This window comes from Canis lupus, chromosome 4 (assembly GCF_048164855.1).
Source record: "Canis lupus baileyi chromosome 4, mCanLup2.hap1, whole genome shotgun sequence".
NCBI classification, from domain to species: domain Eukaryota; kingdom Metazoa; phylum Chordata; class Mammalia; order Carnivora; family Canidae; genus Canis; species Canis lupus.
Window position 1 is genome coordinate 49,272,746 of NC_132841.1, and position 72,089 is coordinate 49,344,834.

Below are 72,089 nucleotides of genomic sequence, written 5' to 3' on the forward strand. Positions count from 1 at the left end.
GGAGAGCACTGAACTGTCTTTAAAAAAGCAGAAATCAGATATTTTTTCTTTGAAAAAAAAAAAAGATTCCTTAATAAATATTTTAGGTAATGATGAGAAAATTGAGGCTAAGAGATTTTTGTTAACTGTAAAATAAGATCATAGCTGTTTTTACTATCCTCCCAAGAATGTTGAGGAGACCAAATACAAATAACTAAATCTGGTATTGTGCAAAATGCAGACCATCAAACGTTCTGGATTTTTGACATGGCTCTATTGTCTCAGCTGCTGTTTTCCCTTTGCCCTAGAAGCCAGCATTTTTGATCAATCTGCTATTCTGTGTGTGGCTGTAATCCTCATACCAAAAAGTAATTCTGTGAAATTGGTTAGGCTTATCTGCCCTGCAGTCAATAACAGCTTAGTATATATGAATTTAGAGTGGAAAATTGCTTAATGGGAAAGTCTTCGAATGTTTCAGAATGAAGTTTTCAGTCTACACCCTTATTGAAGTGCCATGTGTTACCTTAACTCAATCAGAAATGAGATATTCTTATTTCTTTGTCTTTCAGTAATCATTGGGAGTTTGGGCTGATAAACAAACCTGGAACCCAGCTGAATAATGTAGAAATTTTAGAAAATGAGCTGTTTATGATATTTTGTTTTTATGGTATTTCTATAGAGTAAATAAGGGAGAATCTTGATTCTATGCTCTGTGAAATTGACAAAAACAGAGGGACATTTACTCAACAATGTACAAAAATATAGTACATTCTTTGTTTTAGGTATCGTCACACTGGTGCTAAGACTCAGCACATTCTATATTGCCAGGAACACTGCTGTCATTGATTCCTTAGGAATGTAGTCCTCCTACATTTACCTCAAGAACACCAAAATTCCTTCCGGTCCCTGTGACTCTAGGGTCCGCTCATCTTCACATAGCATAGCTCCTGTGCCTGATTCATAGTTACAAAGGAGGCTTCAGAAAATAACTATCTGCTATTTTGTCTTTCATAAGGGGAGGAAACAATGTTTGCTTTATCCTGTGCACAGCTCAAAAAATGGACAGATGCAATGAGTGTATGGGCAGATTTGTCATTTTCTTTATAATTTTCCAATTTAAAGCATAAACAAATGTTGTCTTACTGAACTATACTTGCCCTGGTAATGTTTTACGCCCATTTTTAAAGGAAGTGCGGTACATGAGAACAGTATTTAGATCAAGATCTGGAACATAATATGTGCCCAATAAACATTTGATAAATCAAGGTTTATAAATTTCAAATACTCAGGGTCACATTACATAAACATATTTGGATCAGAATTTGGATATAAATGTAAATCATATATGTAGTCCTGAGATTTTTGATCTCCTCATATAAGCATAATTATATTAGCTATTATAGTATTTTTCTACTTACAGAAATATTAAAGATGTCAATGTATTCTAGACATGTGGAAAAATGCTAGAATTGTCAGTTAGATATGACATGGGTAGCTTGATTTTCCTACACATTTTATTACTAGCCCAAATTCAACAGGAATGACTGAATCACTTATTTTGCCACCAGGTTGGCATAGTTTAGTTCAGATAGGAAGCAAAGAAACACCTTAGCTTCATGGCAATTAACACAGAATGTTATTTATTGAACACTGACTCTGCATAGCAACAGCTTTTATATTTAAAGAGTAATCACACTCTAGGAAAGGTAACTGTTCTCCTGGAAGGCTCAGATTGACATTCCTATCATAAGCAACCTGAAGAATAAACATAAGTTGGTTGCCTGGAAAATTTTATCCATTTTAGAGTTTTAAAATTTTCTAAAGTTAGGCCAAGTGACTCTTATGGAAGGTAATCTGTAATAAAAGAAACAAACAAAAACCTGTAGTATTCTAAATCATTTTTCCAAGGGATAGAATCAAGGTTGTAACTCTAAATGATGCGACAGAAAAATATGACCATGTGTAACATCTGAGCACACAATGATTTTCTCCGAAAAAAGAAATAACTATTACCAAATTTGGTTTGAAGTAATAATGTAGATGAATTAGTATCATTTCATTTATTCTAAATTTTCTTCTCTCTTTTGACTAACCCTGGATACTATTTTCCCTGATAATTAAAAATTTAAAATTTTTATATGATTTTTATGTAGCAGGAACTGGACTTTCTGTGTGTTATTTCATCTAATCCATACAATAGCATTGTGGGTCAATATTGCTATCTTCACTACACAAAGAAACTTGCCTACTGAGTTAAAGTGATATAATACATGTCACACAGTTAATAAAGTTCAGAAAGCAAAATTGAGTCCAAGTCTGGCTGAGTTCAAAACATCAATTTATACTGACCTACAATACTAATACTAATACTAATAATAATTGCTACTGAGTGAGCATCTTTTATTTATCTGTGTGTCTCTATATCTATGTAACTACTGTACGTTGAGAAATGAAAACTGGAAGGGAATGATAAAGATGTCAAATCACTAATATGTATAATATGTTGTTTTCCCGCTTTTGAGGTTCTTCTCACACTCATTGCTGAGTAATTCCTATTTATACTTGATGACTCAGTGCAGATATCACTAGTTCTATTTTTAGTAGATGCCCCTCTTTACTGTACTTTTATTTGTTATACCACTTATCATAATTAATTGCCATGTATTATATATTAATTTACATGATAAACTCCCTAAACTATCAGCTCCCAGGGAACTGGGACTGTATCTTCTCTCTCTCCTCAGCAAGTGGCAAATGCTTTACCTCTTGAGTAAAGAACAAATGATAACTGGTCACAAACTTGATTGTCTTATATACAGGGATTCTAGCATTTGAGTATCTAAGATTGGAGATGTACTTATGTATTAGTCATTTTGGTAGATCAAAACTGGCAACCTCTGAGCTGGAAGTAGCTTTTAGTGCCCTCCCTTACTTCCCAACACAATTATTTTAATTGAATTTTGAAGGTTTAAGTAGATTCTAATAATCTTTACCATTCTAAATGATTGCAGCCCAGTATGCACATCTGTGATCCCTTCCTAGACCCTGTAAGCATTTGAGTCTGTTATTTCTGCTCTGGATATTCCTTCATTAACCTAACTATGAATTTGTATATTATGCATCTAATGGGTTAGCCCATTTAGTTTAATGAGAATTTGGATTCAATCCCAGAATCAGTTATGTTTTATCTAATCCCTGTCCTTGCATTATGTTCCTAAATCATCATTATTATAAATATATAAATTTCTCCAACACAATTCCATCCTTAATAGGAAAAAATCATAACAGTGACAAAAAAATAACAAGCAAACAAAAATTAACTGATGGAACCTACCATATTTGATAGTGAGATCCTTTCTGTAGAACTGCCATTATACTGTTAGAAATTAACTCTTTCCTGAGAAAATATACTCAAGTAATCATATTACTGCTAATGATCAATATTCCTTAGAAATGTGTGTACTTCTTAGGATTAAATGGGTTTGACCAAGTTTCCTTTCACTTGATTGTGAGTTACTATTACTAATTAGTGATACTCTTTACATTTAAAAACAAATCAATGTGTTCTTTAGTCCAGTGCTAGGGATTCTTGTTTTCTTGTTGTTGTTCAAAATCTTAAAAGTGTATATGACTCTTACATATCATGCCCTTGATTATGAAGAATTCACTAAAATAATCATTATGGTTCATGTCATGAACTAGAAAGGGATGATTATTTCTGTTTTTTTCTCCATCTCCTAGAGAGAGGGCAGGAAGACAAAAATGTACTACTTCTTTGAAAGACTCATGTATAATAGAATAGTATAACACTGAGTCTGATTTTCACTTACAGCTAAGCTTGGAATAATAAGATCCTTCAAAAGATCTCATGGGAAGAAATTCTCCTTGAACTACATTTGTTGGGGAAGAGGGAGGTTACAGATATGAGAGAATTACCCAGTGTTTCTAACTTTTCCTTAGTTATTCTTCTTCACTGGTTTATAGTTGAACTGAAAATACTTTATAATACAGTATTTAAAATTACATAATATATTAAGGTTTAAAAAACAATTAGAGGAAGAAGTATTTTACTAAAGGGTTAGTTTTTAAACACTTACCCAAGCTATTATCCATGAGGATTGTGATGATAAAAGGTGTTTTTAAATTAATTTTGAAAAATTATGAGATGATCCTAAGAGTGTGATATTTGACATCATCACATATTTATCATGTGCCTGCTAAGTAGGTTACAGTGCTGACCACTCTAGCTCCCACTTGGAATAAGATGGCACTAGTACCAAAAATGCCCTTTTTGGTTTCAAGTTGTTTATAGTAGTTTATTGTATATATATGTATTTCATATGTTTTCTATGTTTAATTAAAATAATCGTCATTTGTTGTCTAGTTACAAAAGTAATACTACATGAGTTTTGCAGCATGAATTCTTAGTAATGATAATAGAGTAGCCCATTTATACAAGTATACACTGTATTTCATTTCTGTGATTCCCCTATTGTTTGATATTTATTTCATCATGAATCTTTCATTTTTGTTACAGCAGAAAATGCTGTGATGGACATCTATCAAATGTGTTAGGTCAAAAAGCAAGCATATTCTGGTACAGCCACCTTGGAAAACAGTGTGGAGCTTCCTCAAGAAGTTAAAATTAGAGCTACCTTATGACCCAGCAATTGTACTACTAGGTATTTACCCCAAAGATGCAGATGTAGTGAAATGCTGAGACACTTGCACCCCAATGTTTATAGCAGCAATGTCCACAATAACCAAACTGTGGAAGGAGCCATGATGTCCTTTGACAGATGAATGGATAAAGAAGATGTGGTGTATATCTTCTGTGATATATATATATATATAATGGAATATTACTCAGCCATCAGAAAGGACGAATACCCACCATTTGCTTCACGTGGATGGAACTGGAGGGTATTATGCTGAGTGAAATAAGTCAGTTGGAGAAGGAAAATCATCATATGGTTTCACTTATATGTGGACTATAAGAAATAGTGAAAGGAATTATAAGGGAAAGGAGAGGAACTGAGTGGGAAAAATTAGAGAGGGAGACAAACCATGGGAGACTCCTAACTCTGGGAAACAAACAAAGGGTTGCGGGAGGGGAGGTAAGTGGGGGGTGGGGTAATTAGGTGACAGGCACTGAAGAAGACACTTGATGGGATGAGCATAATATGAGATATATTATGTTATAATATATCTTGGTAAATTGAACTTCAATAAAAACAAATGTTAAAAAAAAAAAAGCTGTACTTTCACAATGGAGAATTCTGGCAGCTGCCACCTGTTTACCAAATGATCATACTTAGCAACACCAATAGATGAGACAATCATGAGATAAAAAAAAAAAAAAGCAAGCATATTATAAAAATTTTTGTAAAGTACATTCAAAATAGATGCTACCAACTTTAAATTTAATCTATCTGGAATTCATTTTGTATTGTTTGTAACAGAAGGATATTACTGTTTTTTAATAATCAGGAAATTAACCCAGAGCCATTAGGAAGTTCATCCTTTTATTGGCAATCTGAAATGTCACCTTTATATTAATTTAAATCCTATACTTACTTGAAACTAAATTTTCTATTCTGTTTCATTAATCATCTTGTCTATTCTTGTTCTAGTACCACATTATTTTAATTACTACAGTTTCAAGCCCAGTTAATATTAAATAAATTACTTCATACATTAAAATCACATTTAAAAAAATTTTTTTTGGTCCAGACACTTATCCAGATGATGTGAGGGGTCATAAAGGGATATGATAAGGACATGTTTAATTCACAGCAGCTGTAACACCTTCCAAATATAGCAATCTCCCTCTTGAAAAAATGTCACCTACTATATTCTAAATGTATGGAGACTACTTTTCATATTGTAAAGAAATTTTAAGCCTGGCAAAAAGCTCCTTTACTCTATTTCTTGAAGAGAATAAAAATGGGATGAGTAGTAAAAACCCACACAAGTTTTCATCCAGTACCTTTTAATTTTGTTGGAAACACAAAGCCCATGTGACATAGATGAGTAGAGTTGTGGTTGAATTTTAACTTCCCCACTTGCTAGTATATAACTTTGTTTAATCTTTTTAATCTTATGAGCCTCATAACCCAGTAAAGTGAGGGATAAAAATAGTTCTTATATCATTTTTCCAAGTAAGCACTCAAAAAATGTAGATGTTGGTTATTGTGTGCCTTTGGATTCCCAAATTGTCACACACAAGGAATACATAGGTTAGAGATCAACAACCAGTCATCTAAACACTGAAGATGGGTTTGACACTGATAGACTTTTACTAGGAGAAAGTCTAAAATCAATCAAAAAAGAAAATACAGAAATTTTTGTTTTTTAAGCTTTACATGTGTTTTCTGATTTTACAAAACCCATTGTATAAACCAGTTCACAAGAATGCAATTTTAAAGTATTTAAGTGTGTGTCTCTGTGTTATAAGAGAAAAAAATTCAGTGCATTAATGGGAAAAAATAATACTTCAGTGTAAACAGTGACTGTACCTAAAGTTGAAAGAACAAGGAGCAGACATTTCTGAGAATCTCGATAGGTCATATTTTGACTTAAATCTTTAAATTCTGTTGTACAAATTCTCCAGCATGCAGGTGTAAGGTCTAAAAAAAAAAAAAACAAACAAACAAAGGTGAAGAAAAGAGGGAGAGAAAGAAAAAGGGAAAAAAAAAGAGGAGTATCTGCATATTTATTGCCTGCCGAGCCAGGCTGGCCAGAGTTCCAGAACAGTCCTCAAGCTGCCATATTGATAGGAGCCAAGGTTTGGCCTCTGCCCTGCTTTGTCAAGGAGACTTCAAATCACAGTCCCCTGAGCTTTGGGATAGTAGAGAAAACAGCTGAGCAGTATGCTCTGTTTGTGGTGTGAAAAATAAACCCTTGACCAAAGGCACAGGCTGCAAACTTCCAACTAGCCCAGCCCCCAGCTCTGTGGAGCTGCTGTCAATTTTGATTAGCTTTTGTGACTCTGAGACTCCTCCATTCTATAAATGGCTCCATCCCTTCAGCCCTCCTTGCTCCTCCTATTGCTGGCTCTCTTTACTGTGTGATGAGCTGTCACAGCTGGTTGATCAGAATGCTACCCAATCAGCTGCTCCTCTTAGCAAGACCATTGACTGACCTTGTTCTGTCTTTGCCTTTCCCATACTTCTAATCCTCCTGCAGCTGAATCTCTTACTCCTGCTGTCTGATCGCACTGCTTGTCTAATCAGCCTGGTAGACAGTTTGATTAGCTGCTCCTTCTTCTCCCACTGCCAGCTCTTCCTGCTGCTACCAGCTGTGCTCAGGGCCTTCTAGTACTCACTATCAATTCCTTCTGACCCTCCATTAGTGCTGCTGGCTGATCGACTTTATATTTTTTCTCAGCGGTGCTCTGATCGTCTATTGTCTCCCTCTGCCATGGTCCTCTGATGAGTCTCCTGATATCTTCCCCATCTGTCTCCTACAAGATTCTCTTGATGTTAATTGTACTATTATGGTCCTGTGGCAGGCACTTTTTCACTAGCCTTTCAGCCTGGGTCATCTCAGAGGCTACCTTTGGCAAGTAATAACATTTCAGTTCAGTTTCAGTGCCTGCTTCACAGGGTCTCTCAAATTCCAATAGCTGATGTTGTGATCTGACTCTCTGTATCTAATGAGCTGCATTCGTCCTGAGACAGTCTGAATTCTAGCTTATTGTTAATAGGTTTTGAGTTGTTTCCTGAGCATCATCTTCCACCTCATTTTCCCTCGGGGTAACACTTCTTTATAATAGTAATAATTTGAAACTGATAAACTCTTTGGGTCTAAGTTCCATATTTTTACAATTACCTGTATGACTTTAAATAAGTAACTTAATCTCTCTAGAACTTACTTCATCTCTAACATTCCTTCATTTATTTATTCAACTAATAGCTAATGAGTAACTACTATGGAAAGTCATTGAGCTTAAAGCTGAGGATGCATCTGTGAATAAGGTATGCAAGGTCCTTTAATATCTACAGTTTACATTTAAGAGTGAAAGTAACAGACAAACAAATAAGCAAACAAATAAGCCACTTCAAAAGTGGCAAGTGCTTCAAGAAAATAAAATAGGATAATTGAATAGAAAAAGACCTGAGAAGGAAGGGCTAATTTAGATTAGATAATCAGGAAAGGGGTTTTTGAGAAGGCAATATTTGAGCTAGTACCTGAAGGATGAGAGAAAGGCAGCCATGTAATGATCTGGGGGAAGAATACAATGAGCAGAGAAAGCAACAAGTACAAGACCAGAAAAAAAAAAAAAAAAAGCTTGGCAAATAGAGGAATGTAAAGCCAGTTTGTCTGGAACATAGTGAACAAAGAGATTGGTATGAAGTAAAATCAAGGAAGTAGGAAAGGTCCAGATTTTATCAGACAAGAAAAGCTATGCTAGGATGTTGAATTTTATTCTAATTGTAATAGACAGTAGTTTGAGGTTTCCTCTTGATCATTGCTATATTGGAAATTTGTGTGTTGATAAAAGTGTTTTATATCTGTGCTGATATAGTAACCACTAGTCATATGCAGCCACTGGGTATTCAACATGGAACCAATGTGCCTGAGGAACTGGATATTTTATTATTATTATCATTTAAAAGATTTTTATTTATTTATTTTAGAAAGAGAATGGACATGGGGGCAGAGGGAGAGGGAGAGAAAGAATCCCAAGCAGATTCTCTGCTGAGCACAGAGCCCACCACAGGCTCAATCTCATGACCTGAGCTGAAATCAAGAGTCAAATGCTTAATCAACGAGTCACCCAGGCACCCTGGTATTTTATTATTTTTAATTTTAACTAATTAATGTAAATGGCCACATGTGCCTAGATATAATGGGGGCTATAGACAGATGAGGGTTGGCTTAGATAAAGAATTTTCTAATCTGTACCTCAGATCTCTTTTGGTCCACCCACCTCACAGGAGCAATGAATCTAACAGATTTGGGTTTGGAGTCCTTTCATCTTCTCACTAAATAATATAAACTCTGTTCTTATCTGCTCTTTCAAGAAATTGCATTTGGAAAAGGATAGGCTGCTTTAAAAAATGTAGAAATCATTCAATGCTAGATTGACAACACCAGTGAAGTCAAAGCAAATGAATTTAAATGTTAGCTATACCACTTGCTAACTGGTTGCTATGGTCTGAATGTGTCTCTCCAACATTCATATGCTGAAATCACCCTCAAAGTGATAGTATTATGCCCTGGGGTTTGGGGCAGGTTATTAGGTCATGAGGGTGGGGTCCTTATAATAGGAATTACTATTCTTTGTAAAAGAGATCCCATAGAGCTAGCTTGTCCCTTTTACCACTGTGGACACAATGAAAAGACACATCTATGAATCAACTTCGCTAAATGCTAAATCTGCCATTGCCTTCATCTTGGGCTTCCCAGCTTCTAGAACTATGAGAAATACATTCTTTTTGTTTATCATCCATCCAGTCTCTGATACTTTACTATAACAGCCCAGATAGACTGAGACATAGGCAGAATACAAAACACTACCTTCGTTTCCTTACCTGTAAAGGGAGATACAAATAATGATATCAACTTTATAGACCACTTGTGTTGATTAAATGAGATAACACAAGTAGAGTGTTTAGTAGAGTGCTAAACCCATAACATACACTCATATAGTAAATATATATATTTCTAATTTAAGTATAATTGGCATGCAATGTTTCATTGGTTTCAGGTATACAACATAATGATGCAACTTCTTTATATGTTATGCTGCCATCTCAGATGATAACTATATTTGTGGTAAAAAGCACTCAATAATATTGACCTCTACAATTACTGTTAGTTTGAGGTTGACTTGATCTGGAGCAGTTGTGTTTCTACTCCTGTAACTGGGAAGTCATCTAGTTTGACAATCTGAACATTTTAAAGGTCTTATTCAAGGTCACTCAACTATGAAGGATGTAAGCTGAGATTTGAACCTAGGTTTCCATGACTCTAGAGTTAGTGATACTAACCACTAATCCACTGGGCATTTATATGAGTTCTGTGAAGTTGTCCTGTGAACATGTTCTGTATATTAACAACAATGTACTCCAATAAATGCATATGGCAAAGGAAGCATTGTGAATGGTTATTATGAAAAGATATTCATCAATTACAGTCTATTGGTGTTTAAATAATTAAACTTCTTTCAGGTGAATAAAAAAATCACAAACCCATTCATTATTAAATTCTAAAATGTAGCCCCAAAATTCTCAGTTCAAGCTATGGTAGTTCAGATGTGGATCTCTTAAGGCAATTTTGATATTTATTTCTCACTAAGAATTCCTGCTGCTCTTGTCAGTTAGATGAATAGCTTCCAAGAGCATTCACTTTTGAAATCACACCATATCTTTATTAGGTAAGAAGTATTGAAGCTAGGATTTGAATCCAGTGCCTGCCTGGTATAATAGACCTGGAGTCTAAGAAAGCAGGTAATGTCTTACTCTACACAATGGGAACATTTATTTTCATTACCTTATCAGTGGTTGGGATGATTCAATGGAATCATATGGTTAAACTCTTTCTGATTTGTTTGGGTTGCAATTTCAAATTGTATAGAAATTACCTTTATTCAAGAAATCACTGGGTAATTGCAAATAAACAAAGCAAAGAGGAAGGAACAAAACTGATGCCTTCTCTAAAGCTGATGGAATAGGTAAGCTACCTGCGGGTCAAATGTCTTGAACTTTAGCTCTTTCAACAAGGCACAAGCTTCTTGGATGATTTGTAATGAAATAATGAACTCAGGAAACCTTACACTATCATTTTCCAATTGCTAACAGAAGTGAAGTTGAGCTTTAAAAGTTATAAAAGTTTTAAACTTATAAAGAAAGTTATAAAACTTAAACAGTGGCACTAATACTATTAATGGATTATTGTGAAGAAAGCTACAAAATCCTAACAATTTAAGCTTATATAATATCCAAAATATCTAGCTTTAGCTGTTTTTGCTAAGCTCTGATGAATATATAATAAAGAATACCTGACACAAAAAAGGGAACTGATAATATTCTGAGCTTGAAAGCAAAAATGGACATACTTAAACAAAGAATTATTGATCAATATTTATTCCATGAATATTTGTGGGATCCCGTATTTGGCGAACACTGCTGTTAAATCTTTGAGATACAGAGCAGGTTAGGTGAAGTCTCTGCCTTCATGCAACTTCTATTCCAAAAGGGCAGATATATAATAAACCAAAAAAAAAAAAGAGTCTATTATTAATAAATAGCAATGATTAGTTCTAGGAAGAAAACTGTAATATCCGTGAAGTAGTTGTGTGATGGGGTTATTTTAAACAAAGTAGTCAGAGAGATTCTCCCTAAGAAATTGGTCTTTGATCAAGATTAAATGAAGTGAGGGAGTCGCTGTGGAAATTTCTGGGAGAGGATCATTCAAAGCAGTGGGAAGCCAGAAAGTGAGGAGTTCTGAGGAGGAATGAACTTGGTGCTTTGAGTGAAAAGAAGGCCAATGTGCCTGAAACCAAGTGAGCTGGGTGAAGAAGACAAGGTTGAGGAAATAGGTGTTTTTGTAAACCAGGATTGAAACTTTATTGTTGTATTGGAGGGTTTTGACTAAGAGGAATGACATAATATGATTTATTACCAAAAACATTTTGTTGCTGGATGGTAAATAACTGTATGGGGAAAGGTGGGAGGAAGGAAACTAGTTAGAAGATTATTATATTTTCCTATTATATATTTCCTAAAAATGAAGATGGTATGGACTAGAGGGGAGCTGTGAGAGCGATGAGAAATTGTCACATTTGGGGTATATTCTGCAAGATCAAAGAGCTTGCTGGTTTATATGTGGTTATGAAGGAAAGAGGAATCTAGAAAGTGTTCACTAAGTAATAAATGAAAAGTTGCTGAAGAGACCTTTTCAAGGTTTAGTACAAGTACTGGACACAGAGTACAGTGTCTGGCCCATATTAAATTTCAAGTAAGTGGTTAAGAGTTATTTTTATTATCATTGCTTCCCAAGCATATATTATTAGGCTCTAAATAGATGAATGTATCAGATAGTCCTCTTGGTTCTATAATAAACAAATATCAAAAATATAACAGCGATTAGTAATTCCCTCTTGCTTTTTGCTTTCCTGGTAATTTACATTTTAGCAAACTTGTATCTCTTATCTGTTCCCCCTTTGATCTTCATTTTATCCTCAGTTTATTTCTGAATTCGCCATGTTTATTCTTTCTGCTCTATTCACTCACTTTTATTTCTTATGGAACCTCAAGTCTATCTAGAATTCTCTACTACTACACTTACTATTCTTTCAACCAACTTGACATATGAATGATCTTACAAAAATTCTGTAAAATATTATGCACCAGTTAAAAAGAACAGAGTGGACTCTTAACTACAGGAAACAAACTGAGGGGTGCTGGAAGAGAGGTGAGTGAGGGGAGATAAGGTAATTGAGTGATGGGGTTAAGGAAGGCACATGATGTGATGAGCACTGAGTGTTTACACAAGTGAAGAATTATTGAACTCTACAACTAAAACTAATGACGTAGTATATGTTAGCTAATTGAATTTAAAATTTTTAAAAAAGAATAAAGTGGGTTAACGTGAACTAGTGTCAGTAGATTTTCCAAGTTAAAAAAGGAAGTTACAGAAAAAATGTAATCTGAATATGAGTAGTATAAAATAAAAGAATAATTAACATTAGTCTTATGGCTAAAAAATAGGCTAGATAATACTTTGGAAATAACAACTTCAAAATTTCCATAGATGAAAACAACAGTAGTTTAGTTTTTCCCTCATGCTAAAGGTCCATCAAAAAATGGAAGAGAAAAAAAAAAAAAAAAAAAAGGAAGAGAACTCTAAGTACTGTTTTCCTCACTATAGGACCCAGGGCATTGGGAGCTGGGTTTAAAGGAAATATTTACTTTTCAACTATATACTTTTGCTTAGTATTTAACAAGGAATACATACAATGTTCAGGAACTTCTCGGTAATTAAAAATAATATTTTCCCAAGCATTCAGCAAAGATTAAATACAAAAGTTACGTGAAGACTTAAATTATGAATATTTTTTCTTTATATTTATTTTCTTAATTAAAAATTATTTTACAGGATGATTCAACACTTTTGCATTATGCTAAATATGTATGGTACACTGAATGTTTACGAGGCCTGTTTTTTTTTTCCCTGCCAGAGTTTTGCCCTCTCATTAAATCTTTGAGGAAGAAGTTTGATTGTCTTAGTTTTTAAGCAAATGTTCCTTAGAAAGAAATAAAAACTTAGAGGTGTTTTTTGTTTTGTTTTTTATTTTGTTTTGTTTTTTGCTTTTTTAGCATCTAACAAAACTACAGTCCATGTCATCTGCAAAAGAAGCCCTATTGCAGTGAAAGCTATAAAGATGAGAGGAATTTTTTCTTGTCCTTCCTGTTTATAAACTGTGAAATCTGGAAATTACTAATGGGAAAAATCTTTGCAGAAATTACTGGATGTCCAGAGGCACCTGGAAAACAGAAGAACCTTGAGATAGACTGTTTATTTTGAAGGGAACTCTGAAATCTCCTTTGAAATAGACCTAAAAGTACCATGGCATAAACAACATGTCATTGGGATTTTCAATCTTTTTCCACTTGTTTTCTAAGTAATCCCAGGCAGGCTGGTAAAGACAAGAAACTTTATCTTGTTCAGTACTTTTAATTCACTCTTCTGTCTCTCTTTTTTTCTTTTCTTTTTTCTTCCCTTTTTCTCTTTTTTCTTTCTTTCTTCTTTCTTTCTTTCTTTCTTTCTTTCTTTCTTTCTTTCTTTCTTTCTTTCTTTCTTTCTTTCTTTCTTTCTTTCTTTCTTTCTTTCTTTCTTTCTTTCTTTCTTTCTTTCTTTCTTCTTTCTTCTTTCTTCTTCTTTTTTCTTTCTTTCTTTCTTCTGTTGCTTGACTACAATCGTGGTTACCCTTCTCTATTCACCTTTTAAGGGAGGAAAGGTTATAATTATATTATTGTCTCTAAACTTTATTCTCATATTCAGGAAATGGTCTTTACTTGTTAATTATTTATTGGTGACTATTTTTAAACTTACAAATGTGTACTTTTTAACAAATAAAAGGGAATTTCATTCCATATTCAGGAATAGAAGTTTTTTGTTATTTTAACATGCTACCTTTCTTCATTTAACACAGAAGTCAGATTTATCATTGATTTTCAGCAAGCTATAAGACTATATTCACTCTATATCAATTAATATTTCAAGGAAAATGTACGATACTCTGTGTACTGCACAATGCTGAGCTAGGTTCTGGGAACACAGGATCAGTAAGATGGGTTTTCTATGTTTGGAATAACATTTAAGTAGGGACATGGGGATAAATAAACTAAATATGAACACATGTAGTAATTTCTAAAATAAAATAGGATGTAATGGAAGCACCAAAGGAAAGACATGTTGAAAGTTGAGGTAGGCTTTCTTCATACATGTACTTGGGGCTGGATGTTAGGACAAGAAGGTTTTAGACAGAGGCATTATCCAGAATTATTATGTGTAATCTTAAATCTTGATATGTCATTATCTTCCCCACAACTACCCACAGAAAAGCAAACAATATTTCTTAGACATTTTTTATCGTAAAAAATGATCATCACTTATTTCACATCCTGAGTTATAGCTAGAAATTACTCAGTGTGAAAATTCCTGCAAGGAATCTAGTTTACATTTATCTTCCAAATTCCACTGAAATTTAGAAATTGTCTTTTTGAAGTTTGATAGTTTCAGAGGGACCAGGCAGAAGCAGCTGTTTCACACTTAATTCTTTGTCACTACAAATTCATTATTAGCTAGCACACTGCCCATCAGAAAAGGAGGTCAAATACTTCATTCTACAAGAGGATATGGAGATAAAATTGCTAAATCTAAAAAAGACAGTGGCAAACTACTCATCTTTCCTTTAATCGATTGTTTATAAAATAATTATTTGAAGTTCCAAATAGGCTTCAAAGTTGCGTGATAAAGTGACTCAAAATGATTGAGTTGGGCAAAGACATTGGGGAAGTAGTGGTTTCCACTCATTATAACACCCTTTTATTTATCAGTGAGTTCATTCAAAAAATATTTATTGATTACCTATGTGTTGATTACCAATATCTGGTCTAGATTAGGGGGATAAAACATTGAACAATATATGCAAATCCCAGTTCTTATGGGATCTATGTTTTAGCCATTGAAAATGATAAGTTAAATGTATAAATAAATCAATGACATAACTTCAGAAGATTATTACAAAATGTCTTATGTATAGAGTGGAGAAAATTTTTTCTTACTGTCATGTGTGAGTATAGTAAACACTGCTTTGAAAAAATTCTGGGGGATCCCTGGGTGGCGCAGCGGTTTGGCGCCTGCCTTTGGCCCAGGGCGCGATCCTGGAGACCCGGGATCGAATCCCACGTCGGGCTCCCGGTGCATGGAGCCTGCTTCTCCCTCTGCCTGTGTCTCTGCCTCTCTCTCTCTCTCTCTCTCTCTCTGTGTGACTATCATGAATAAATAAAAATTAAAAAAAGAAAAAGAAAAAATTCTGTATTCACCCCCTTATTCCTATTGAAGAGGAATTCTACATTTCAGGTACCTTTAGTGAGAGGTTGTACTGCATGTTCTAAAACTGAAGCTTGAACAATCAGATCCTCGCTTTCTCTTGGGTTTTAGGTCATAGCTTAGATTTAACATGGCTTTTGAGTTAGGTTAGCTAATTGGATACTCCTATCTAGAATTTTTAATGTTGATTAAGTAGTGTGGTAGGATATACTTTTAGGAATCATTCATTTAATCAGTTACAGCAGTGGTACCTAAACTTTTCCTTTTACAAAAAAGAAAGTCTGTGTTTTTAGTAGCTGTCTATTCTAAGTTGCTTTACTAAGCCTAGGTCTCCAAACTCCCAAGGCTCTATAAATTCAGAGTATATAGCAGCTTGCAGCTGCCAGAGTTGGTTTATGTTACTTGCCAGTAAATGTACCAAAGTCCTAGGTCAAGTATTTTTACCATTTAAAGTGTATCTCTCATACAAATTGATTTCTGATGCTCTGATGATTGAAATTACCTCCTGTTGCTCTGCTGTATTTCATATACTTGTCTCTCCCTTGAAAGCACAAATATTTGATCCAAAGTACTTACTTTTGCATCTCTAAGAACTTAGTTACTAAGAAAAATAATTTACAACTGGGAATTTTGGTGTGAGATCTTGGAGATATATATCATTTCCCTAAAAGGTCATGGTATAGTGATGCCATGATACCATAGTCTTCTTTCTATGATCTATAGTTAAGAAAATAGATGTTTTGTGGACAAATCTGAGAAGTAACTAGGTTATTTCTACATCTTCAGTTTTTAAACTATTTTAAAGGAACTATACATATGGATGAACAAAATATATTTTGATAATTTCTTAATATTATCCCAGTACTTAGAACTTTGGATTTTATATTATATGATATAGTATCAGTATTTATAATATATAACATATAATATTATTAATTTATACATGTTATTTAGTATTTAATAAGAATTGTCACTATTAAATCATTATGTTCTGTAAACAATAGAGCCTTTAGAGTTCAGTTCACTATATGTAATTAGTAAGCAGTTATTTGAATACCTCACTTGCATTTATATACTTATGTGTATATGATGAACTCCCCTTATATTCCTTGCCTACAATATGTATGCTCTAGAAAGAATACAAAAATAAAATAGAAGGCATAGGCAATAAATAACCTTGAGGAATGTAAATGTTTGTTTTTCAGTTATTTGAAAGAAAAAAAAGAATATCTTGCATATGAACATACGAAATGTGGAGGTATATACATGTGTATGTGCACACACATATTACGTATATATAATGTATAATATATATGCATTCATTGATTTTAATTAGTGTAATTTAAAAATGTTATGTTGCTTTCTGGACCAGCAATCTTTACATTAGAAAATATTTTCTGACCTTTTATAAAATAACTACAATACCATGATACATATTTTAGTTTGAAATACTGCAAAGGTCATTTCCTTTCTGACATTTTCAAAAAGGAGACAGTTCTAGAAAAGAAAGGGATTTTATGAGATGAACTAGAAAATCAATAGAGAACTTGTTCTTTTACTAGAATGCTTACCTTTTATTTTTTGATTCCTGCTCAATTTCTTTGTACAGAAAGAGAGAAAAAAATCATAAACTGAAGATGGATGGTCCGTGTGCAGTGAAATATAGTTTTTGTGATTTTTGATAAATACAAAAGGAAAATTATCTCAGAGGATTTCGTCCACTATGTTGGAGCAATTATTATTAAAACTACAATGGAATGGAAGATTGTGGGTGTGGATATGACTGATATACTGTTGGGTTTATTTTGATTGAAAACCAAAGTACCAAATAATTGTTGATCTTCAACTTGTTTGTGATTTAGAAACAATAATGACAAACGTAGAATGCTTATGAGTAACTGATTAAACAGTGATGTCACTTGCCAAATCCAATGAATGTCAAATACAATTCAGTTCGGCTCTGTCAAGGGCCTACCATGGATAAAACAGAGTAAACAGTGTTTACTATGGGAATAGACCATTTGAATCACCAGTTGTGATTCAAACGTGAAATATTCCATTGACTTTGGCAAATAGACTTTTGGCTGAATATTATAATTTTATTTCTGGTGCAAGGAATCTAGGATCCTCATTATGTTTTACTTTGATTGGTTTTAGTTCAGTGGCTTGTGGTTGAAAGCACAAAGCTCTAAACAAACCTTTGTTCAGTGAATTAATGAATGCATATTGAAATCAGTTCCTATTTTCTGAGAACAAATCAAGAGGAGCTAGAGGTAAAAGAAAGAGGTATTCCTGGAGTCAATGGAGACTATGGAAAAATTATCCTGATAAGGTGAGATGGTAAAAGAAAAAAAAATAGCATGCAACTAGATAGATATATATATTCTTGAATTCTTGAATAGATTACCCAAGCAAAATACATTTTTCAGTTTCACTGTTGGATTCTGTCCTAGGGCAGACCTAGGCTTTGTGTATTTTCAAAATTAAGGGTTAAAAGGGCTGGGCTTGCATTTTTGAATCTATTCTGACCTTTCCATGTGATACAAGGCCTAACCTTAAACCCTATGATTCTCAGTAATATTCTAAGACCTGTTGAGTGGAGGGAAACATTAAAAATGGTACTTATTAAAGGGTAAGGATTCAGAACAGTAAAGTCAGCCCCAGAACATATTGAAAATCTTTTAAAATGGAATTACTTCCGTGGGAGTGCCGTGCATATACTAAGCATATAATCTTAAAGCATCCTTTTAGTGACAGAATTATATAGGACGGGTCAGACGTTGCTTGTAAAGGAAAACATTGAAAGGATGTACATTCATGATTCTTTTCTCAAGACTAAAGAATTCTGTATAAAAGAGTCCTGTGATCAAGATAATGTATGCTGGTAATGTTTTTTATAAAATAATAGCAGTGGGCAACATCACCGCATATATGCTCCTCTGAAGGCAAAACCAGAGCTATCCAAAGCTTTAGAATGTTGCAAGGTATTATATATTGTATATAAGAAAATATTTACATATAATTTGCATTGTAATATTTGTTTTCTCATTCATCCTAGCTCATTCTCAGTAGACATGCATGCCTGTAGAGCTGTATTTGCTTGTGACTGTCCAATATCTACTGATAGTGTTGGTACAGTAACAATTGCTCAAAATTTTTATTTTAAAGATTTTATTTGTTCATAAGAGACACAGAGGGTGACACAGAGATGTAGGCAGAGGGAGAAGCAGGATCCCTGCAGGGAGCCCAAATTGGGACTCAATCCCAGGACCCTGGGATCATGACCTGAGCCAAAAGCAAACACTCAACCACTGAGCCACCCAGGTGCCCCTGCTCAATATTTTGAGTATCATTTCCACTTCCTTCCATTCATGTATCAGTGTAGTACTCATTTGTTGATGGTTTACTATGTGCAAGTGGTATGATTAGTGCCAGATTTATAGTGATTAAAAAAAATAGATACCAAATATAATCCTAGCCTTCATGGAGATCACAGTAATATATGCCAAGAAGTGTACAAAGGTCTTTGCATTTATCAGAGTTTTTAGCTTTCATAACCCCTCTATAATGTCAATTCAATGATTTACATCATTTTACTACTAAGGATACTGAGGCATTCGCACAAGGTCACACTAGTTTCTATTTATTAAAGACTCACCTATTACTGAAAGTGCCTTAAATAGGATGTTAAAAATACTTCCTATACTACAATAATCTGATAACCTAATGTTGCATTTAGAAAACTTATGGATTTGTGGCGCCTGGGTGACTCAGTTAGATGGGTGTCTGACTCTTGATTTCTGCTCAGTGCATGATCTTGGAATGGTGGAACTGAGCCCCAGGGCAGACTCCTCTCTCAGCAGGGAGTCCACTTGGGATTCTCCCTCTCCATCTGTCCTTTTCCCTGCTGTGCTTATGCGCTCTCTCTCTCTCTTTAACAACAACAACAAAAAGAAAGTAAGTCTTTAAAAACAAAACCAAAACCAAAAACCTATGGAATAAAAATCCATATCTTACTCCAAGTGATTTTTTAAGGAAGTTCTAGTAACCCAGTGTTGATCTTTGGGCATGGGTAAAAATGGCCTGCACCCCTAAATGATACCTTTGAATCTAATTTCTCTCTCTTGAACTCAGCTTTCTTTCCTTGTGCTCCTTCCCAGAGAGGTCCTCTTCCCTGCAATCACATATCAGACAAAAGTACCAGGGCGAAAATTTTTCCAGCTTAAGTTCTGAAGCAAAAAAAAAAAAAAAAAAAAAAAAAAGGTGTCTTTTCTGGTATTCTTAGCATAGATCCTAGGATTTAACCTGCCTTTTTTTTTTTTTTTTTTTTTTTTTTTGCCTTTTTAAAAACTGTCCTGATTTGAACTGGCATGTACTTGTCCTAATTTGTGTGAACTGAAAGTGTGTGCATGGGAGAGGAGCATCCACAAACAAAAACTAAGGATGTTTGTAGAACCAGAATACCTTCTTCATAGGCAAACCTAAATGAACACTATACCCCTAGTGTATCTGAAGTTCATTTGTTTTCCACTGACCTCATTTCCCTTTCAGCCAAGTCCATTTTAGAAGTCTTTACCAGCTCCTGATACTCAGGAGTGACCAAATCAGAGCAGCAGAGAGAGAAGACACACTTGAACTTTGGACCACAGGAAGTTGTAATCAAATGCGCTGTCACTTTAAGCAGTTGTCACAATATTTAAGGCAGACCTGAAGCTTCCTACTCATCCCCTCTCAGATATTACCATGATAAAGGACAGCTGCCCTTAGTTCTTAAGCCCTTAGTTTCTGATCCCTGAGGATTCTCTCTGGCAGTCAGAGTCTGCTCTCCCTAGGCCTCTGCAGGCTTAAAAGGCCAGAGAATTAATGCTCAACCAGCAGTCCCCTGGTGGTATGAGCCTGAGATACGTGGGTCACCCTGATCCCCAGCTTCATCCCAGTGGGACTAAGATCTAGTTAGTTGATATGAGAATGTGCACTTTGTAAGCTGTCTTTCCTTCTCTGTCTCACTTCCCAGCTCCTCTCTTAATGCCTATCAGGGTCACCTCCCAGATAGACTGCTTGTCCTCACCTTGGTACCACCTTGGAATCTGAAAATGATCACATAGTCAGTGATCACATAGTATCTAGGTTTTTAAATATGTTTTGCTAAATACTTATCTTCCATTGTCATAATCTTTTTTTAAGTATAAAAAAGTAAAGGGGAGAGACATTCATAATTCCCAGAAATCCTTGCAACATGTTTTTATAATTAATGCAAATCCTGTACACTTATTATTCTGTTCTATAGATAGAAAATTTAAATAGTATAATCAGATAAATATTTAAAGATTGAGTTCGAATGCTATCTTCTCCTCACAGTTAATTACCAAGATTCCTCTTATGAAAAGGAGACTATAATGAGAGGGGAAACAAAAAGGGGAGAATGAGAGAGAAAGCACAAAGATTTTGGTGTAGAGCTGGAAACTATAAATAAGCCAAATAAATTTCTTTAAATTCTGCTGCAAACAATAATTCTGTCTCTGAATATTTTTTTAATGAATAAAACATGTAACATACCTCTTAACATACATATTTTTTCACCTCGTTCTTATGTATCTTAGATGTTGTATCTCACACCATGGAAATTGCTCAGTTCTTTTCAAGCTACTAGGTAGCTTAGCACTGTATGAATGCACTCCATGAATGTGTATTACTTACTTAACTAGATCTTTGCCAATGAATATTTTGTTATTTCCAATCCTTTTTCTGTCATTGAGATATTATGATGAAATTCTTCAATATACATCTGTGAGTAATCTTTTGGATACATTTCTAGGAATGGAATTATTGGTTAAGGCATATGCATTTCAAAGTTGTAAAGATACCATGAAATTGTCTTCTGTGGTAGTTGAAACCATTTATCCATCACACCAATTAAAGGTGTTTGCCTTTTCCCTTGTAACTGATGTGATGACTTTTTAGATTTGCCATCCTTCCCAATCAGGCAGTTTGAAAAAGATAAACTGTTTTTAATTTGCAGTTTTTATATTATGAGTAAGGACTTTTTTTCAAAGGTCAAGAATTAATTTAGTACCGTAGAGATGGGTTATTCAGCTATTCAATGGGTCATCAATTAATGAGAAGAATTCAAAGCACATTATTAGAAACACAGAGTATTGAAAAAAGAGGTTCCCTCCCAGATGAGAAGCAGACATAGCCCTACTCAGTAGGAGTCTCCCTTGGACCTAAAAGTCCTGACTATTAGCAAGCTGGGAGGGTTGATTTTTTGTTCACCTCACCAGGGCTGGCTGGGTCTGGACAGCTTAGGTGTCGAAGAAGAAAGAAGAAGGAGAAGGAGAAGGAGAAGGAGAAGGAGAAGGAGAAGGAGAAGGAGAAGAACTCAGCAGCAGCTAAGTTTTTTGCCATAACAAAGCCCTCTTTATCTTGTGGCTTTTATTTATTAATGTTTGTAATTTTTTTATTGGAGTTTGATTTGCCAACATATAGCATAACACCCAGTGCTCATCCCATCAAGTTGCCTCCTCAGTGCCCGTTACCCATCTTGTGGCTTTTATTATCAGGCCAAGAAAATTTATAGAAACATCCAGATTCCCTGTCAAAGCTGTGTCAGCAAGTCCCTGTTCTTACCTGGAGGAGAAGAGAAAGGTCAGTACTCAGATATTACTAAACACTAACTCAGCCTCCCCTGAGCATCATGTCTCAGCTACCCATTTTTTTTCAACACAATGTGTTCATTGCAACTTTTTCCCAATTACTTGAAGTGCCTTGAGTCAAATACAAAATCCCCATGGGTATTTTAAGTGGATATCTAAACTTCTGTTTCTTTTCTCATTTCCTATCTAGCTTCTTTCAGTACCACACTGCTTTAACTATGGTAGCTTTATGTTATATTTTCTAGACAATAGGCTAGATTTTCCTCTTTACCCTGCTTCTTCAGGAGTCTTCATCACATGCTTGTATTTGTGAGTGTGTGTGTAGGTTTTGTGTTTTTTGTTTTTCATAGACTGATGTTTTACATGTATTTTTTTTTTACTAATTTTCATATTATATATAAGAAAATTGATTATCAAAGAAATAAGATGTCTCACACCAATTTACACAGCTGATAAGGGCCAGAGAGGGACTTGAATTCAATGTATAACACCCAAAATCTGCATGTTGAGTTTTTACATAAATGACAATGCCAAAAATGCTAGGATGTGTGGTCAGAATTTCCCAAACTGAAAGATCTCTGGCAGTAGAGGGAGGGTAGTTAAGGGGAAAAGGAGCAAATTGAAGTCTAAGAGTTTTTTTTTTTTTTTTTTTTTTTGGTGGGGGGCAGATGGCTATGGAGAAGCCTTTGTTATAGAAAAGAATGGGCAAAAAAAAAAAAAAAAAGAGAGAGAGAGAGAGAGAGAGCTTTCAACTCTGGTGTGAAACCTCAACAGATGGGTGGAAAACTTGGATGTCCCAGGCCAAGTCTCATTAAAATTAGAGGAGAATTGAAGATATAAAAGTAAATAAATGAAGCAGTGCTTGATTTCAGCAATTTATGTTGTTAATAACGAAACTGCCATTAGTGTCACTCTGTTGTGCATGTATGAATCATATACAGGTATGTGTGTGTGTGTATATATATATATATATACACACACACACACTATACATTTATACTATATGTTTAGTTATATATACTATATATTTAGTTATATATATATATATAACTAAAATTTTACATTTATTTAAAAATATTAAAAAGCCAGTAGTAGTTGGGGTAAAAGAGAATAAGAGAAAAATCAAGCAACCATTTATGGAGGAAGTAACCATAGATATAATTTAACACAACTGTGAATCCTACTTTTTATCATCCCAGGTACTGTCATATGCATTTGGACTTTGCTAAGGAGAGGTTATCAACAACTCTTACCTTACCCCAACATGCATACCTATGCATACCTATGCATGTTGGGGTAAAGTAAGTACTGACTGCTTGGTATGAGTATAGGGAAATTCAAAATTTTGGGGGTAATAGGGACCTGGCAGAAAGATTACCATCAGGGTGAGTACTCTATGGGTAGACAGGGGACTCGATAGTCTTCAGAGGCAGAGCAGCTCAAAAAGACAAGAAAGAGGAACAATTACCAACGGATATTATTAAATTATTTCCAAGGGGTGTGCTAGTACCTCTTTGTTGCTTTGTTGCTCTTATCATATATTTTTCATGGAGGTTACATATAGGTGATACTTTTTTGTGGAAGTGGATTTTTTAGGTAAACATCAAGATGGTACTGAGTTCTATGTCTAGATTGAGTAAAGGAAAGAACAGGAAAGAACAGATTATTTTAAAAAGCTGGAGTTGAGAATAGAGAAAATTCTGAATGTAAACCTGGAGATGAACAAAAATTCCTGAAAAAATTTCAGTCTTCTAAGTTGTTGAAATGGTGTGGTGAAAGCCAAGAACTCGAAGTGGTACAGTTGGACAGAGTTAATATACGGCCCTTTGGGTAAGAAAGAAACTTATTAAGATCCTTGGTTCATATGACCATATCAGTTGAGAGAGACCCAATCCTGGCCCATTTACTAGATTACCATTCTTCTGTCAGACACCCATTGCTCAGGAGCAGACTCCACAGCCAAGGTTTCCCAGTTTCTTAGAACAAACCATTAATAAGATCATAAAGAAGAAGTGATTACAGAAAAGATGCTACCCAACCTCCCTGGTGCTCTTGCTAACCTACACCTATGGGTAGGAAAAGACAGCCTTGAGAATCCTCATTTCAGTTTGGCCATGGACTTATTCACATCAGTCTAGAGAACAGAACAAATACATTTTTCAGTCCTCGCTTTCTTCCTCAAAAGACAAAATCTGGCACAGTGCAACTCAACTGGAGAACTGGAGAAGAAAGGGCACATCAAACTGCCCTGAGCATGAATTTCTAAGTTTCATTTCCTGGGAAAGAACCATAACATTAAGTTAGATCCAAAATAAGGAGAGAAGATTTCAATCAGGATAGAATTCAGAAAATGAAGTTTGGGGATCACCCCTGACAGTGAAAGCAAGCCACTCTGCTGAGGACAGAGACCGTGCTGAGAAAGAAACACTTCAGACCTGCCCTAGAAAGAAACACTTCATACCTGCCCTAGAAGGGATAGGCTCTTCAAAAAAGTAAACCCAGACAAAGGACAAGCCATATGTTACAGAGTTGTCCTAGAAGAAAGGAAAATCAGCAGGTTCCTTTGAAACAAATTAGTGTCAGCCTTTAAACAGAGCCCAGTCCTGGATGCAAGCAGTCTGTTCTTGTGATAGTAGAGATACTAAAGGTCAGGACCAATATCTGTCATGAATCTGATCCTACAGCGTGGGCTGGTCTAAAGTGTCGACTTCATGAAAGGGAAGATACTCAACACAAAGAAGTTCTTTAGATCTAGGCAGAACCCAAGAGCTAAATAATGTTGTGATTGCAGGTCTCCTTCCTTCCTTCTGCAAAGCAGAGAGTCAAAGGCCAATCCTCAGGGTCTGAAATGCCTGAGGGAGGAGTAAGCAGATCAGATGCAAGTCCAGACTTCCAAGCCTCTGAGGGCTGGTTTTCCCGGTTGGCATATGCAGGAACTGCAGAGGTCAGATTCTTCCAGCTTCCTATGCCACTGCTCTGGGCAGTGTCTTTTAGGTTATATCTCTGCCAGTAAGTCCTTATCCGTGTACCCTCTAAGAGAAAAAGATAATATCAAGGAAATATTTCAGACCTTATAATCAAAACATGCTATGCTGGCAAATTCTTTGAAAAGAGTGGTTCTTGTTTTCACTAACCCAAATTTTTTTCCTTTCCAATATATTTGTTTCTTATAATAGGTAAATGGTGTCTTCTATCTCTGCCACACTTAGAGGTTAAGTTTGAAAGTATCTAAATAGCCCAATCATTAAGAAGAAAGGTACTAGATTTAGCTCTTATGGAGTTTCTTTGGTTCTCAAAGAAGGCCCTGCTCATGGAGGGACAGTGACAGGGACATTGCACACTCATTACCATCTTGGGTTGTATTATTTGTACCTCCTGTGAAATTCCTATTTTTAAAAATACATAGTATATTTATAATGCATAATTTGTCCCTAAGGAAAAATACAAAGGAACAATTACTATTAAAATCTTCAGGGCAGCCCAGGTGGTGCAGTGGTTTAGCGCCGCCTTTGGCCCAAGGCGTGATCCTGGAGACCCGGGATTGAGTTCCACGTTGGACACCCTGCATGGAGCCTGCTTTTCCATCTGCCTCTCTCTCTCTCTCTCTGTCTCTCATGAATAAATAAATAAAATCTTTAAAAATAAATAAATAAATAAATAAATAAATAAATAAATAAATAAGACCTTCATATCTTTTGAAATTATAAAAGAAAAACTAACAAAGTTTAGTCTTTAGTCCTACACTCTGGATCAAGAATTCTTTCTCTTGTTCCCCACATTCCTGAACTCTATACAGTGTCAGGTTGGCAAGGTTAAACTGGCTTAAACAGGAAGCAGCGTTCCCCACCAGAGCTATAGGGAAGCTAAGAATATAGCCTCACATTAGAAGTGTGGGGAGGCTAAGACTTTAGTTATGAAGACAGGGAAGAAATCTATATTCCTGATTCTCTTTGTGTGAGCAGCTGGCATCTGCACCGAAGTCCTCTTTTCCTTCCTAAAAAATTATTCTGCATTGCTATCAGTAATTTACAACTTACAGAATTATACAATAGCTCTGATAGAAACAGAATCAGATAACAGAAAGATTTGCTTCAAGCAGTGTGTAATTTCCACTGAAGGATAGATTTTTCCCTATAGTTTCCTCCCTTATGATTAAAAAAAAAAACTCATAAAAAGATGATTTTTTTTGGTCACAAAATAAGGCTACCAGTCTTAGTAGGTTGGACCTGGTTATTTATATAAGGGCAGAAAGAGTGCTTACTTAATATACAGGCCTTTTAAAATATGCTACAGTAGATGTTATCATAAAAAATCTCAGATTGGGCTTTTTAATTCCCTTATTATTTGCTATTCTGAAGCTAGGAAGAAAAACAGAAGAAATTCTCTCCACCAGGTTTTACTAACATATAGATATTTGAAAAATACCTTTCTTCTCAAGGTCTCCAAAATATCCTAGGGTTCCTAGAATGCCTGGAAGTGACCTTGCTTTCTTCCTGTAGGGCTGAACCCTGTAAGCCAGATACTGGACCTCTTTTTCTGGGAAGGCTTTACAAGAATTGGTTCCATAAAGTGCCTTAAAAGCGGCTACTATGAGTATGATACTCAGTATTGTATGAGTATCATTCTTGGACATGACATTTTGGGCAGGTCTTTGGTTATATAACCAACATCGCCAATAAGTTTTGGAAAAAAGAGGACAGATTGTTAAAGAACCTATGGAAATAACTATACTGCCATGAAAAGTAAAGAGAAATAAAGTTTCTGAATTTCTGGCTATCAGTGAAAATGTATCATTTTTTTTTTAAATTTCAGTTCAGCCTACCAGTGCTGTCTATTAAATTATTTGTTAGTATTTACAGATTTCTCAAAAACAAAGGCTTTATGTGTTTGTGTATAATGCATATGTATGTATATATATATGTAAGACATATGCAATATAATATGCATGTATAATATATAGCATATATATGTATTTATTATAATAAATATATTAACATATATATATTTTAAAACCCACCATCTCTCAACAATTCATCCAGTCCTATTTAATTCTTATTTCCCTAGATCTTGGGTCAGTGATCTCATGAGTGCCTCTGCTTTCCAGTGACAGAGTTCTGGAAATTCTTACTCAGTAGCCCTGTATAGTATTAAAATTATTCAAAGGATGCCATCAGAAGTCTGTACTTAAGAGTCATTCTTTGAAGTATCAAATGTTTGAAATACATGGCACAGTCCTTTTTCACAGAGCTCTGAGATAGTCCTTTTTTGAGTAAAACAAGAACTCGGGCTATAGCTGCAAAAAATCAGGGAAGGATCAAAGTAAAACAAAACCTCTGTAGATCAGATTTAAAATGGCTGTGGCTAATTTATTACTGATAGTTTTCAAAAGAGAAAAATATGATAGGAATTTATAACAAGAATAATACAACTGACAAGAACATAAAGTTGATGCTGGGGTGTGGGGAAATAAAAAGATATGACCAGTCCCCCAAAAATTTTTAGCAAAATGTCTATAAGTATAATGATTAAGGTTATTTTCAAAGGATGAAGTGAACATTACATCTATGCTTTAAAATAAACGATTATTAAAAAGGAAAACATTATTGAGATAACTATATATATATATACACAACTATAACTATAGCTATACATATACATATACATATATACATAGAGAGATAGGTAGATACATACACATACACACACAAAATACAGCAAATTTTCAGCAAGAATATAGCAAGAACATATAGTATAAAGAGACCGTAAAGAGGCTCAGTGTGTCTGAAGTGAGTTTGAAATATCTGTATTAAAATAAAAAGAGCAAACTCCGTTTTTAGTATTGATGTATGTGATCAACTTGAAAATTAATGGTCTAGAAGATGCTAGATCCAAATTAAAGAAGTGAGGTTATAGCCATAAAATAATTTAAGTTTTTTTTAAAATTTTAGTTAACATATAGTGTAATATTCGTTTCAGGTATAGAATTTAGTGATAAAACACTTTCATATTATACCTGGTGCTCATCGCAACAGGTGTATTCCTTAATACCCTTCATCTATTTTACCCATCTCCCCACTCACCTTCATTCTGGTAACTATCAGTTTGTTTTCTATAGTTAAGAGTCTGTTTCTTGATTTTCCTCTCTTTTTTTCCCCTATGTTCATGTGTTTTGTTTCTTAAATTCCACATGGGAGTGAAACCATCGTATTTGTCTTTTTCTGACTTATTTTGCTTAGCATAACAGTCTCTGGCTCCATTCATGTCCTTACAAATGACAAGATTTCATTCTTTTTATGGCTAATATTCCCTTGTGTATATCTACATTTTCTTTTCTCATTCATCAGTTGATGGACATTTGGGCCATTTCCATAATTTGACTATTGTAGATAATGCTGCTATACACATTGGGGTGCATTATCACTTTGAATTAGTATTTCATATTCTTTGGGCAAATACCTAGTAATGTAATTGCTGGATAGTAGGATAATTCTGTTTTAAATAATAATTTGTGGCTACTGACACCAGATTGCTTTTGTCTAATATCATCAGGCAAACCACCATGAAGATTCCCATAAATATAGAAAACCTTTCAGAACTATTTCTTACTATATATTTCAGTGTTTCTGAGGTTAAAACATATTATAGAAAGCAAGGATACTGAATAATTTATGGAGACTTCCCATGAAACATGCCATCTCTAAAATAGTTATATTAATTACATTTTAACTATATAAATTTAATCTATGGAAGGCTGAGCAGCTTTTCCATTTGGTAATTCTCCCAATGATACTTGTAGATATTAATATATAAACTATGTTAATTATTTCTCACATATTTAAAATATGCTTAATATTTCTAATTATTTCCATTTATTTTATAGGGTGAAAAAAATCTTTGTGATTTTCCAGGGTACTTCTAGGAAATCTAGAAGATAGTTTAAGCATAAAAGATAGGCTAAAATTCTTATTTTATTTTATATTTAAGATTTGTATTTGGGAAGCTCAAATCAAATTTTCTGGTAATTTAAAAATTTAACTTAAAATCATAAGGCCTGAAAGTTGTAATTGGCTACACATTTGAAAACAACAATAAAATACTTAAACATAAGCGATAACATACTTGTAAATAATCTTAGCTACTTCATAATTGAAGGAGCTTTACTTACTTAAATGCACAAGGACTTAAAGTGAACATAAAGAAAATTATTTCATTAAGATACAGAATCTGTGCTATCACAGTAGATTGCACAGAGAAGAGGAATGACCATTCATACTGTAAGCTAAGACAATAAACAACAAACAAAGGAAACAAGTCAACAAAAATTGAATAAATTTGCTAAGATGTTAATGCATTTCATAGCTTTCAGGACTCATGCAGTAAGTTAAGGCAAATTTAATTTTCCAGTTTTGCCTGTCATTATGCTCTTTTATATTCTGGAACAAATTGATACTTGGGACAGATCTCAGGATGTCTGTGAGCTCAGAACTAACTTTTTAAAATTACTAAGACATCATAAAATGATTATATATTATTGCTATCTTCAAATGAATCAGTAAGCATTAAATAAAAATTTTAGTTTCAATTTCAATACAGTAGATATCACTGATTATAACCTACCTACTCAAATAAAGAATTGTTCTTTGGGATGCTCAATAGGTTCAAAGAGTATAAAGAAATTTAGAGAACAAAAAGAGAAAAAAGTCCAAATCCTGTTTATGATTGCTTTGTTCAGGGGAAGAGATGATGTGGATAATTAAGAACTGTTTTGTCACACTCTCTATTTTAGCAGATTTGCAGAACTGATAAATTCCCATGACACAATTTTCCATATCTACTAACGGCTGTTATACAACTTTTTAAAATGAAAGAAATGGTAAAATGGTGGTGGGAAGAAACACAATATATTCACTAACACTCAAAGATACCTCAATGTAGCATATAAAAATAAGAAACAAGAGCATATAAACTTAAAATGATATGTAGTGCTCAATGTTTTTGTATTTTATTCTTACTTAGAAATCATCTAGTCCTCTAACGAATATCCATTATCTTAATATCAGTTCAAAGTTGTAAATTACCTTATGATCTTGGGAATCATGTTCAAATGGACATGCTGTAAAACATAATTATTATTGAAATAATGTTTGTCATACTGATTCAATCTAGTTAAACACAAATTTATACCTTTTATTATCTTGAATATTCAGTTTGAATTATTTTAGCTTTACCCCAAATTTTAAGGTATTTTATAGGTAATATTGGTAAATCAGAGAAGATACAGCTTTTATTAAACCAAAATTTTAACTAATCTCTTTTGTCAAAGATTTACCTAAATTATGTAAGCAGATTCTCTAAATGTTTCTGAGTTAGTGTTCTTAAAAATAATTTCTTAGTCTAGTATATTTAAAGTATTAGGAATCAGATTTCCTTATTTTTGGGGAGTTTAGGAATACTGTATTTATATATGTTCTTATTAACCTTTATAAGCCAGTCATAACAGTGCCCCTTTATATTAACAGACCTTATAATCAATCTGTCTTTACTAACTAGCAGTAAATAGATTACATTCTATATCTTTATGTAGGTATAAAATAGAAAATATTAAGTACAGAATGAAAGATAATTTTTTCCTAAACATTGATATGTAGATAGAAAGACATAGAACTTACATTTTTATTTCTGAAATTTCAGCCATGGATCAACAGTAAACACTGACACACAAAAACTCACTGGTTAAGATCTCAATAAACTCCTGTTCTCTTTCCAATGGGCATGAAATGCTTAATTGATTTGAGCTCAAAAATAACAAATAGATGAACATAAGAAGACTAACCAAATAGTCTGTTGTTATCCACAGACTGTCTGTTGTTATAAGAGAATAGATCTCTTCTAATATATTCAGAGAGAACACCAAATAACCTATTAACCAAGGACGAATAAAAAATGAAAACAAAAAAATAAAGACATAGTTGAATGGAAAATTAAAATTAGAATAACAGAATCAGCAGAGTTCTGCTTTGTATTCACTTCTGGAATTTGTCTGGACACTTTTCAGGTGATTAAGTTTACCAAGCACTGTCAGATATCCATTAGGCATCTCAGTGAAAGACCCTCAAAATTGTTAAAAGTAATTTTCAAATTAAAAAAAAAGGATAAAATGATACTCATACAATTGTAAAATAAACACACATTAAACATTTTATTTTACTCACAGTGTAGTAACCAAACATAGTGTGTTTAAAGGTGAATTCAAAAGAACAGAAATATTTATAGACATAAATGAACAAATAAACACAATAATATATTGTTCACAAGGATGTGGAGGGTGGAAAGAAGAGCATGGGGTGGTCTCTCCCTCTAAATAATTAATTTGTATGTCTACAGACAAGCTGTATTTTGTAATTATCTACAACTTCCAGAGTTATAAAATAGCTTCTATGGAATCAGAATCAGGAAATGTTGAAAGTGTGCTACAATTGATGTACAGTTTTCTGCTGGAACACAATTCTTTTCTCTATAACATTCAAGTAGCACTTAGGTTATTCTCCAGGCATGGAATAAACTGGGTTCAAAGCTAAGGTCAAGAAAACTAAACTCTGCCTTGGGATAGATCTCTGAATCTCTTATCCATTAAAGGATAATCTAGATGTTAAGTGATTCAGATAACTGGACACTTTCATCCTTTTTATTTCCTAAAAATAGGGTTTTTTTGTTTTGTTTTGTTTTGTTTTGTTTTGTTTTGTTTTTGTTTGTTTTAATTTTAGAAAAAGTTGCCGGAATCCCCAGAGCACAGCTGGGTGATAGTGTATGAGGTTATGTTTTTGGAAGATATTAATATCTAAACAGAGGAATGGCTGGAGCAAAGCATTACAAGGGGGGGGGGGGTACAGTTTAAGGATCTATAGTAACTCTGCCGTTAATTTTTGTGCCTTATGCGAAAGCTCCTGTGGCTATGGGGCTTGCCTTAGACTCCTACTCAGACCTTTGAACTAGAGCTGTCAGAGGTACCACGTGTCTTCTCATTTTCATACATATTACCCAAGACAAAGCTATTGAAGAACCCACCATAGAAGTTACTGACAAAGAATGCTGAAAAGGGTGGGAGTTCCTGAAGAAAGAGGTAAAATTGGTGTGAGGGTACCACAAAACAGTATCTAGAGCTCCATAATACATATTGTTTGTCTTCATGCCTAGAGGGTGGACAAGTTAGGGTCAGTATGGTACATCCTGCCTTTATTCCAGTATCTTTGTTACCTTACCCTAGCTCCTGAATGATGAGCCTAGAAAAATAACAGTGGTTCTAATTAAGTTTTTGCAAAGGTTTTGTTTTTCTTTGTAGTTAAGTTTAAGAACCTGTACTGCTTGTAGTATTAGGCCCTATTGTGGTTCCCTGTCTTCTATTCCAGATCTTCTTGAACTGTGGACCTGTTTTGTCCTGTATATAATTCCTTTATAAGCTCTGAAGTTCTGTTTCTAAAGAATAACCATAATGATCGGCTAACAACCGTTTCCAGATTTCTCTAATGTGCTGAGCTAACAAGTGGTGGTGATGAGATTCCAGAGTATAGATTCTTTTTCAAAAAAATATTTATTTATTTGTTTGTTTGTTTGTTTATTTATTTATTTATTTATTTATTTATTTATTTATTTATTTATTTCAGAGAGAGAGGGGAGAGAGAATCTTCAAGCAGACTCCTCACTGAGCACGGAGCCCAACATGGGGCTTGATCCCAGGACCCCAACCTCATGACCTGAGCTGGAATCAAGGGTTGTTCATTTAACCGAGCCATCCAGGTGCCCTTCCAGAGTCTTGATTCTTAATTACACCAATCAGACTATGGTATTTCCATCTTCATGTTGCCTAATCTGTGGATAAAAGAGGACAGAAAACTAGCATATAATGAGCATCATCTCTGTAGTTACTATTCAGTGTTTGATAAAACTTTCTCTAGCTAATGATAAACCTTATAATAGTTGATATTTTCATTTTAAAATCCAGATTATTATGAATTAAGTGAGAAGTTCAGTAACTTTCAACAATTAAGGTCTACTAAATTTGCCTCCAGAAGAAGTGATGTATGCTTTTGTCTAAATCAGTGAGATATATTACTTTACTCACTAGGCCAGATAGTGATCCAAAAAAAATAGATTGGTTACAAATATGGGGCATCAAACACTTCTATGCAAACTCCTTTCTGGATCACCCCTTAAGTTGTTACAATGTTGCTTTCCTTCCAAATTACCATCAACAAATTATACCTACTTAATATACAAATTCAAATCATTGGTGACCAGTTAATTGGTCATCAACTCTTGATGCAAATAAAAGTTGAGCTTTCTTTCTGTGGGAAAAGTGACTAAGAGACTAGCCAGTTATTATACTAAGGAGTTAGCATTTGAAGTGTTAAATAATGACCTACAAGATATTGTGACAGTTAAAATAAAAGTAGAGTATTGGAAATAAAGGGTTCGATTTTTTTCATTAGAAATAAACATTCAGGTTTGATAAAACTCAAATAACATGTGCATTTCTACACCTGTCTCTGCTGAAATTGATAATATATAATATTGTTGCTAATGAGTGTTAAAAAACAGGGATGGGAATAGTTAAATTGGTTTGGAGTGACCTTTGGTGGGTTACAACTAAGAATAATTAAGTGCTATTCAAAATTCCAGGATCCAGAAGTAAAGCCAATATTATAAATACAGGAAAAATTAAGAATTCTATTGACTACTTAGCTCTATTAGATCCACACATGAAGTGTAAGAATATAAATGGAGCAAGATTTGGAATATTCAAACTGTTTCCTCTAGGGAAGACTTGCCACGGAGGGATGCTCATGAAGGCAGAGTGGTCAGGAATAGCTACGTAATAGGATCATGGATGAGTTTGCTGGTGATGAAGAGGCAATCCCGGCAAGCCTGAGGCACCTCAAAAAAGTGCTGAGGCAGGAGTTAAGGTAGCACTTTATGGAACAATCAGAAAGGAAGTTGTAACAAGCTGAGGTAAAATTTGCTTCATAGAAATGAGATGATTACTGCTAAAAGAGCCAGCAAACACTGATTTGAATTCCTGCTCTCTCTCTTACTAGTTCTGAAAATTTGGGGTAATCCAAATGAACCTCCAGTTCATTTGTAAAATAGAGATACTGTTTTATGATACACAAGAATTCAAACATAACCCCCAATTATTTTTCATAAGCTTACTTATAGGAAGAGAAACAAAGTCCATAGTATTCAGAATAAAATAAAAAACATAAACTAACAATTCTTGTTAGAGATTAGAACATAAAACAGAGTTTATCTTAGAAATTCTACTTGTTTTACTTGCTGCAAGATCCCTATATTACAATCTTAGCAATTCTTTCTTTTTCATTTATATTTATATGTATACACATATTTATATATGAGTTATACACATGGCTTAATCCTTTAGTTCCTTAAAGTCTTGGCTCAAATCCCTCTTACCTGAATGACCTTCCTTAGTTGATCATCCCCACCTTAAACACGGCATTCAACTGTTTAGACCCTCATTCTGATTTATTTTGCTTTAGATACATGCCATCAACTGAGAAATTATGTGTTTATGGGTTTATCAGAGCTCTTATTCTGCTAAAATAGTAACTCTTTCAAGGAAGAGACTTTGCTGTTTTTCTTCAGTTATGTCTCTGTTGCTTAGTTAATGGCAAATAGTAAGTGCTCAGGAAATATTCATTAGTCCCTCTGATTTTGAAAAAAAATAAAATATTATCATATGGTCTGCTTCAGAATAAATGAATGAGTATTCAAAATATGTTTTAATTAATAGGAGAATACTGTAGATAAGCTATTTATTTATCTAATATTAATGGAGAAATTTTCTTCCAATAAACACCCTAAAAAGAGTAACAATCATGTACTGGAAATTAAAAGATTATGCTTTCTGATGTTCTCCCAGTTTTGTGTCAGAATAACAAATTAACTCTTTTATAATGTGGAATATTTTTGCCTGGAGTCAATTATGTTCTTTGCTTTTCTGAGATAGTAAATATAATGAAGAGCTTTGTTTATTCTGTTCTCTACTCTCTGACTTTTGTTTGGCTTGTACAGCCTTAAAGTGCTTCTCTGCCTTCTTTTTAAGTGTAATTTGAATTCAGACACTTCAGTTCTATTACTTTTCACAAAGAATAAACAATTTTATGATTATGGTATGTATATATGATCTATCTATATAAAAATAGATATCCTTCCCTTTCTCACATCTCATATTGCATTGAAGACAAATGAAAAGCAAATTACAGAAAGATACATATAGTATGATCATGTTTCAGTAAATTATAAAACAGGAAGCAATACGGTATATTTTTCCTAGAAACAAAAATGTGGTATGCAAATATGGTAAGTACAAAATTCATGACAATAGTTCTCCCTGGGAAGAGGGTATGGGAATAAGGTGGCAAGAAGTATAAAGGGGATGCCTGTCTCAGCCTTAATAATTTATTTCAGACAGATAGGTAGGCAGCTAGAAAGAGAGGTATGTGAAGTAAATATGAGAAAATATGTACATTTGATGGTGGTTTATGTGATATTTGTCATTTTACCCTTTGTACTTCTCTGCAATTTAATGGCCTTTTGCAACTTAAAAATGGTAATCATATTATTATATTTACTGAGGCAGAAAGACAAAGCCTAGAGAAAGATTACAGTGCTAAAAAATGACTTTTGTCCTCAACCACCCTCTTCTGTCACTTCCAATATCTATTTAAAGGACAAAAAATATTCAGAAAGACTTACTGAAGTATTAATAACATTAATGAAACCATGAGATAATTTCATTCTCCTATTATAATTGTTCTCTATAAAATGTTTGGGCACTAAAAAATGTGAGACATTATTGTAATATTGTCAGATAATATAAATGCCTTATGAAAATTAGAATACTACATAGATATTATAGTGTTAATAGGCTGTTATTATGTAAATATATCCTCTGGTATCCACATATTTTATATACAAGCAAACACTTGAGTCTAGACTATGTTTGATCCTTTCTAATGTCCACTGGTGTCAATTACAATGAGATTTTACTTCTCTATTTTCATCACAAGCACCAGAGAGGAAGTACAACCTGTAATCAGAACTTTCTGAAGGAAGGAAGATCAAAGCTTTGTCCTTTAGACAATCCCTTAAACTCTGAAACTTGGAGTGAGATTAGTCTAACTTTATATCAGATAAGCAATTTAAAGAATTTGGAACTACATAGATTTTATAGCTGAACTTACTATTTTTCTACAACTGAAGAAAAGGAAAGGGAAAAAAGACTCTGAGAAATGGGAAATAACCGTTTAATGTTATCTTAAAGAAGAAAACATAAAGTTAAACTATCCTTGGTATACACTACTCAGTACTAATTATTTGGAATTTGCCACCCCCCCCAAAAAAAAAAACGTGTACATTTAGCTTATGTAGTAGACTGATGATGCTCACCAAGACTACCCGGAAATAAAATTCCATATGTAGAATTCTAATAAACCCTTAGCTCACAATTCAAAGAACTGCTCTAAGTACCTTAAAACTTGTTTGTCTTCAAAGATATGTGGCAGTACAATGTTCAAATTTATCGGAAAGATTATGGTAAAATTTAGTAGCTCTTTGTATATTTTATGTCCACCATACTGCCAACATATTTGGTAGAATATGAAACAACTGTATTCATGTGCATTTTCAAAGTAGTTTGGGGTGCCTGGGTGGCTCAGCCAGTTAAGTGTCTGCCTTGGACTCAGGTCGTGGTCTTCTGGTCCTGGAAATCGAGCCTTGAATCAGACTTCCAGCTCAGCATGGAGTCTGTTTCTCTCTCTCTCTCCCTCTGCTCCTCCTTATTGCTCATTCTCTTTCTCTCTCAAATAAGATCTTTAATGATAATAATAATAATTTTTTGTAGCCTCTATGAATTGACCAGCAAAAGGACAGCTCACTTAGGATTTGAGAGACTGCTTTCACAGAATAAAATCAATTGATTAGAAAGGACATCCAAAAACTTGTTACTCCATAAAAGCTATGAGAACATTGGTAAAATTGCCACAATCAACTTTCCAAAGCTCTGGAAATTAACCAAATGCTTAGAGGTAGCAATCTGAGCAGCCGCCTCAAAGCAATTGATTCTTGGCAAGAACAGTGAACTTTTTAAGTTTTTAACTTTTTGACAGTGGTTTTTAAACTTGTATTATTCCCATATTCTCACCTCTCTCTCTCTGGCTTCATAGTAGCTTTGAAAACCAACACTATGAAAACCAGCAGCCCAATAGTCACTAGAAAAGTCAGGCCATATTTAGAGCTCTCCAAGAAATCCCATCCAGACAGTTTTCACTCTTTTACCTTACTGGAAGTTCCTTGAAAAAGCTTCATACACAGAGCTTTTCTTTATTTGACCTGACTTCAGAGCTTGCTCTGGCATGGATGAACCTTGAAAACATGCTAAGTGAAAGAAGCCATTCACAAAAATGTACATGTTTCATTTTTTATGTAAATCTCACAATAGACCAATCCATAAAGATGGAAAGTAGATTACTGGTTTCTAGTGGCTGGGAATGGGGGAATTGCCAGTGACTGCTAATGGTTAGATGGTTTATTTTGGAGGTGATAAACATATTCTATAATCAGTGGTGATGGCTATACAATTCTGTTAATGTACTAAAAATCCTTTAATTATTTAGAAGGGTGATTTTTATGGTATATGAATTATATAATGGTAATAATATTATGATAATAATACCACAATGAGGTACCTTACCCATAGAATAGCTAAAATTTTAAAAACTGTCCGTACCAAATATTGGCCATAATGTAGAATCACTGATACTCTTGTGTATTGTTGATAGGAATGTAAAATGGTAAACGACTTTGGGAAAGTTGTTTAGAAAAACTCCTTGGCATTACCCTAGCAGAATGAAAGCCTATGCTCACACAATACTTGTTTGTAAATGTTCATGGTGCAGCTATAGCAAAATATTAGAAACAAGTCCAATATCCATTAATAGGTAAATGGGCAAAGAAAGTGTGGCATATCTAGGTCAGCAATACCAGGGAATGAATGATTAATAGCCATAATAACATGAATAAAACTCAAAACAATGATGTGGAGTGAAAGAAACCAGACAGAATAGAGTTCATACTGTACAACTGCATGTATGTAAATACTTTAGAATGCAAACTAATCTATAGTGACAATGCAGACAAATATTTGCTGTGGTGTTGGGGACAGGAGAAAGTAGAAAGGCAGATATGGATAACCAAGGGGCACAAGGAAATAGAGAGGTAATGATGATTTTTTTTTTTGGTCTCAATTGTGATAGTTACATATATGTATATATGTCAAAATACATCAAAGTGTATTTTTAACATATGAAGTTATTGTACATCATTTATACTTAGGAGAATGTCTAAAATAAAAAAGATTGTTGGTACTATGTATTGGTGAGTATGTGGAGCAACTAGAACTTTCATAATTTGTTGGTGGAAGTATAAGTAGTTACAACCAATTGGTACAATCACTTGGGAAAACTTTTCTGATCTATTTATGCTTAATATAAACATACCCTATGATCCAGCAATTCCATTTTTAACTGTATATCTGACAGAAATGTATATATGGTTTCACCAAAAGGCATATACAAATATGTTAATAAAGTACTTTATGTAACAATTGAAAATTGAAAATCACTTGAATGTCTATCAATAACAGAATGGATAGTAAAATGTGATACAAACATGCGAAGAAATCCTGTAGAGCAGTGAGATTTAATGAACTATTGCCACCTAGAGCAATGTGAACCTATAGGCATAGTGTTTAAAGAAAGAAACACAAAGAGTACGTATTGCATACTCCATTACTATAAATTTTAAAAACAGATACGGTGATACCAACAAGAATACAATTATTTGTGTTCTTTGTCAAAGTTGATCATACTATATGTGGATAATTTTTACATCTCTGTGTGTTATATATCGATTTATTTATTTTTTTAAAGATTTAATTTATTTATTTATGACACACACACACACACACACACACACACAGAGACACAGGCACAGGCAGAGGGAGAAGCAGGCTCCATTCCACGCAGGGAGCCTGAGGTGGGATTCGATCCCGGGTGTCCAGGGCCACACTCTGGGTTGAAGGCAGCGCTAACAGGCTGAGCCACCTGGGCTGCCCCTGATTTATTTTTCCTTAAAAGTACGTCACTTAAGGAGTTCTCTCTGTATGCCTAGTAGTTCTCAATACCTCCAGTATGTATATCTTAAAACTTAGGAACCACTTTAATTAGTTTCCATTAGGGCAGCACCAGTGGCTCAGCGGTTTAGCGCTGCTTTCAACCCCGGGGGGTGATCCTGGAGACCCCGGATTGAGTCCATGTCAAGCTGCCTGCATGAAGCCTGCTTCTCCCTCTGCCTGTGTCTGTGCTTCTCTCTCTCTCTGTATCTCTCATGAATAAATAAATAAAATCTTAAAAACAAATTAGTTTCCATTATTATCCCTACTTTTTGTTTAAGTAACTGATGACTTATTGTAGCTATCCTGAGAAAGACTACATAGTGTTTTGCAGCAGAACTGTGATTATCCAGTTCTAGTTTGTGTGACCCTAAATCCCATGGGCTCTCAACTACTGTACTGCATTGTTTCAGCTTAAAATGCCTCTGCGGAGTGTTACAAAATTTCAGATTAATCATTAAACACCTTCTAGTGGTGTTTTGTGTTTAAAATAATGGAAGGATATGAACTGATAATTAGTCCAATAGTAAAGACCTTAAGAACTTCGACAGAATACAGATGGAGTGCTTTGTCCTTGACTCTTATCACTGCAGAGTCCATAGCTAAATCTGTGGAATGCTCCAATACTGTCTTGGAAGGTGGTTACAAGATAGTTGAAAGGTAACCACCTTAATTATTTTAATAATATAAACAGAAGAAAAATAAATTTTAATGTATCATTTTCCTGAAATCTCATTTTAGTAAATATTCTATGAACTATTACCTGTGTCCTGTTTGCACAACTATAAAGCAGCATATTTTGGGGTCCACTTTTAAGAATTTATAGCAACTTCATGTGCACTAACAAAATGTCTTTTTTAAGTAGATATATTTTTATTTTGTAAGTTTCAAGCGCCTTCATATTAAAATGGAAACTTTACTTTCTTTGCTGATAGCATTCTCATTAATCATTGTTTATACTTCTAACCTATTCTTTCTTTCTTATGATTGAAATGACTGCTTGAATGATTAGTTCTCTCCCTCAATTTACATACACAAAGGGAGAAAGAGCTTTGTATATAAACCTTTAGCTAATCTGTCCCTTGCCTCTGTAGCTAACATCCTGTAAATGTCCTTGGAGAATGAATTTAGGTAAAAGGACAAATAGAGACTAGCCCCAGAGAGGTTTTTACCATATTGCCTGTTATAAAATGATAAACTAATATAGCATTTTCTTACTTCCCAAGCCACATCTGAGGAGCTGTCAATAATTAAACATGTTTTTGCTTTTGGAGAGAGGAATTCTAAAGACTAAATGATTTGTTTCTCTACTTGGGAAATATTTTGAGTCATGTAATTCTCCTGTAGTAGCACCTAAATTTATAATTTTCTATGTTTTCTAAAGAAGCTATTTTTTATTTCACTCTTCACCAGAGATCTGCTCTCTACCTTTTGCTTTTATCTGCCAAAAACATATTTATATGTACTTTACATATAAATTTAATGGTATGCTTTTATTTTACTGGTATTCCATAAAGAAGTATCTATCAGGAATTATAATAATGCATTGTTAATGCATTATAATTTGGTTTTGGAAAGGAACTTTGGAATCTCTAAATTTTACTCTGGCCTAAGTCACTGCTACTCTATACAAAGAAAGAATTATGAAAGAAGAAGAAGAAGAAGAAGAAGAAGAAGAAGAAGAAGAAGAAGAAGAAGAAGAAGAAGAAGAAGAAGAAGAAGAAAGAAGAAGAAGAAAGAAGAAGAAGAAAGAAGAAGAAAGGAAGAAGAAGAAGAAGAAGAAGAAGAAGAAGAAGAAGAAGAAGAAGAAGAAGAAGAAGAAGAAGAAGAAGAAGAAGAAGAAGAAGAAGAAGAAGAAGAAGAAGAAGAAGAAGAAGAAGAAGAAGAAGAAGAAGAAGAAGAAAAAGAAAAAGAAGAAAAAGAGAAATAAAGCTTCTTTGTATTTTCACCTTGGGACTTGCTAGGTTTAAGGTAACCTAGATTGTATAGATGATTCTATTACCTACACTTCTCTTTCTCCACTACCCAAATCCATTGAGTTTTCAGTTATACCTACTAGAATCTGAGTAAAAGGAGTCAGAAAAATATAAAGCAAGGTAAAATATTTGCCTCTCACAGACTGCTAATGAGTGGTGGAAACTTCACATGGACTATATCATTTAATCTTTTCAGTGACACTATGAGGCAAAGATGACTATTACCTTTATGTTATAGGTGAAGAAACCAAAACTCTGAGGATTACACAATTTGTTCAGGTTCACTTGTCTAAAGCCTACATCTATACCTGGTCTTTCTCCCACTATATTTTACTGTCTTCTTCTTCCCTTTACAACTCAGTTCTCATTTAGGGGCAAGTAGTCCCAGACCAGCAGACACCCCTGAAAGAGGGAAAAAGAGAGAGCATTTCAAGAGTTAAAGTGGTGTCCCAGACTGCTGGAGTCCTAGGGTTCTTAATACTCAGGCCATATGGAAGCAAGAGCAGGATGTGGCTACTATTACCCTATTTTTGCCAAGTCTTCCATTGCCTTGAAAATCTTCAATCCCTGGAGTACTACCCATTATAATGTCTGAAAATAAGACCAACTAGAATCAGCACAGTTCCTCTGTAGGGATTTTATTAATTACTCAGCAAAATCTCATAGGTATGGAGAATCACATGTGAATAGGATAGATGTGGTCTTTCCCCTCAAGGATTTATATTTAGTTGGAAAGGGAGAGAGATGAATCCCTTAAATAGGGCAACAAATGCATCAGAATTTCAGATTCTGAGAGAAGCAATAAATAAAATATTAATAGGATAGAGAATGATGGGATGTGGAGAGAGGATAATTCAGATTTTAATTAGATTTATTTTTTAGATAGTTTGGTCAGAGAAAATTCTCTAAGGAGATGACACTTGAAATAAGAGCAGCATGCTAATTAAGAGTGAGTAGAATATTCCAGGCAATATATGGTAGAGAGTAGAATATATATAAATGCAAATGCCTCAACTGTTCATCAAACATGGGATTTAGGAAGAAAGAAAGAAGGCCAGTACAAATGGACATAGTGGTGACTGACTGATGAGATGAGTTCAGAGACAGAGACTGGTCTGGGGAACTTCTAGGGAGATGAATGAAAGTAATATGAGTTCTTGGATATATAAGTGATATAATCTGATTTGTGTTTTTGAGAAAATGATTGGGTGCTGTGCAGAGAATGGATTAGGTGAGTGGGTAGAAGGACAATGAAAGTGAAATTAGGTGACAATAGCAGACATAATCTTCATGAGATAAAAATGAGATATAGATTGCACTGTACATTCTCATTTCTGGAGCATAATCAGAAAAACATTTCAAAGGAGTTGAAATTGACTAATGCAAACTTACAGATATTTTGTGAGTTATTTCTCTTTTATTAGAAATCAAAAGAGTGAAATCTTATTTAACATTAGAACTAGCAGTTGCTGGGTCAGAAGTTGCCATGAAATCTTGTCATGTAGTTGAATTTCTTGTACAAAATAGTAAAAAAAAATTAGAGTTGTGTTGGAAAAAATGTTTGTTTTCTGAATATGAATTGAATTATTATGTTTAAAAGATCAGTGAGGCCTTGCTATTTGAGCAGATGAATACTTTGAATAAATGTGACTTCTATTTGTCAGGTCTGAGAATTACAGAAGCTAATTATTTTTTTTTCTTCTCATGATAAATGAAAAATCTTACAAAGAAAACATTTGTGCTATCCACTAAATGAAAAATACCTAGAAAACAGCAAGTATGTCTATTTACATCTAGTAGTGCTTATATCAGGCCTTGTGTTAGGTGTATAAGCATCACTTCATGAAATTCTTAGAACAATTACATGACAAAATATTCTTTCCCCATATTAGGAATGGAAACTTGAAACTTAGTGAGTCAGATTAATTTGTCAAAGTTGACATAGTTTGTGAATGATGGACATAGCTTTATCTCAGAGAGAACAATTAAAAACAAAAATCACAATTAAAAAGACTTTATTTTTAATTTTTCTCCTCTCCCCCTCAAAAAAAAACTTTAAGGTAAACTGTTAGTAATTATAAACAATTTAATGTCTCTCTTGGAATTCATGTCTATCAAAACTGTTTAACTCCAGTAGTGTGTTTTACTAGTTTAAAAGAAAATAAAGCTCAGTTTGGTGTATAATCTGATCACTAAGAAAAAAAAGGAAGGCAGAAAAACAAAAGGAACCAAGATAGAAATAAAAAATTTACTCCAAGTCTTTCTGCAAATATGTTATATTTACATTGCCAATTGTGATAGCCAACAGCCATATGTAACTACTGGACATTTAATATGTGGCTAGTCCAAGTTGACATGTCCTGGAAGGATGAAATACACAGTGGATTTCAAATATTTAGTAACAAAACCAGTAAATATCTTATTAATACTTTATATTTATTACACATTACAATGATAATATTTTTACGTATTGGGCTAGTTAAAATATGTTATTAAATGATTTTTACCTATTTGTTTTACTTAATGTGGCCACTAGAAAAAGTAAAATGACATATGTTGTTTAGATTTGTGGCTGGCATTAGATTTCTGTAGCATGGTATTGATCTAGAGGATTTCTCTTTTCCATCCAGAGCCTGAGAATCTGGTAATCAAATAAAAACATGCATTTCTGTTATCTTTTCAAAGAGAAGATATTTAATAGGAGAGCTTAAGAAGGAAGGGTGCTGAAGGTGTTCCAGGGGATTGATTTTTATTTCCTTCATTTCCCATGACACCAAATAAGTTGTATTTTAGTAATATCATGAGACAAAAATGAGTTTTTATAAAGATGAATCTTTATGGTGTTTAAAGGTGAATGAATACCTTCCATTTTCACTTCAAGGTCAAAGATGACTCATGAAAGAGAAAACATAAATTCTAAGGTTGGAAGGGTTCTTGAGCTTAAGATCTTATAAAACTCATTTTGCTCAGGATAGAATTGAGACCTTGAAATACTAAAAAAAAAAAAAAAAAAAAAAAAACCAAGGGGTTGCTTTTCTCAGAACCAAATTAAAAATTTGGTTTGCCAAATTAGAAACCTGATCTTGTTTGTCTTAGAAATTTTATGAAAATTTGGGTCAAATAGGGTTCGTTTTGTGTGCTGTCTGAATAACCTAATGTATTATTTATTATTCATTTTCAAATCTATACATTGGTGTTAGCAGCTTATTTAGTAAGACTTAAACTACAGACTTAAATTAAAACTTTACCTCTTTGTTTTTAATGTTTCTGCTTCAGAAACTTAATGTTTAATTTCCAGCAGTGAGGATTACTGAGTTTCAGTAACATTAGAATCTAATAGTACTTACTTAACATGCCTCATTACTTCCCCAGATCCATTCAGAGTAGGTTTGCCTTGGAGAACAACATGTGGAGTCTTTGGAAGTGACAAATATGCTGTTGAGGGATATTAATCAGATGAAATTTAAAAGACATTTGCGTCTGGCCTTAAAGTCTTTGGTCTGGAACAAATGGCAGTCAAAATCACTCAGTCTGAAGTGTTAGAAAATGATCAGGAGTTTGTGTGAGTGACCAGGCATCTGTTGTATGTGAATCTCTTGTGCATCTGTCATTTAGAAGATGAACATACTTTTAATTTCTGTCAAATTTCACACTTGGATACAGTTTACATTTCATAGTGGATTTTTAATCAGCAAGAATGAAACACCTTGGCAGCATTTAGACAATTTTGAAACCTTTAGGAATCATGTTTAATTTTCATTTCTCAATTCTCTTCATTACACAGACAACAATTTTGGATCTTTACTTTATCCTTGGCACAATACATAAAAAGAAATAGGAACTAAAAAGGCAATTATAGAACTAGCCTTGTAACTTCTTTAAATTTTTAGATCATCAGAAAGTTCGATTAAATACTAAACATAAAATAATTGATAGCCTCCTCTAAAAACTGCAGAAATGGATAGTTTCAAGATATTTTACCAGTAAAAAGAAGATAGGGAGTTTAGTACAGATTCTACACACATTTGATATGTTTTGAAAATCATTCAGACCAAAACTTTGTTATTATAACATACCCTGGCTCTTATAAAGTGTAAGGTAGGATATTTTATTCATTATAAATATGTGGAATACTTAGAAGAAAAGACGAGAACATTTGCATGACCTAAGGGTTAGCAAAAACTTTCTTTAACTGAACAAAAGTGCTAAAAATTTATACTACATTAAATTTAGAAAGTTTATTAATAAACACCAGTAAGGGAGGAAAAAAAGGTAAACTATTCAGTGAGACAATCTACCAGGCAAAACATTTACATCTAGAATACATTTAACAATCTAAAAAGTGAATAAGAAAAAGCAGATAACTTAATAGAAAACTGGAAAATATCTTGAATGGATATATCTCAAAAGAAGATATCCAAATGGCCAGTAAATGTGTAAAAAGTTCTTAAACTCCACTAGTTATCAGAGAAAAGCAAATTAAAATGATAAGAAATACGGCAACACATCACTAGAAGAACAAAAATTTTAAAGACACAACAAATACCAAGTGATTTGATGAATTAGAGAAGCTCAAGAGCTCATACACTTTTGTTTGGGCTATAAAATTACTTAACCATCTTAGAAATTTTCCTTAGGTATCTACCAAATCCAAACATGTGCATAACATCTAACCTATCTCTTTGATTCCAAGATATGTACCCAGTGAAATGTATATATGTGTTCACCAAAGAAAAATGTGATCATTGAAGCAACATTTGTAATAAGCAAATAATTGGAAGTGACCTGAATATGTTTCTAGAGAATGAATAAATCATAATATATACATACACTGAAATATTATCTAAATAAAGCAATGAATTATAACAACATAAATAACATTAATAAATCTCATAAACATTAGATTGAGTGCAAAATGTCAGTCACAAAAGGAAACAAAATATTATCTTGTGTAAATTTCACGGAATCTGATATGCATATGGAAAAAATAGATATTGATACATAAAAATCAATTTTATTTTTTTAATATTTTAAAAAAATTTTAAACTTTTTTTAAGATTTGTTATTTATTCATGAGAGAGAGAGAGAGAGAGGCAGAGACACAGGAGAGAGAGAGAGAGAGAGCAAGGGAGAGGCAGAGACACAGGCAGAGGGAGAAGCAGGCTCCTTACAGGGAGCCTGATGTGGGGCTCGATCCTGGGTCTCCAGGATCAGGCCCTGGGCTGAAGGTGGTTCTAAACTGCTGAGCCACCGAGGCTACCCATAAAAATCAATTTTAGATGGATTGTGATTGAATTATAAAATATTCCTAGAAGAAAGCATAGCAGATTATTCTAATTACCTGGAGATAGACAAATATTTCTTAACAGAACCCTAAAAGTCACTAACTATTAAAAAAATTGTAATTGGACTGTCTTAAAACAAAGAATTTGTTAATTAAGTGACATTACTAAGAAAATGAAAAATCAGGCAGCCTGGGTGGCTCAGCAGTTTAGCATCAGCTCAGGGCCTGATTCTGGAGATCCAGGATCGAGTCCCTCATTGGGCTCCCTACATGGAACCTGTTTCTCCCTCTGCCTGTGTCTGTACCCGCCCCCCACCCCCTCGTGTCTCTCATGATAAATAAATGAAATCTTAAAAAAAAAAAAAGAAAGTGAAAAATAATGACACATAGTGAGGGGAAATATTTGCAATACTTTTAGACCTTTATGCAAGAAAAGGCACATATTTGAAATATGTATATATTTGTATGTGTGTATACACATCCCACATTTATGTATTTATATACACATAAAAATCATACAATCAATAAGAAGAGGGGAAATAATGCTAGAATATCTGGACAAACTAAACAAATAGATCACGAAAGAAAATACCCAAATTGTCAATAAAATATGAAATTGTGCCCAGCAGCATTAGTCATCAAGAAATTGACATAAAAGCATAATGAGATGCCACTTCACCAGAATTCATAAAATGAAGATGGGCAACTGCAAGCCTCGATGAGAATGGGGAGCAACGGGAACACTCACACACTCATGGAGGGAGTATAAACTAGTAAAATTAGTACAAGTGCTCTGGCAAAATCTTAAATACAGTGTATATAACACAGAGGCATATGAAGCCTCTAACCCTGCAGCTCTCCTCCTAGGTATGTTCCTGGTAGGAATAACAACGATGGAAACAGCCCTAATGTCCATCGAGAGTAGCATGCATCAGTTCTGATAAATACATACAGTGAAATATTGTAGAGTAATGAGAATGAATGAAATTATATCTATAGACTACAGCATGGTAAAAACCATAAAAAGGTACATTTTGTATGATCTCATTTGCATACGTTTTAAATCAGACAAAAATTATGTGTTAGAAGTCAGGTTAGTGATTAATTTTGGGGATAGCAGTTGAAATTAGGAATGATATGAAGAGTCTGGACTAGAGGTGAGGGTCTTTTTTTTTTCCCATCTAGATCATGAATTCAGGGGTGTGTTCTCTTTATGAAATTCCATTAAGTTGTATACTTATTATTTGTGCATGCCTTATTATATATGTCATGCTTCAATAAAAATTTACTTAAAACATATGAAGTATTCAATAATTTAAGGGAACTTGTTTCTATAGCAACTAGTTTATAAAATATGAATTGATGTCTCCAAATGTAAAATTAAGGAGATGATGTTGGTAATGGCACTTGTGGGGGTAGGAGATATATAGGAGATATCTGTACCTTCTACTCAATTTGGCTGTGAACTTCTCTAAAAAACAGCCTATTATAACATAAGTGTTTGAATTTAAGTACACTTAGAAATCATAGCTAAGATTAGTGTCCTCGAAATCATCTGAGTTCATTTACCCAGACGAACAAATTTCTGCTATTGTTTATTAATGTTTTTTTTTTTCTGTCCTTCCATCAAGATTCATATTGATTTAGTAAGGGCTTTATCTCTCCCAGGCAGAGATTATGAAGTAAGGTCAACTCCTAACTACATGCTGTAATTATCTATTGCTGCAAACATACATCTTCAAAACAGCAATTTGGTGCTGACTGTTGGTGAGGAGCTCAGTCATATCTGAGAGCCTGGAGCCCAGTTCCTTTCACATGGGGCTTCTCATGTGGCCTAAGCTTCCTGTAATGGCTGAGTTCCAAAGATGAGTATGCTGAGAGAAACAGGCAGAAATCATATCAGCCTATATGGTTTGAGTGTCAGAGAGTGTTACTTCTGCATTACTCTACTACTCAAGGCAGTCATAAAGAGCAATGTAGATTCATGTGGAGGGGACATGCATTCCATTTCTTGAGGAGGGGAAGTGGCAAGGTTTTGTAAGATGGTACTTGTTGTAGATCTTTTTGGAAAATACAGTTTACCCCAAGGTGGTTTGTAAGGCTCTTTATGACCTGGCTCCTGTCTATTTCAAGTCCTCACCTACACTTTAGCCATAATGTTCTTATTTCTGTTTCTATAACCTATCATGATCATTTAATCCAAAGAATGTTACACTTGGTATTCTAATACTTTGTTTTGGAAGTGTGGAGGCCCACTCGGAGTTGGAATGGTATATCCCAGATCTTTGGCCACTTTGTTTTTTATAATTCAAATCCTAAAGTATCTCCGTTATTACCAACTTGAAGTGGTTGCTGTGATAGCCCTAACTAAAAGAAACTCCCAACCATTCTTTATCATATTATTTTTTTCATGACTCTTTTAAATTGTAATGAAAAATATTTATTTCCTTTGGTGGTATCCATTGCCCTATAAGAAAAACTACAAAACCTGTGTTATTTACTCCTATATCCTCCACGCTTAGAAGAGTGCCTATACATAGCTGATATCTAATAAGCATTGTTTGATAAAAAGTTAACTAAATTACTTATGAGTAAGAAATAGTATTCACTGGAAGATTGAAACATAATAAATAAGGCAGTTGTATAAATAAACACTTTAATTCAATACAATGAGTGCTATAATGTACTTAAGGACTAAAAATCTATGAAATCATAGAGTATAGGCAAAATCACTTCATCAGAGAAAGTAGGTAAAGCTAGTGAATTCACACAAAAAGAAACATTTGAATGGGGTCTTTAAATGAGTATGGCATTTCAATAGGCTGAGACAGGAAACGTTTCTATTAATAAATTATTTTCAGATTGATAAAATAGAATCATAAATTTAAACATATCTATTGTTCTGGTTCTCAAAATCATTCTACATTTATTTTGGATTCAGCCTTTAGTAAGATATTTAAATATTAATTTTGATATTAATTTTGATTAATTTAATATTAATTTTAGATGTATAGCAGCACAAGGGAAGGTATAAGGTAATAATATGCTCAACCAAAACAAGTGTAGTACTTTACCTATATGGTGAATCAGACAGTTTCAAAACCAAATTATACTTCCTGTTTTATAAATAAAGTTTTCTTAGAACACACCCATACCCATTTATTTACATATTGTCTCTGGCTGCACTAGCACTACAACTACAGAGCTAAGTAGTTATAACAGAAACTGCCTGGCCCACAAAGTCTAAAATATTTGTTCTCTGCCCTTTAGTAAAAAGTTGCCAATCATTGTGCTGAACAGATGATCATATGGACTTATAACAAGTATGTTTGAGGAATTGTGTCTTTTTAGGGCAGAAAATTTTGCATTTACCCAACCATGTTGTCACACGCAGTGTCTGCTGAATATGAATCCATATGAAGCCTTATTTTAGACACTTGATAATCATGGAAAGAAAAAACCCATAGAACCATCTGGCCAAAGTTATGATCTTGGCATCATATGTGATAGACTAAGCCACTGATTTAATACGTGGCAATCGTGAATTAGAATTTTCAGTTATGGTAACTCTATATAGTCACCTTCTCCATCTTACTGTTCACTACCCTAGAGCTCAGACCAAAGTTCTTTCCTTTGTTAGGACAATGCACAATTTATTGATCTTCCAACCTCTACTCCTTTAATTCAGTCTTTACATAGCAACCAAAAAAATTTTTTGGTACACAAATTGGATCACATTAGTCCTTTGCCAAAAGCTTGCCAAAGGCTTCCTAAAAATTTTTGTGTAAATCCCAACTTCACTGCCAAGGCAGTGAATGATCTGGCCGATTTTGAGCTCTTAGCCCCATAGGATGCTGCCTCCCTATTACACTGTGCTGTAACCATACAGCTCGCTCTTCATTCATGAAATGCTAAACGTTTTCATGCCTTGGGGACTAGATTCAATCTCTTTCCTCTGCCTAGAATAATCTTACAAAACACAATTACCACAGCTACTGGTTCTATCTACTTGTCTCAGCTTAATTGTTATCTCCTCTCAGAAACTTTTTGACCTCCTTAAGTAGCTAGCCACTTCTATCTTCTGTTACGATACAGTCTTAGTTACTGACATTGCCATGATCAGAAGATATATACATTTCTTTAATCTTATTGTCTGTCTACCCCACTAGTTGATTAGCTTTGCTTACCATTGTATTTCCAAAATTTAGTACAGATTCTGGAATATAATAATTACTTGATGGATAATTAGTTGAATAAATAAATGAAAGTATGCACACATGGCCACTATCTTTATGATGGCTATTAAAGATAATTATTCTATAAATATGAATATATTCATATACATATTCATCATTTATTCATAATATTAACATAATATATTGACTTTTTAATTTGGAGAATGTTATTAAATAAATGGGATTCATACTAAATTGAAACAGTAATTTAATAGCAGTAATCACTTCATAGAAAAGACTCTCAGATTTGAGGATATTCTGAATGCTACTTTTTGTCATTTATCCATTAAGCAAAGACTAATTTAGCCTGCCAAGTTTTGTCCAACATTTGAAGGCTTTGTATTCAGAGATACAAAGATGACTAAGTAATAGTCCTAGTCCTTGAATAATTCACAGTAACATCACAGAAAATAACATATATAAAGATCAGATACAAATAAGTACAATACAATGTGGTAGGATGTTCAAAGCACTATTAGAATTCATTGCAAAATACTGCCAGTTATACCATAGATATTCAGACTGTGTATATGTGTATATGACAATAAGACATATGACATTGTATATGTGTATATGACTGTGTATATGACATTTGAAAAGGGGCTTAAAATATGAACAAGAGTTTGCTGGGTAGATTAAGGGGAAGATAGGAATCCAGGTTAGAGGAAACAATACATGCAAAAGCAAGATGCAGGTTAGGAAAATAATATAGGGTAACTGGATAGTGGAGAACTTTGAGATCACACAAGATACTGTGTAAAGCTAATTTAAAGTACTTCGAAGCTAAAATATGCAGAATTTTATATAAGATATTAATGTATTTGGACAATTTTCCTAAGCTGTCAGAAAGAAATTTAGTAGACAGATCTATTTACAGAAGATCAGTAAAGATGTTGAATTTGTTCAGGTAGATATATTAAAAACCTGAATTAGGTTTGTAGCAGGAATAATAAAAAAGGACAGAGTAAAGAAAGATTATTTAGGAGGTAGGACTGACAAGATTTGATGAATAAGAATGTGGATTGGAAAATTGATTGTTTGGGATGCCTGGGTGGCTCAGGAGTTGAACATCTGCCTTCAGCCCAGGACGTGATCCTGGAGTTCTAGATCCAGTCTCATGTCGGTCTCCCTGCATGGAGCCTGCTTCTCCCTCTGCCTGTGTCTCTGCCTCTCTCTCTCTGGGTCTCTTATGAATAAATAAATAAAATCTTTAAAAAACAACAAAAAGGGAAAATTCATTGTCTAACAATCATTGTTATGTAAATAAGCTTTTGTTTATCTTATCTACAAATAGTTAATACTTTAAAAGAATTAGATGACTAATATTAATGTACCTCTCTCTCTCTACTCTAAGAAATATGCTAAGAGATACACCATGAGGCACAACACATTTATACAATTATTCGTCTCTTCCTGGCAGTGGACTCCAAGGGTATTATCTTAATACAGATCATCTACCAATATATTGAGAGTAATTTATACAACTATGAATGTCAGATAGTTCCATGGACCTCAAACACATGGTTTCTACATAGTCACTTCATCTTCAAATGGCCATTATGTATACAAATTATTAACAGAGAATCTCATGTTGGAAAAAAAAAAACTGCAAGATTCCTATTTCAAATAAATTTAAAATCTCTTTCCTTTTTAAAGTAATAAAGAGCTATTGTTCAAGGAAGAGATTTCCCTCCTGGTTTTTCTGGAATTGGATTTTCTGTTAGGGCCTCATACAATCTTCCTTTTTTTTTTTTTTATTTTAATTTCCAGTAAGTTTAAGAGAAAAAAAAAAGATAGCCATTAGAAGTATTTGCCATCTAAACTTGTATCTTCCAATAAAGTAATGGATAATATCATGTTAAGCAAACTAAATTCATGCCAAAGGCAAAAGCAATGGACTATCCATCTCCTTTTGTACCTCAAAAATTAACAGAGATTAGTACCTGCAGATTATACTGAGGTACATTTTTCAGACCTTGTTTGTGTGGTTTACATTTAACTAGATGGAGATAAGAGGTTTTAGCAAGAGTGCTCAAGCCTGTGCTTATTAGTTCAGTTGAGTAGAACCAAGTACTATGGTTCAATCCTCAGGGCTTTACTTGGCTGTGCAGTCACACCGCTGTCTTTAGCAATTTATTGCACAAGCAAGTGACTCTCACTCTCAATCTGAGATACCAAAATAACCATCAGCATTGCCTATTAGTAAATGTCAAATTTGCACCTATGTTTCTTTGACTAGGTTGGTAACAAGATCTTTGTATATAGATCTCTGTTGCTGTACTTTCATAATGATTTTATTAAAACTTCTGTATCCATGAGCTATTAAGTGCCTAATATAGGATGAATGAATGACAGGAATAAAATGATTATCTTTCACTTATGTACTTATGAATAATCATTATATACTTCAGTTTATAGATGTAGATACCCAAATGATTCTTCTTTAAAATGAGAACTGAATTAGAATCTTCAACTGTGCTTTAAAATCCTAGATTCTAGGGGATCCCTGGGTGGCTCAGCGGTTTCACACCTGCCTTTGGCCCAGGGCATGATCCTGGAGTCCCCGGATCAAGTCCCACATCAGGTTCCCGGAACGAAGCCTGCTTCTCCCTCCTCCTGTGTCTCTGCCTCTCTCTCTCTCGCTATGTCTCTCATAAATAAATAAGTTTAAAAAAAAAATCCTAGATTCTAGTCTAAGCTCTTTTTGATTATAATTTTGCCAACATATATATCTTTTTTTTTCTTCTGAATCTGTTTCTACAATTTTGAAAAGAGGGCTAAATCTATTGTTAAAAGAAATTCTGGGGATGCCTGGGTGGCTCAGCGTTTGAATGTCTGCCTTTGGCTCAAGGCATGATCCCAGATTCCGACCCCCCCCCCCACCATTGGGTTCCCTGCAGGGAGCCACTTCTCCCTCTGCCTGTGTCTATGCCTCTCTCCCTGTGTCTCTCATGAATAAATAAATAAATAATTTAAAAAAAAACAAAGAAACAAATAGAAAACAAAGAAATCTGTAGTAAAATTTTTCAAATATTTGCAGCCAAATGCCTGGAGGGAAATTTTGAAGGTCCAACATTTGGAAATTAAGTCTTAATTTTGATTATATACTTTTGAAATAGAGGAGAATTTCTTGCCACTTATGTATCCTCACTTTTCAGGAGCATAGCATAGGAAGACTCTTTCTATAAAAGAGATTATCAATGCTAGCATATAGTGTCTTGGGTAATAATGAGTTCCCCATCCTTGGACTACTCAAATAGAAAACAGATGAATATCTGAGAGGGATTCTGTACAGGAGTTTTTGACACTGTTCAATGAATTGACTTTTAAAACCCTTCCAACTCTGATCCTGTATTGCAATAACTTCTACACAATCCAAAATCAATTTTAGAACTTCTTTGGTGCCAAGAAATCTGGATCTAAAAATGGAAATAGTAAACTTATCTCTATCATTTGTTTATATTTCATGAATATATTTTCAAGTACGTGGATGTTTAACATTGTATTTAGTTAAAAAGAGCTATCTATGATCATTCAAAATTTTCTTAAAATGCATCAATGTTTTTTCTCTCACATATTAGCAAATGTCAATCCCAGAGTAGTTTTAATATATTGAGTTCACATTTGATGCTAATTTTTTTTAAGATTTTAAAAATTTATTTGAAAGACAGAGTGGAGGGAGAGGCAAACTCTTCCATTCTCCATTGAGAATACTCAAGCAGACTCCTCACTGAGCACAGAGCAGTTCCAGGGCTAGATCCCAGGACCCTGAGATCATGACCTGAGCAGAAATCAAAAGTCAGACATTCAACCAACTGAGCCACCTAGGTGACCCCTGATTGGACTTTTTTTTTAAATAAATTTCCCACCCTTATTATAGTTGTTCACTTTTATATCATTAAAGGTTTAATAATAAATTTATAATTTTCAGCTTAACTACAAAATATTACCGCAACTTCTTTGTGTAAGTAGACTCATACCCTTACTATATTCAGAAAAGCATTTCAACAAATTTAAGGGAAAAAAAATGAGTCATCCAGTTCACCATGCTTGTTTATATTTCAAGATGTGTAAGTATGTGAGTCATAGTTATTTTTTATGAAACCTCTAGAAACAAATTGCCCTTACAGTCATTAAGAAGAGAAAAACAGTTGAACACTATGAGAAAAAGAAACCAGAGTAAACAACATCATGTACAACAAAGTTATTAGGTGGTTAAATCTGTGTTAATTTTTTTTTACTCTAGTCCTCTGTTAGATTTAATTCAACCCTCTGTTGCTTCTATATGTTGATTTCTAAATAGAAAACAGCCTATTTAAATAAAATACAAGCTATCTTTTAATAAATACCATTAAACCTTTCCCTACCATCTTAAAATGCACATTTCAACTGAGTGATAATTCATGAGGATTATAATATAATGTTTCAGCAATATTCTTATTTCACATTTAGCTTGGTAAATGTTATTTTTATAGAATCCTAATGATCTCCACCACCTACTGAGGAGTCAGAGTTGAGTCCACAGATGTTTTTATCTTCATAGGACCTACTCTTGGTAGTAGGATCCTAGTGTCCTCACTCTGAGTATTGACGATACAGCAATATACAAACCAGACTAAATTCTCTACTCCTTGGAGTTTTTTTTACATCTGTGTGCTTATAGAGCAAAGTGCAAATTCAAAATAAAGATACCCAGTCAAACATATTCTTACACACATAAAGCAGACTGTGGTAAGTACTTTAAATAAAAATAAAGCTTGATAAGAAGGAAGCAACGGGAAGGAGGGGTTATGATTTTAGATAGGATAATTAAGGAAAATCTCTCTATAAAGATGAAATTTATGGAGAGATCGAGTTGTATCCCAATTCTTTACCATACATATATCTAAATCCTTTGTTTTATAACTTTGCATATAGCTACCACTAACAAAGGAGTTCGTTACCATGTTTCTTGACTTCAAACTCAGTGATGTAGCTTGCTTTGGTCACTGGGATATTAGCAGTTATGGAAAAAACAAAGGCATGAAATGTGCTTTGCTTTAGGCATCCTGTTTTGTGGCTCTGCCATTTGTTTGACAGCATTACTTATGGGTAGCTGTTGTCCCTTCACTTAGTGCCACAGAATGAAATAAATGGAACATACATGACCTCAACCCACAGTGAGAAGCCTGATTCTGCTGGGCCTACAGCTTGAAGCTGAGATCACCAGACAAGTGCAATCTAGTTTATTTGACCCATAGACAGTCCACATACTCATGAATGAGAATAAAATCACACTGTTTAAACCTCTGAGTTTTGGAACAGCTTAATATTCAGCAGTCATTTTGATCAACATGGAAGAACTTGGATTGAAGTAATACAGATGTTCGGTTTATAATCACCCAGGCAGAAAGAGCAGCAAGCATGAATGATCTGAGTGTGTGTGTCACATTTGAAGTAGTTAGGAGGATTGTGGCTACAGTAAAGTGAACAATCGATTTTTATTGTTGTTGCTGCTGTTATCATCATTGTCAATGCTTTCTAGCCAAAGAACTCCAGGAATATATCCATAGTTGGCCAAGCTGGGTTTATTAGTGGCTACAGCAAGGAAGACCACATATCATGGGAAACCATGGAGTGTTGTACTAAGAAGGTGTTAAAAGAGCCTATATAGGATTTGGGCTTTGCTTAGGAGAGTCTAAAGAAATCAGGGTTATGTCTAGATTGGATGCTGCCAGAAAGGGAAGGGAATTCTATTGTTACATAATCTCAACAAATATTGTCTACTAGAAGGGAAGATGAGAATGAAAACAAAGTTGTGTTAAAGAGGTTAGCAATCACTCATTTATTTATGGGTAGCATACTGACATAGTTTTTGTTTGTGATTAGACAAAATTATTAAATAGTAGAATTTAATCTTATTTGATTATAGTTCCAGAATAACTTTGTCTGAGGATGGTATTTTGTGGCATGGTTTGTGTTCAATAAAATAGCACATCATAACTGTGAATTTCAGGCCAACTTCTGAATGTCAACAGCTGTCAAGAGCTGCTTTTTTTTAAAACTCTTATTATCATTATCATTATCATTATCAAGGATAGCCCAAAGATTCTGACACCAGCCACATAGGCAAGTGTTTCATAAGAATGCTCAAAACAGTGTCCATTGTCTGCTAGTGCTATGATTAAATACAAAGGGAATCTAGCAGCTACCCATACACTCATAATCTATAATATGGCCTTCCCAGTTTTAGGGTTTCTTAAAATATCTATGTATCAAAGAAAGTGATTAGATGACCACAAAAGAAGTCACACATCCTCGTGTCCTTAAATTCTCATTAAATCCAGGTGTATGTGGTCTACTGTGTTCCAAGTGCTAAGTATTCAGTGAGTAAAAATAAGACCCATTTTTATGGGGCTCAGAGTCTGTGTATACATTAAAATAAGTGATTTACTGTCCTGTGACTGTGAAGCAAATTTCAATGTTGTTTTATAGTCAATCTATTTATAAAGAACATGGTAAATAAAAATTGTATGTCAGCATTTTAAAATTTATATTATTAATAACATATCAAATATGGCTTGTATTCCTCAACAGTATAAACCCAAATTATCCAGACCCATAGTAGTAAAATGTCATCAATTTTCCAGTGTCATAGTAGTTAGTAGCTATGGGGAAAACGTACAATCCTTCAAAAATCTGATTTTTAAACAAAATTATTAGACTCAAGCCCATAGGTAAAAATACATGGACTATTTTGTTAATGTGGTAGTTAAAAGATGACTGACTACCTTTCTTTGAGAGAAGAGCACTCAGCAGCCATCCAATAAGATTTTCTTTGTTCCATTTAATACTTATAAATATCAATCAGGAGCACCTGGGTGGCTCAGTCAGTTGAGCACCTGTTGATTTTGGCTCAGGTTATGATCTGAAGGTCATGAGATCCAGCGCCAAGTTCTGTGCTCAACTAGGAGTCTACTTGAGATTCTCATTCTCTCTCTCCCTTTGTCCCACCCTCTGCTTGCACATGCATGCTCTGTCACATAAGTAAATAAAGTCTTAAAAAAAAAAAAAATCTATCCTGAAGATGGGAAGAGCAGGGTCCCCAAGTCACCTGTCCCCACCAACACACCTAGATAATTTTCAAATCATCCTGAAAACCTAGGAATTTGGCCTGAGATTTATTTTTTGTTTTTGTTTTTTTTTGTTTTTGTTTTTGTTTTGTTTTTTTGTTTGGTCTGAGATTTAAAGAGAGAACAGCTGGAATGCTACAGGGAGAAGAGTTCGTGCTTCTAACAAGGTAGGAAGACGGAAAAAAAAAATAAATAATAAAAGAATTCAGTGGGGGAGGGGCCCCCTCGAGGAGAGGGCTAAGGCCGGGTGGCCAGAGCCTCCAGGACAGGAAAGCCCAGTCCCAGAGAAGCAGGAACTTTACCAATCTTCCCCAACCGAAAGGCACTTGCAGGGAACTCAGGCAGGACCCCAGGGCGCCGGGGAACACAGCCCAGAATCCTGCGCTTCCCCGGGGACAGATGGAGGCCAGGAGGGCACAGGACAGCAAGGATACTCCTGCTGCCTGGTACCCCCAAGCTGTGCAGGTCAGGGGCCCCCACCCCGGAGCATCCAGGCCAGTGCGGACTGGGAGACTGCGGTACTTACTGTGGGAGCTGACGGCAGGGCTGGAGAGCTGGCCGCTCTCTGTTGCTGTTCCTCCTGGTGTCACCCTGTGCCTGGGATGGAGTGAGGCTGCCAGGGAACAAGGGCCTCACAGGATAAACAGCTCCCACTGAACCTTGCGCCTGGCAGGGGGCAGGGCAGCTCCCCCAAGTGCACACACAACTGAGAATCAGCATAGCAGGTGACCAGCTAGAAGACAGGGGAGGAGCAAGTTCTGGACTGAGCAGAGCTGTAAAGCTTCAGGGGAAGTCGAGGGACTTACAGTATATAGAATCAGATGATACCCCTCCTAGTTTTTTGTTTCGTTTTGTTTTTTGTTGTTTGTTTGGGTTTTTCCCCCTTTCCCTTTTTTTTCTCTTTTTATTTCTTCTTTCATCTAGTACAACTTGTCTTTAGCCACTCTGCATCGAGCAAAATGAATAGAAAGAAGGACTCACCACAAAAGAAAGAATCAGAAATAGTACTCTCTGCCACAGAGTTACAGAATTTGGATTACAATTTGATGTCAGACAGCCAGTTCAGAAGCACAATTATAAAGCTACTGGTGGCTCTGGAAAAAAGCATAAAGGATTCAAGAGACTTCATGACTGCAGAATTTAGATCTAATCAGGCCAAAATGAAAAATCAATTAAATGAGATGCAATCCAAACTGGAGGTCCTAACGATGATGGTTAATGAGGTAGAAGAACGAGTGAGTGAAATAGAAGACAAGTTGATGGCAAGGAAGAAAGCTGAGGAAAAAAGAGAAAAACAATTCAAAGATCAAGAAGAAAGGTTAAGGGAAATAAATGACAGCCTCAGAAGGAAAAATCTACCTTTAATTGGGGTTCCAGAGGGCTCTGAGAGAGACAGAGGACCAGAAAATGTATTTGAACAAATCATAGCTGAGAACATCCCTAATATGGGGAAGGAAACAAGCATTCAGATCCAGGAGATAGAGAGATCCCCCCTAAAATCAATAAAAAACATCCAAAACCCCAACATCTAATAGTGAAATTTGCAAATTCCAAAGATAAAGAGAAAATCCTTTAAGCAGCAAGAGACAAGAGATCCCTAATGTTTATGGGGAGAACTATTAGGTTAACAGCAGACCTCTCCACAGAGACCTGGCAGGCCAGAAAGGGCTGGCAGGATATACTTAGGGTCCTAAATGAGAAGAATATGCAGCCAAGAATACTCTATCCAGCAAGGCTCTCATTCAGAATAGAAGGAGAGATAAAGAGCTTCCAAGATAGGAAGAAACTGAAAGAAAATGTGACCACCAAACCAGCTCTGCAAGAAATATTAAGCGGGACTCTGTAAAAGAAAGAGGAAGCCCAAAGAAACAAAGCACATAAACAGGGACTGAATAGGTATTATGATGACACTAAATTCAAATCTTTCAATAGTAACTCTGAGCGTGAACGGGCTTAATGATCCCATCAGAAGGTGCAGGGTTTCAGACTGGATAAAAAAGCAAGACTGATCTATTTGCTGTCTACAAGAGACTCATTTTAGACCTAAGGACACATCCAGCCTGAAAATGAAAGGTTGGAGAACCATTTACCATTCAAATGGTCCTCAAAAGAAAGCAGGGGTAGCAATCTTCATAGCAGATAAATTAAAGTTTATCCCAAAGACTGTACTAAGAGATGAAGAGAGACACTATATCATACTTAAAGGATCGATCCAACAAGAGGACCTAAAAATTATGAATTTTATGCCCCTAAATTGGGAGCTGCCACGTATATTAATCAATTAATAACCAAAGTTAAGACATACTTAGATAATAATAGACTATCCCTGGGAGACTTTGACATGGCACTTTCTGTAAATGACAGATCTTCTAAGCACAACAATTCCAAAGAAACAAGAGCCTTATTTTTTTTTTTAAGATTTTATTTACTTATTCATGAGAGACACAGGGAGAAAGGCAAATACACAGGGAGAAGGACAAGCAGACTCCATGAAGGGAGCCCGATGTTGGACTCAATTCCAGGTCTCCAGGATCAGACCCTGGGCTGAAGGTTGTGCTAAACCACTGAGCCACCCAGGTTGCCCCCAAAACAAGAGCTTTAAATGATACACATGACCAGATGGATTTCACAGATATTTACAGAACTCTACATCCAAATGCAACTGAAGCACATTCTTCTCAGGTGCACATGGAACTTTCTCCAGAATAGACCACATACTAGGACACAAATCAGGTCTTAACCGATACCAAAAGATTGGGATTGTCCCCTGCATATTTTCAGATCATAATGATTTGACTAGAACTCAATCACAAAAAATTTGGAAGAAATTCAAACACGTGGAGGTAAAGAGCATTCTGCTAAAAGATGAAAGGGTCAACCAGGAAATTAGAGAAGAATTAAAAAGATTCATGGAAACTAATGAGAATGAAGATACAACCATTCAAAATCTTTGGGATACAGCATAAATAGTCCTGAGAGGGAAATACATCACAAAACAAGCATTCCTCAAAAAACAAAATACAAAGCTAACCTTGCACCTAAAGGACCTGGAGAGAGAAGAGCAAATAAAACCTACACCCAGCAGAAGAAGAGTTAATAAAGATTCAAGCAGAATTCAGTGAAATAGAGACCAGAAGAACTGTAGAACAGATCAACAAAACCAGGAGTTGGTTCTTTGAAAGAATTAATAAGATAGATAAACCATTAGCCAGCCTTATTAGAAACAAAAGAGAAAAGACTCTAATTAATAAAATCATGAATGATAAGGGAGAGATCACAACCAATAGCAAGGAAATACAAACTATTTTAAAAACTTATTATGAGCAGCTATACACCAATAAATTAGGCAATCTAGAAGAACTAGACGCATTTCTGGAAAACCACAAACTACCAAAACTGTTAAAAGAAGAAATAGAAAACCTGAACAGGCCCATAACCAGGGAGGAAATTGAAGTAGTCACCAAAAACCTCCCAAGACACAAAAGTCCAGGTCCAGATGGCTTCCCAGGGAAATTCTATCAAATGTTTAAAGAAGGAACAATACCTATTCTACCAAAGTTATTCCTAAAGATAGAAAGTGATGGAATACTTTCAAACTTGTTCTATGAGGCCAGCATCACCTTAATTCCAAAACCAGAAAAAGACCCCACCAAAAAGGAGAATTATAGACCCATATCCTTGATGAACACAGATGCAAAAATTTTCAACAAGATACTAGCCAATAGGATCCAACAGTACATTAAGAAGATTATTCACCATGACCAAGTGGGATTTATCCCCTGGATACAAGGCTGGTTCAACATTTGTAAAGCAATCAACATGATAGATCATATCAACAAGAGAAAAAAACAAGAACCATAGGATCCTCTCAATAGATGCAGAGAAAGCATTTGACAAAATAGAGCATCTATTCCTGATCGAAACTTTTCAGAGTGTAGGGATAGAGGGAACATTCCTCAGCATCTTAAAAGCCATCTATGAAAAGCCCACAGCAAATATCATTCTCAATGGGGAAACACTGGGAGCCTTTTCCCTAAGATCAGGAACATGACAGAGCTGTCCTCTCTCACCACTGCTCTTCAACATAGTACTAGAAGTTCTAGCCTCAGCAATCAGGCAACAAAAAGAAATAAAAGGCATTCAAATTGGCAAAGAAGAAGTCAAACTCTCCCTCTTCGCAGATGACACGATACTGTATGTAGAAATCCCAAAAAACTCCACCCCAAGATTGCTAGAACTCATACAGCAATTCAGCAGTGTGGCAGGATACAAAATCAATGCCCAGAAATCAGTGGCATTTCTATACACTAACAATGATACTGAAGAAATAAAAAATAAAGAGTCAATCCCACTTACAATTGCACCCAAAAGCATAAGATACCTAGGAATAAACCTAACCAAAGAGGTAAAGGATCTATACCCTAAAGACTACAGAACATTTCTGAAAGAAATTGAGGAAGACACAAAGAGATAGAAAAATATTCCATGCTCATGGATTGGCAGAATTAATAGTGTGAAAATGTTCAGGCTACCCAGGGCAATTTACACATTCAATGCAATCCCTATCAAAATGCCATGGAATTTCTTCAGGGAGTTGAAACAAATCATCTTAAGATTTGTGTGTAATCAGAAAAGACCCCGAATAGCCAGGGAAATATTGAAAAAGAAAACCAGGGCCAGGGGCATCACAATGCCAGATTTCAGGTTGTACTACAAAGCTGTGATCATCAAGACAGGGAGGTACTGGCACAAAAATAGACACATAGGTCAATGGAACAGAATAGAGAACCCAGAAGTGGACCCTCAACTCTATGGTCAACTCATCTTCGACAAAGCAGGAAAGACTATCCACTGGAGAAAGGACAGTCTCTTCAATAAATGGTGCTGGGAAAATCAGACAGCCACGTGCAGAAGAATGACACTAGACCATTCTCTTACACCATACACAAAGATAAATTCAAAATGGATGAAAGATTTAAATGTGAGACAAAAATCCATCAAAATGCTAGAGCAGATCACAGGCAACACCCTTTTTGAACTTGGCCACAGAAACTTCTTGCAAGATACATCCATGAAGGCAAGAAAAACAAAAGCAAAAATGAACAACTGGAACTTTATCAAGATAAAAAGCTTCTGCACAGCAAAAGAAACAGTCAACAAAACTAAAAGACAACCTACAGATTGGGAGAAGATATTTGCAAATGACGTATCAGAAAAAGGGCTAGTACCCAAGATCTATAAAGAACTTATTAAACTCAACAGCAAAGTAACAAACAATCCAATCATGAAATGGGCAAAAGACATGAACAGAAATCTCACAGAGGAAGACATAGACGTGGCCAACAAGCACATGAGATGTTCCATATCACTTGCCACCAGGGAAATACAAATCAAAACCACAATGAGATACCACCTCACACCAGTGAGAATGGGGAAAATTAACAAGACAGGAAACAACAAATGTGGTAGAGGATGTGGAGAAAGGGAATGTGAACTGGTGCAGCCACTCTGGAAAACTGTGTGGAGGTTCCTCAAAGAGTTAAAAATAGATCTGCCCAAGACCCAGCAATTGCACTGCTGGGGATTTACCCCAAAGATACAGATGCAGTGAAACGCCAGGACAGCTGCACCCCATTTTTAGCAGCAATGTCCACAATAGCCCAACTGTGGAAGGAGCCTCAGTATCCATCGAAAGAAGATGTGGTCTATGTATGAATAGAATATTACTCAGCCATTAGAAACGACAAATACTCACCATTTGCTTCAACGTATTATGCTGAGTGAAGTAAGTCAATCGGAGAAGGACAAACATTATATGGTCTCATTCACTTGGGGAATATAAAAAATAGGGAAAGTGAATAAAGGGGAAAGGAGAGAAAATGAGTGGGAAATATCAGTGAGGGTGACAGAACATGAGAGACACCTAACTCTGGGAAATGAACAAGGGATGGTGGAAGGGGAGGTGGGCAGGGGGTTGCAGTGACTGGGTGATGGGCACTGAGGGGGGATACTTGATGGGATGAGCACTGGGTGATATGCTATATGTTGGCAAATCAAACTCCAATCAAACAAATAAACAAAATAAACAAATTTAAAAAACATCTATCTTATCAATCAATTAAGTATTCTTAAGCAAATCTTATTCAAATTTTATTTTATCCCTATTTTAATTAGGTATGGTAAGACAAATAAAAAGCCAGGACCTTTAATAAATTATTGATAAAAATGAGAAAATAAGTGGGTTGAGCAAAGGCAGTTTGGGTGGCTAATGCACTGGATATGGCTTCAGATTCTAATCACAATGCTCTATATTAAAACCTTCAGCTCTTTCATTAGCTTTACCGAGGAAAGAATAAATTTAAATAAAATGCCCTCCCCTTCACAGAAAGTTAATATACATTCCTCGAATCATATTTATTTCTGCTAATAAGTCAGAGTCTTAGTTTAAGGAGAATACTAGGAATAATAATTAGGACTCTCAGATTTTGAACAAAGAATAATTTATTTTTGAAAACTGTATGTCTTCAGAAAATGGAGACTATTTCTATATATTCTTTACTTTCCAGGTTGACTGTAATACAAATATTATTACCAAACTTAGGAACAGGCAAACAGAAAGATATTATCCTACTGTGATATAAGTCTAGGATGATATACTAGAACCCAATGACTAGATGCTTCTTTTAGCATTGATTATACCTAGAGGTCATCTATGGAGGAGGCGTGTGATCTAGATCCATGATATTTGGTACCATACATCTATCTTCCTTCCTTGAAACAATTCTCAAAATTTAAAATTGATTTAAAAAAAGTGAAATTGAAATATAGTTGCCACACAGTGCTACATTAGTTTCTGGTATATACCATAGTGATTTCACAATTCTATATAATATGCTATACTTAACACAAGTGTAACTACCATCTGTCAGGGTACAACCCTATTAAAATATCATTGATCATATTCTCTATACTGTGCCTTTGGTCCCTGTGACTTATTCATTTCATAATTAAAAACCTGTACCTCCCACTTTCCTTCCCTCATTTTGCCCATCCCATCACCCACTACTCTCCCCTCTGGAAACCATGAGCTCTCTGTCTTTGTGCATCTGTTTCTGCTTTTTGTTTGTGTCAAATTGGTTTTTGATAGAAAACTATAGATTTGTGGTTTCTCTCATTGAATTGAAATGTGTCCTGCCCCAAGCCTGTTTCTACATGGCTGCTGTCAGCCAAGGCTGAGTGGATACCTTTGCCCACAACATTCCTGCCTGGCTTCTTTTACATTTTAGTTTGTGATGTCCAGTTCCATCCAATACTTTGCCTTCAAGCATTAAATAAATTGAGAGCTACATGGTTCCTTCATATCTCCTACTATCCTCCCTTTCCTCAAGTTTCTGAAGTCCCACATTCTGTATAAGATAAATCTTTCTTTTGGAATTTGAATACATTTTCTCCAAATAAGATTTACATGACAATGGATAATACCATCTGAGTCATAATACCCTTCCTAGGTTAAAGACAGATGCTTGGTCACACAATTCCTTTTTTTTTTTTTTTTTTTTTTTTAATGTTCCTGTGCTTCTTGTTCTCCTTCCTTTAAATGTAGGTAATCATGATTTCACTCATCCTCTAATGGGCTGTGGCATTCAGTGAAATAATAATGAGTTGGAAATGTATTATCATTCAGCTAAGGGAATCATTTATTGTAATGCCATGTCTGCAAAATAGTTAACTTGTTCCACAATGCTGCTTTCAGTCCCCAAAAGTTCAGTAAGACAGTACTGAGTGGGTCACTCCTCACATTGTAAAGTAGAAAATCTGGACCCTAAGTGTTTATAATCCAGCTGTTATGACTGTCACTGCTAAGAGCCCCACAAATCAAAACAGGGTCAGGAAGGAGCCATGAGAACCATCAATAAAACAAAAATATGTTATGCATTTATCTTGTCATCTTCTTCCAAACTGTACTATAACATGATCCTAAAAAATGTGGAGAAGTCACTAATTTGCTACATGGCCAAGTATTATGTATTATCATTCTTCATATGTGCTTTATTATATTTTTATTTAATAAAAAAAATGAGAGGGGGAGTTCTCCCAAAGAGATGTTTCAAAATAAGCTACTCACTGACAGCAGATTCAGGAGCAAATGAATCTATGTTCTGTTATCTTTAACTTTTCTCCTACCATCAGTATAGTTCACTTTAAATATTGGGCATCCTTGATAATGGTGGTTTCTAATCATCCCTGCCCCTGGTATATAAGTACTATGTGGCCTTCTTCCCTTATGTATTAATGTGAAACACGGTAACTTAAGAGCATGGTTTTTGGTGCACTAGACGTAGAATACAGGGCTCCCCTACTACATATTGTGTAACTTTGCTCATATCTTTGACCCTTTTAAATCTTAGTTTTCCTGTATGGAAATGGCTTTCAAAATCCTGTGCTTCATCTATGGATCATATTGTTCTTTTCTTCTAGACTTACTGTGAAGAGTTAAGTAAAATAACCCATGTGCTTATCACAGCATTCAGCAGATAGTGAATGTAAAATAATTGTTATCATTTATCATAATCATTTTCATTTAATTCAACTGGTTAAGGGGCACCTGGGTGGCTCAGTGGTTGAGCATCTGCCTTCAGCTCAGGGTGTGATCCTGCAGTCCCAGGATTGAGTCCCACATCAGGCTCCCTGCATAGAACCTGCTTCTCCCTCTGCCTCTGTCTTTGCCTCTCTCTCTCTCTCTCTCTCTCATGAATAAATAAATAAATAAATAAATAAATAAATAAATAAATAAATCTTAAAAAAAAAACACTGGTTAATATGATGCCATCTTGTAATCGAATGATGTCTTCTCTCTTTTTTTAGGATCTAATTCTTTTGTTGTTGTTGTTATGACAAAGGTAAATGTTTTAACACTTAAAAAATTATGTGTATCTAGGCTTGTATCTCCGGGGTCAACTTAGTGTTTCTAGAAGCAGTTTAACTGAGTCAAGCTTATAGCAGACTATTTCTGACCCCTAAGAAGAATGATGAACTTTTCATGACCAAATTCATTTAGATGTTTGGTTTTGGTATCATAAGACAAACTTGGATTTCATCTCATAAAGTAAACAAACAGTGCAGAATTAATAGAAAAAAAGTACAATAAAGTTGTCATTTTGACATTAATTTTTTTTCTCTGTAAAGGTATGACCAATACCAAGATCAGGATATATTAGTGAAGGGCAAATTGGTTGAATAATTACAATACAAATTATAATGAATTGGCAATGACTGTCTTGCCCCTCTGAGATTTTCAAAAGTTTTTTACAAATGGGCCTAATTATTTTACAGCCCTATGTCTTGTTCAGGCTGCTATTACACAATATCATAAACTAGGTGGCTTATAAACAGCAGACATTTATTTATCACAATTCTGGAGGCTTGAAGTTCAAAATCAAGGCATTGGCAGATTTTGTCTGATGAAGACTGCTTCCTGTTTTATAGAATGCTGTCTTCTCTCTGTGTCCTCACAATGTAGAGGGAACAAGAAAACTCTTTCTGGTCTCCTTTATAAGAGCACTAATGCCATTCATGAGAACTCCCGCCTCATGGCCTAAGCGCTTCCCAAAAGCCCACCTCCAAGTGTAGTCACATTGGAAATTTGGATTTCAACTTACGAATTTGGGGTGATACAATGTTCAGTCTTTAGCACTTTGTATATCTTAATATGAGGATTTAACAGAATAGGAAGTCACCTTAGTTCAAACTCGCAGAGAAAACCAAGATATACCCTATGTTTTGAACCATGTGTTTCATACCATTTAAAAATGATTCAGGAAAGCAAACCACCCTTTGGGGAAGAGCCTAATGAGAGGCATTAAGATGAAGTAAAAAGAGTGCTAGAGACAGTCTTATCTTTTCCACTTAAATGAAACCTTGGGCAAATGATTTCATGTCCCTAAGCCATCAGAACCTTCATTTGTAAATTAAAACTAAATAAAACTGGCCTACTAAATAGAACCACTCTGAAGATTAAAAGATATGACCTGTTCAGAGGTGCTCAATTAACATAAATCCCTGTCTGTTGCTCAGTTAATCTTTACAAGTTCTTCATCAGCCATGCATCTTCTAGACAAGACTTATTAGGATGAACAAAAACAGAAACATATTTATGTTTATTTGTATCTACTTTATAAGACTACTGAATTTTTAAAAGCTAACATGGGAGGTCTTTCTTCTACATTGGATCTTTTCATCAATTCCATCCATCCATTGATCCATTGATCCATCTATCTATCCATCCATCCATCCAATCTTTATCTATAGATATCTATTTAGCATCTGTTTTTATTACATCTATCATAGATTCTCTCATAGAAGATAAATAATAGTATTAAAAGTAGCTTATTTTTATTAAATGTCCATGATATGTCAGAACTTGTGAGGAATATTTTACATAAATTTTTCATTTACTTTGCACTACCACCCTCTGAGCAATGTATTATTTTCCTTATTTTCTACCTTCAAGGCTTAATCCTAAAATTAAGAAATTTTCAACATGAAACAGCAGATTTTGCACTAATATAAACTTTAATGGGTAATAATAAAACAAAGATAAAAAGTTATTGAAGTGTTATGGTAACTTAGAGTAGGCAGAGGTTGCATTAATGTCTTCAAATATAAATTACTGATCTTTAAATAATTAGAATATTTTAAAAATCACTAGTGGCGTTATGGTGACTATAATTTTCTACAACGATTTAGAAGTTACTTCAAGTTTATAGAGTTGCCTAGATCATTATTATAAATGGTCTAGACCTAAGAAAAATTTTCAGTTATTCAAGTTCCAGTCTGTCGTAATTCTATAGTCATTGAGACTGATCGAGGACCAGCACAAATGCACATATTAATTGATTATATTTACATTGAATATGCTATGTTCACACGCAGACACAAAATTCATTGAGCCTCAGATAGAATAAATCATGGCTGATAATATCGGCTGATAATATCTGACGTACTGTCTTGGGAAAGACTAGTTAGGACTATAGATCTTATGAATATATGTGGAAATAATCAGACTCAATAAAATATTTTCGAGTTTTATAAGCAAAGAAGAAACTAGAGATAGAAAAAAGAAAGAATGTATAGCTTCAAAGATCTTAAACTTACAGGAAAATAATATTGTTTCATAATTGCCAAATACACTTGACATTGAAAACTCTTTCTGTAAGAGCTCATAGAAAGAAAAGCTCACCATGCATAGCACTATTTTACTAGAGGTTATACAGAAGATATAGGATTTGGACAAAATTAAAAGAAAAGGTCAGGCTAAGAAAGTAGAAAGGAGAGTGAGTGGCATGCATGGAGAGTGAAAAGCCTAAGCAAATGAATGGGAGGGGAAAACATTTGACATTTATTTATTCATTTATGTAATCATTCCACAAGATTACATCAGGGCCAAACTAGATGCCAAGTATATTGTTTTATGCTAGAGTTGGAAACAGAGAAATGAATAAAACACTGTTCCTGGTCTTTAACTTCTTGGCTTTAAAGAGGAATTAAATTTGCATGTACATAAATAACAAAATATATATTGTATAAGATAGTGCTAAGAGTCACAAGAAAGATAAAAGAGGACAAGGAACTAGAAAGTGATAAGTGGCGGGAGGCAGTGGAACATAGTAGTTTAGATAGATGGTTAACGAAAATTGTTCTGTCAGGCAGCATTTTGAGCTGAGACCAGAAGAAATTGAGGAAGTGAATAAAAGCTAAAGTAGATATTAAAAAAAAAAAAGTCCAAACAAAAAGAGCAATAAACGGAAAGTTCCTGAAGTAGAAGTATATTTGGTATATTGAGAAAAACAAAAGGCCAATGTGGTTGATGTAGAGTGTAGGAAGGTGAAAGTGAAGTCATGGAGAGGGTAGGAATGCGGGCTGATCATAAATCACCCCATAAGCTATGATAAAGGTAATGGTTTGTTTTTGTTTGTTTTTTTGTTTGGTTGTTTTTCATGAGTGGCAAAGGAAACTATTAGAAGGTTTGCATAGAGGAATGGTGTGGTATGACTTATAACTTGTTAAAAAACACTTTGGCACCATGTTGAAAGTAGATGGTCAGGAATTCAGAATAAGATGTGCAACGTGAGGAAAAAGGGCTATAGTGCCTTGAATTGAGAGCATTGGAGATTGCAGATACAATTTGAAGAATAAGCTAAAGTCAAATTTCAAAGGCTTTAAATTGTCAGTCTAAAGTTATTTAGTTTATTCTGTAGTTAGCTTATGAAAAGTTATCATAAAAGCATGTAATCATATACAAAGGAAGATGAAGAGACAACATTGATAAGTTTGCAGAAAGGGAGTTACTAGGAACTGGAGTAGTCAGGGAAAGATTCATGGATAGCTTATTACACAGGGACCCTCCAGTCCTCAAACTGCATCTGGCTCCCTGAGCAGCCTCATTACCATCACTCACAATACACCTTGATCCTTGAAAAGAAAGAAAGATGAGTTGTGCCCAAAGTCCAGGATGCAGTCAGCCTCACTGATTGGAGAGCTGCTCCACCATTAATCCTTTTTTTTTTTTTTTAAATATTTATTCATGAGAGACAGACACAGAGAGAGAGAGGTAGACATAAGCAGAGGGAAAAGCAGGCTCCTTGCAAGGAGACTGATGAGGGACTCAGTCCCAGATCCCAAGATCATGCTCTGAGCTTAAGGCAGACGCTCAACCACTGAGCCACCCAGGCATTCCACCATTAATCTTTTGTACTGGGCATGTGATTGGATGGATGGTCTTGGAGCCTGAGGAGAGCTGTTCTGAAGAGAGCTAAAACACAATAACTACAAGGAAGAAAAGTAAGAGACTTACTTTTGTCATTTACTGACATCCAGTGAAACTGACCATGATCTAGCTGTGAAATTCTGGGAAATGGTAGCATCCTCAGGATAGGTTTTAAGTATAGGCTATAGAAGAGGCTGTTCCTAACCTAAAAACAGAATAGTGACTGACACTACAAGTTGCATTATTCCAGATACCAGAGCCCACCAGTCTCCAGGAGCCATGTTCTTTCAGTTTCCCTGCATAGTGACATACAGATAAGGAAACTGTGTGCTTTTGCTTTTGGACTCTACAGAACTTATTGAAAATGTGAGTCTCCTAGAAATGTGACTGTTTGGCTACTACAAGCAATTCCTGTAAAGCAAGCACTTGGGGCATATAGAATAGGCAGGTAGGCAGGTAATCATCTCAACATTATGAGTTTTTTAGGAAGAGCAAAGCTGCCAAAAATGCAGAGGACACAAGAAACCTGGCTTAAAAATAATTTTTTTCCTCTTTCTCTGACCTTATTTGTGTATTTTCCTCCTTGAATCATACTGGATTCATAATAGTTTCCTCAAATATCTATCAACTAGACTATTGGTTTATTAAATGAATCTTTGGAAAATCAAAATCACAGAGACTTAGCAAAGCCCTGAAGATATTTTTCCATGATTCTGCACAAGAAAATTTATAAACGAGAATTGAGAATGGGATCAGAGACCAAAGGTAGTATTAAGAAGAGTCAGTAACTATAGTGGATATTAGATTTACCCTACTTGAAATTTAACATGTAAGCCATCACATTTTGTAGATTATGGCAGAGAACAAAATACTCCAGGGGCACAGGAGAAGTGTGAACCTCAGCATAGGCATCAGCTCCCTCTGCCCTACTTCCCTAGTTAGTCCATGAGTGTGATGCAAAGGGGGACCCAGATGGATGCAGTGTATACAGTGCATATGTGTCACTGCTAAGAAACCAAGTTTCTGAAATTCCAGTCATATGAAAAGGCTGCTAGCAAACTTCTCAACTTTTGCCCTAAAAGGAAACATCATTTTTATTATCCTGATCTGGAAAGAAGTCTGTCCTCTGCTCTACAAGGAGATACTTTCTTTTAATGATGTTCATTGTACAAATATGCTTGAAAAGATAGTCTGGAACAGAAGTGGTCAATGCCTGTTAACAGAAACCCAAGAGACACAAGGAAAGTTTCTCCCAACAACAAAAAAACT

At 34.7% G+C, this 72,089-nt stretch overlaps 1 long non-coding RNA gene across 1 annotated transcript; it reads right to left on the reverse strand.

Annotated features, from left to right (window-relative positions):
* Positions 1–13,848: 13,848 nt before the first annotated feature.
* On the reverse strand, positions 13,849–31,013 carry LOC140631577 (uncharacterized). The gene is made up of 3 exons (XR_012029115.1): positions 30,869–31,013; positions 30,278–30,312; positions 13,849–13,931 (listed from the first exon to the last, which is right to left on the reverse strand). It is a non-coding gene; the product is annotated as an uncharacterized lncRNA (long non-coding RNA).
* Positions 31,014–72,089: the final 41,076 nt, after the last annotated feature.